The sequence below is a fragment of the Dendrobates tinctorius genome, unplaced genomic scaffold (assembly GCF_039654945.1).
Source record: "Dendrobates tinctorius isolate UK_male_01 unplaced genomic scaffold, ASM3965494v1 ptg000224l, whole genome shotgun sequence".
In the NCBI taxonomy this organism is placed as follows: Eukaryota; Metazoa; Chordata; class Amphibia; order Anura; family Dendrobatidae; genus Dendrobates; species Dendrobates tinctorius.
In genome coordinates, this window is record NW_027361891.1 from 1657888 (window position 1) to 1729976 (window position 72089).

The 72089-nt window shown below is 45.7% G+C and overlaps 2 long non-coding RNA genes across 2 annotated transcripts; one reads left to right on the top strand and one right to left on the bottom strand.

The window, feature by feature from the left end:
• Window positions 1-231: 231 nt before the first annotated feature.
• On the top strand, window positions 232-29749 carry LOC141059160 (uncharacterized). Its single transcript, XR_012222392.1, has 4 exons — window positions 232-373; window positions 29210-29359; window positions 29461-29529; window positions 29615-29749. It is a non-coding gene; the product is annotated as an uncharacterized lncRNA (long non-coding RNA).
• LOC141059159 (uncharacterized) lies at window positions 2579-3895 on the bottom strand. Its single transcript, XR_012222391.1, has 2 exons — window positions 3807-3895; window positions 2579-3252 (listed from the first exon to the last, which is right to left on the bottom strand). It is a non-coding gene; the product is annotated as an uncharacterized lncRNA (long non-coding RNA).
• Window positions 29750-72089: the final 42340 nt, after the last annotated feature.

The window sequence follows — 72089 nt, forward strand, 5'->3', positions numbered from 1 at the left end:
GAACGTCCTGGGCCGTTTTTTGATCGTTGGCGTCCCGCTGGTGAGCCTGAATCGCTGAGTTTGACACCCTTTATAAACGAAGCGACCTCATTGGCGACTCATTTCTCTGTAGCGCAGGCGGGACTAGGTTTTCTTTTGTAACGCCCCTCAGCTCCGATTGGTGGCCAATACTCCATCTCGGCATAAAAGACAACGTAAAACTGCGCTCCCATCCATTGTTCCTGAGCGCTCTGTGGATACATTATTCCTCCAGCGCGCAGGTGCTAGTCCTTTGTGCATTGTATGAGGATACTTTATGGTTTCTGCGATCCTGTCTGATTCACTACTGTGCTTCTTCTTTGATTTTATACCTTCTGGATTTTTCCCTTGCAAGGTAGGCATTGTTTGTGATGTTTCATTATGACCCTTTTTTGTGTTTCTTAACTCCTTTTTGTTTTTTTTTTAGTTTGTTTTTTTTTTGGTATGGTTTTAAGGCTGCTTGGCTTCAATATATATACAGGCGTGTTGCCAAGAACAGCCTTTTTTTTTGCCACGCCCACCCCCTCAATTTTTAGATCTTTGTTGCGTTAACGTTTAGAGGTAATCTATTTGTTATATTTTATCCTCCATTTATTTAACAAATCTTTTAAGCATTTTTGAGGCCTGTAACATAGGATTAGAAAGCAGTCTTTTGCCTGCCGTGCCCAGCCCCCGCCATTTTAGGATCTTTGCTGCGTTACCTTTTGTAAGCCAGCTGTTATTTGAAATAATAACTCTATTCTACATTTGTTTATGCTATTACCCTTGAAAGCTAATGGAGGGCTGCTTGGCTTCTGTGTGTGTGCATACGGTTTGTCATGGGCAGCTATTTTAGTTTTTTAGCCGCGCCCACCTACGCCATTTAACACTGTCTTTAGTATTTCCTGTACTAATTACGTCAGCTATCAATTGTATGCAATCTTAACATAAAACATGTCCAGTTATAACAATTGCATTTTTTTTTTATTAACTTATCTCTTTACCGGTTATTTTGCAGTTTGCACATAATGAACATGAACAACGCGGAGCACGTGGTTGTGGTAGCTGCATTACTGATGGAGGGAGAGCGACAAGAGGCATGGATGGAAGAGACGCATTCCAAACGAAAGCGTCGCATGTGGACCAGAGAATGGCTGGAGCAGAGGTCCAAATTCACCCACATGCAACTAGTGAGAGAGTTGCAGGAGAAGAATCCTCATGATTGCCAGAATTATCTGCGGATGTTAGAGGAATCATTCAAGCTCTTACTGGAATGTGTGAGGCCACTAATTGAATGAAAGGATACAAATAAGCGTGCAGCTGTTTTGGCAGACGAACGATTGGCAGTCACGCTGCGATTCCTGGCAACCGGACACTCGCTGCAAGACTTGCAATTTTCTGCAGCTGTTTCTAGATCACTGCTCAGCGTGTTAATTCCAGAGACATGCAACGCCATTGTCCGCAGTCTATGGAGCTACATGCCTTTTTGCAAATTGGAGGTGGAATTGCAAAAAATTGCATCTGATTTTGAACATACTTGGCAGTTCCCTAACTGTGGTGGGGCTTTGGCTGGCAAACATGTGCGGATCACGCAACCACCTAACAGCAGATCGTATTACTACAACTACAAGGGCTATTTCAGAGTAATCCTCATGGCCCTTGTTAACTCCAATTATGAGTTTATTAACGTTGATGTTGGCATGAACAGCAGGGTTTCGGACGGAGGCGTTATGGAGCACGCTTGAATAACTGTGAACTGCATTTGCCAACCAACATGGACACAACTGGCAACCTTAATTTTGTTTTTGCGGGTGATGAAGCCTTCCCCCTTCATGCAAATCTTTTGAAACCGTACCCACAAAAATTTCTGACGGAGGAAAGGCGTATTTTTAATTACAGGCTGTCAAGGGCAAGACAGGTTGTTGAAAATGCCTTTGGCATCATGGCCAACCCCTTTAGAGTTTTCCACACTCCAATAAACCTGAAGCTGGAATCTATAGACTCTGTGATGTTGGCCTGTTGTGTGCTGCACAATTTTCTTTGGCAATGCGATGCTGTAGCTTACAGTCTGCCTGGCTTCATGGACTCGGACAGCAATGGTAACGTGGTGCTCTGAGAATGGCGTGAAAATGATCCCGCAATCGCAGGACTTCAACCAGTCAATCAAGGCAGAAGCAAGGACGATGCGAAGGCCTGCCGAGACAAGTACTGCCAATACTTTAACGGGTCTGGTGCAGTGACTTGGCAGCATCAGATATAGTGGGCAATTATACATTGTTTTTTAATTATTTGTTATACTTTCTGCTAACAAAAATAACTTTTAAGTTTACAAATGCTTTCTTGTTATTTCACTAATAAGGGCAATAAGGGAGAAGGGCAATAAGGGAGTGATGAGGGAAAGAGGAGTAATGGGGAGAAGGCTAATGATGTTAGCGATGGGGAGAGAGGAGTAATGGGGAGAAAGGTAATGATGGGGAAAGAGAAGTAATGGGGAGAAGGCTAATGATGGGTTTGATGGGGAAAGAGAAGTAATGGGGAGAGACAAGTAATGGGGAGAAGGCTTATAATGTTAGCGATGGGGAGAGAGGAGTAATGGGGAGAAAGCTAATGAGAGTGATGGGGAAAGAGCTAATGATGGTTGTGATGGGGAAAGAGAAGTAATGGGGAGAAGGCTAATGATGGGTGTGATAGGGAGAGAGGAGTAATGGGGAGAAAGGTAATGATGGGGAGAGAGGAGTGATGGGGAGAAGGCTTATGATGTTAGTGATGGGGCGAGAGGAGTAATGGGGAGAAAAGTAATGAGTGTGATGGGGAGAGAGGAGTAATGCGTATGATATAGCATTATATAGCTGTTGTAATGCCTAGACATATTTGCAAACTCTGTTGCATCTCCAAAGAGACTGCGGTTAATTATATAACGCATCTGCGTTCCCAAAGTTGCACGTGCATCATGACGTTATGACGCTCTGGTGGGCGGCGTTAATGCGGCCTGGTGACAGATGAGCCACAAAATGGTGTCCAGGCGTTCTGTTCCATGGGGGGAACCTGAGGTGCGCTTCCTTATCCAGGAGTTGGATGCACGGGACTATGACTGTGCTAGACACGACCGCCCCATACTCCACAAGAAACGGGTACTCCGCAAAATACGGAGAGGCCTTATGCGCACCTTTGGCATAGAGCGGACCACCACACAGATCCGCAAAAAACTTGCGGATCTGCGATACCGATCCAGTGAGCGCATTGCCAGCATCCGCACTGAAAAAGAAAGAAAGGGGACAGGGTGAGTGTTTTTGTCATAAAAAGAGATGACTTTATTGATAACAAATGATTGAAAACATTAAAAAAAAAAAAAAACAGTGAAAACCGCATAGGTCCTGTGCACACCATAAGTATTATAAAGATAGTACAAATAACAGCTCCATAAGAAAAAGCCAAGTACGAATCAAATACAATCATATAAATGGCAATTCATTTAACTATGCAGGAGATTTCAAACAGACATAAATGATCACTAGATAAAGAGCTGCATAATAAACCCCCCATGGAAAAGTGGACCACTATACCACATCAAACAGCTACAGGCATAAATCGGCTTGGAGAAAGGAATGCACACCATAGCATGCTGAAATGAGTATGCCAATGAAGCCAATGCAACGGCCAAATATATCAATCTGTAAGAGTGCAAAAGCACATACAAATGGCCAAAAAAAAATAAATGCTAAGATGAAATCATCCACACAAAAAGAAGGCACAAGGCCTAACATAAGGGTGGCGGTCCCTTGAACATTCAGAAAAAGTCCATTATATACATGCTATAAACGGAGCCATGGGAGACCAGTTGATGAGCACAGGGAGCAGAGGCGGGAACCCAACGCGTGTCGCCGTTACAAGGACAGCTTCATCAGGGGAAGTGGGTGTTGTTATCCACACAGCCATTAAATACCTCAAATATAAGTGGTAACCATCAACATGTGTGCAGGAATCCGTCGGACTGGAATCGGAAGTGATGGCTGATATATAGTGCTGGCAGACGTCTCTGCCAGCACAAGCCCAGTGCGCACGCGCCGGTACAACCAGCGCGATGCACGGGACGAGATGCAGGAAAAAACCTATAGCGCATGCGCAGCTCCCGGGAGCAACAGAAATAAGAGCCCAATGTAGATGCACTCAACAAATGCGAATAGATTGAATAAAGCCTCAATAACAGAAATGTAAACAATCCAAATGATAAACAGGAGATAATGCCCCATAAAATGAAAAAAAACGAAGTTTTTTCAAAGAAAAATATATGTAAAAATGAAAAGGCACAAAAAAAATTTTTTGATTATAAAAATAGAGGAATTAACGCACAGTACCAATGAATGACCACAAAATATGTGTAGGCAGAAATGCATGTGCACATATACACACATGCACAATAAGCGCGTGTGTATACAGGTACACGTGCATATACAAAAATGAGCCCACCTGCGTGGAGGCCATGATATAAAACATGTGTCCAAAACTGTGCGTGTGTATATGCAAATACACCCGCACATGTATGGTAAATGCACACATCAACCCACACGCATAAAAGCATCAACCCAAGAAAAATTTTTTATTATGGTGTAAAAAGCAAAAAAACAAAAATGTGAAGCACTGAAACACTCCGTTAAGGCCTGTTTCACACATCAGTTTTTTTGGTCAGTCAAAATCCGCTAAAATGGTGGATAACGAATCCGTTCGTGTTCTGACCACAACGTTTGGCACCGGACCGTTATTTTAACGAATCCGTCAATGGAAGAATTTTAAAGGAACCGCTGCCTGGGGGGGAGGAGAGATCGATAGAGATAGAGAGAGAGACTTTTTCAGCCGCCAGAGTTTAGGGTTAAATTTGCGGCTGAGTGAAGTCTTTCGGGCATGCGCAGTGAGAAATGCGGATCCTGCCATCCGAAAAAACGTTGCATGGTCCGTTCGGGCATGTCGGCGAACGTCAAAATTTTGGCGGATGCGCAAATAAACGGATCCAAAGGATGGCCATCCATCAAGATCCGCCGGTAATGCAACTCAATGGGAAAAAAAACGGATCCGCCAAGAAAAATGACGGATCCGTTTTTTTGCAAAACGTCGGATTTTGACTGATGGGCTCAAACGGATGTGTGAAACAGGCCTTAGAGATCAAATGTCGGATGACCAAGGAGAGATTGTATGGTGTATGGTTTTCATGCATTTAAAAAAAAAAAAAGGGCCCAAAACCAAAATGTCCAAACGTCCAAAAGAAACTGTGGATCCAATCTTCTATATGTTGGATAAAAATGAGGAGTCCAAAGAGGGACCTAAGCCAAAGGCACTGCCGAGAACCAGCTGACGGTGCTGGAACTCGGATGGGTAGCAGAAGGTACCCATGAAAAACAAAGTTGCAAGGCCGCGAGCCGGCCGCAGTTACCGAAACCCACAGTCCTACAGGGGGCGCTTGTCCTATTGGCACTACGAGACCAGCCTTTGTTGCCAGATCCCGCAGCCCACATAGGAAGCCCATAAACTGCAGGCACCATAGACTTGCCTAACCCGACCGCAACATGACAGGACAACGTATTGGTGGCAAAGTGACCTTGACACTGCCCGGAAACAGCAGGCGTGCTGGAACAAGGCTGGGCAGGAGGGAGTACCCGTGCCAAAGACAATGCCGGGAAACAGCTGGCGGTGCTGGAACCCAGGGAAAATACTACAAACAGAGTGGAGACAGGCCTAATTGGAGCAATTTTAAAATCTGTAGTTGTGTGAGTGTGGACAGAGCAGGAGAAATTGCCGGACACACAGCTGGGGATCAGATGACATTTCTGAACCCCAATAACACTGGAGCATATGTTGACTGTGCAGACGGCACTTCTGAGCAGCAACTGGCGATGTTGGAGCCCAGGGTCAATCAGGGTGTAGGCTGAGGCCTAATTTCATCAAGTTTAATATCTGTTGTAGACTACTACTGATTTCAACCCCTTAACGACCAGGGGTATTTTTGGATTTGCATTTTCATTTTTCCCTCCCCTTCTTTCAGAGCCATAACTTTTTTATTTTTCCGTCTATATGGCCATGTGAGGGCTTATTTTTTGCGGGACGAGTTGTACTTTTAAATGACACCATTGGTTTTACCATGTCGAGTACTCAAAAACGGGAAAAAAATTCCAAGTGCGGTGAAATTGCAAAAAAAGTGCAATCCCACACTTGTTTTTTGCTTGACTTTTTGCTAGGTTCACTAGATGCTAAATCTGACCTGCCATTATGATTCTCCAGGTAATTACGAGTTCATAGACACCAAACATGTCTATGTCCTCTTTTATCTAAGTCCCACTAGTAGTGGGAATGTGGACAGAGCAGGAGACATTGCCGGACACACATCAGGGGATCAGCTGACGTTACTGAACCCCAGTAACACAGGAACAAGTGTTGATTGTGCAGACGGCACTTCTGAGCAGCAACTGGCGGTGTTGGAGGCTAGGGTAAATACTAGAGACAGAGTGGAGCCAGAGGCCTAATTGGAACAAGTTTGAAATCAGTAGTAGTGTGAATGTGGAGGCAGCAGTAGACAATGCCAGACACAAGGCAGGGGAGCAGCTGGCGTTACTGAACCCCACTAACACAGGAGCTAGTGTTTTTCTCTGTGCAGATGGCACTTCTGAGCAGCAACTGGCAGTGTTGGAGACCAGGGTCAATCATGGAGTTGGCTGAGGCCTACTTGGAGCAAGTGTAAAATCTGATGTAGTTTGAATGTGGAGGCAGCAGGAGATATTGCTGGACACACAGCAGGCGAGCAGCTGGCGTTACTGAACCCCACTAACACAGGAGCTAGTGTTTTTCTCTGTGCAGACGGCACTTCTGAGCAGCAACTGGCAGTGTTGGAGACCAGGGTCAATCATGGAGTTGGCTGAGGCCTACTTGGAGCAAGTGTAAAATCAGATGTAGTTTGAATGTGGAGGGAGCACGAGATATTGACGGACACACAGCAGGGGAGCAGCTGGCGTTACTGAACCCCACTAACACAAGAGCTAGTGTTTTTCTCTGTGCAGACGGCACTTCTGAGCAACAACTGGCGGTGTTGGAGCCCAGGGTCAATCATGGAGTAGGCTGAGGCCTACTTGGAGCAAGTGTAAAATCAGATGTAGTTTGAATGTGGAGGGAGCAGGAGATATTGCCGGACACACAGCAGGGGAGCAGCTGGCGTTACTGAACCCCACTAACACTGGAGCATGTGTTTTTCTCTGTGCAGACGGCACTTCTGAGCAGCAACTGGCAGTGTTGGAGCCCAGGGATTACAGTTCAGGTGGTAGAAACATGAACACAGCAGGAGACCTGGATACTTTTGCCAACCAATTATTTATTCTGGAAGAGGCCTGGCAAATTCCGGCGAGATCCAGGCCTTGTTCATTTTCAGAAAAGTAAGCCGGTCAACGTTATCGGAGGATAGTCGCGTGCGACGGTCTGTTAGTACACCACCTGCGGCACTAAAGACGCGTTCCAATAATACACTAGCAGCAGGGCTAGCCAGCCCCTCCAATGCATACTGGCTAAGCTCTGGCCATGTATCCAGCTTAGAGACCCAAAACTTGAAGGGGGAAGAGCCGTCTGGGAGTACACTGACAGGGCAAGACATGTAGTCTGTCACCATCTGACCGTCTGTGATGGTGTAGACATTTGTGGCGGGCACACAAAACTTTGCCACATTTGGGCCATACTGGTCTTGCCTTGTGCTGAGGCGCTGCCTCTGCTCCCTCTTTGTACAGAGCTTTCTCCACTGCCTCGACTCACAGAGCTGCTTTGTAAAGCACTAGCAGCACTGCTCTCAGGTGAAATGGAGAACATGATGAAATGCACCAGTGTGTCTTGGTACTCCCGCATTTTATGCTCCCGGTTTAACGGTGTTATCAGGCTTTGTAAGTTGTCCTGGTAGCGAGGATCTAGGAGGGTGTACACCCAATAATCAGCCGTGTTGAGAATGTGGGCGATGCGGCAGTCGTTTCTCAGGCACTGCAGCATGAAATCAACCATGTGCTGCAGACTTCCAGCTGCCCAAGAAAAGCTGTCCCCTGCTTGAGGCATCATCTCTGCCTGCTCTGCATCACCCCACCCTCTCTGTACATACTGACTACTAGAGCATTGTGTACCTCCCTCCTCTGGAGACATGTCTTCCTCCTCTATATCCTTCTCACAAAGTGTCCCCTGCCTAGGCCTTTGTGAGGAACCACGTTGCGCAGACTGTTCAGAAGCAGATGGCATTTGTGACTCCTCATCCTCCACCTCTTCCAAAACCTCCTCCCTTAGTGCTTGCAGTGTTTTTTGAAGTAGGCAGATAAGGGGGACAGTCATGCTGACTAGTGCATAATCTGCACTCGCCATCCGAGTGGAATCATCGAAGGCACGCAAAACGTGGCAGATGTCCTTCATAGAGGCCCACTCAGTGGTGCTGAAGTGTGACCGGCGCACAGTGCAACTTGTTTGCGCCTGATGCAGCTGGTACTCCATTACTGCTGCCTGCTGCTCACACAACCGCTCCAACATATGTAACATTGAATTCCACCTGGTGGGTAGGTCACATATGATGCGATGTTCCGGAAGGCGGAATCGGCGCTGCAGAGCTGCAATGCGAGATTTTGCCATGCTGGAGCGCAGAAAGTGAGCGCACTCTATGCGGACCTTGTGCAGCAGTGCATCAAGATCCGGATAGTCCCTCAGAATGCTCTGCACGACCAAGTTGAGCACATGTGCCAGACATGGGATGTGAGTGAGGTTGCCTAGGCCCAGAGCTGCCACCAGATTTCGGCCATTGTCACACACTACCAAGCCAGGCTGGAGGTTCGCTGGCACAAACCACAGGTCACTCTCCTGCTTGATGGCATTCCAGAGCTCCTGCGCTGTGTGGCTTCGATTCCCCAAAGAAATTAATCTCAGTAAGGCCATGGCTGTGCTCATATCGGTCGTAACAGGCTCCTGCAGCTCTGATTCTGAGGAACTGGAGTATGATGAGGAGTCAATGTGTACAGACTGGATTCCTGCAATCCTTGGAGTTGGCAGAACACGTACAGCGCCACTCTCAAGATCTGTCCCCGGCTCCACAACATTGACCCAATGGGCAGTGAGGGAAAGGTATCGTTCCTGTCCATGGTTACTGGTCCACGCATCAGTGGTCAGGTGGACCTTGCTACTGACGGCGTTTAGTAGCGCATTTTTAATTTTTCCCTCCACATGCTTTTGCAGGGCAGGGACGACTTGCCTGCTGAAATAAAAGCGGTTGGGCACAGTGTATTGTGGGACTGCCAATGCCATGAAGTTACGGAAGGTGTCAGTCTCCACCAGCCTGAATGAGAGCATTTCAAGGGCCAGTAGTTTGGCAGTGCCAGCATTCAGAGCCTGTGCTCGGGGATGGTTTGCCGAGTATGGCCGCCTTTTCTCCCATGCCTGTGCTACCGATGGCTGTAGAGTAGCCTGGGAATGTGAGGATGACAGGGAACGTGGTGCTGTGGGTGGAATGTCACTGGGTCTCTGGACAACAGTGCCAGAGGTTCTTCCATGGCGATCCTGTGAGGAAGCCAAACCAGCTGTGTGTGAGCTGGAGGAAGAGGCTACAACACGAGCTGAAGAGGTGGTAGGTGGTGCTATAGGTTGGCCTACGTCTTCAGTGTGTCTTTGTAACTCCACCACGTGCTTGGTCCGCACATGTTTCCACATATTTGTGGTATTTAGGTTGCTGACACTTTTCCCTCTTTTGACTTTCTGATTACACAGCTTGCATTTGACAAAGCAAATGTCATCTGCGACTGTGTCAAAAAAGGACCACACACTGCAAGTCCTGGGAGCGCCCGTTTTGGAAGAGGAATGCTCCTAACGGGTGCCGAAGTGGAGGCTACAGGCAACCAAGTCTGCCCCCTCCCTCTCCCTCCTGTTTTGGCCGTTCGGGGAATCTCTTCCTCAGAGCTGCTCCCACCACCTTACTGTTCCTCATGCCATGATGGGTCAAGGACCTCCTCATCTACACTCCCCTCTTCAAACACCTGCTTCTCCTGGGTAGTCTCGCCAGCACAGTACGCACCAGAAAGTGGCATCTGAGTCTCATCATCTGATGCGTACTGAGGTGTGCTGACCATAGGCACTGGTCCACCCGCCTCTTCAGATTCAGAGGGACAAAGCAGTTGCGCATCATTGCATACTCCCTCTTCTTCACATTCTAGAATGCTGCTTGGCTGGCCCCGTTTCCAAGCCAAGAGATTCAGAGAACAGAAGTAGAGGTGGCTCCTGTCCAGGGCTCTCTGACTGCCTGGGCAATTTGGCAGGTGGTGAAGAGACAGATGGTTGCTCTTCAGCACTCTGACTCTGAGAGGATGTGGAAGTCATTGAAGTCGATGCGTTAGCTGCCATCCATCCGACAACGGCTTCAATTTGTTCATCCTGCAGCAGTGGGGTACGGCGAGATTCTACAAAGCTGCGCATAAAGGACTGTTGCCTGGTAAAACTGGGGATGCTGAGTCACTGGTTCCCGCAGCAGGCACAGAATCCCCACGTCCTCTCAATGCTGAAACTCCACGCCCACGACCACGTGCCTTGCTCCCTGCCTTCTTCATCTTGGTAGACTGATAAAGATAGGCAGAAAAGTACAAAGGGGGGCTTAGTGTGCTTATTCCTGAACAGCTGCTAACAGGTATAAGAAACACTAATTTTATAAAGTGTGTGGACTACACTTTAATATGAGCTAATGTGGCCTACACAACTGTCAAGAGGAGTGTTTGGTGAACTTTATTTGTGTTTTTTTTCAAAAAAACAAAAAGGATGGGACCAAAGATGTGAAAGCGATAGTATCACAAACTTTTTGGAGCTATTACAATGCAGGAAGGTAACCTACAATGCAATAGATGAAGCTCCAAAAAATAGGCTAATACTAATCTGGCTGCGGCTGCAGGGCACAAGCCAGAAAAAAGGCTCCTCTATCTACTCCTATATAGTGTTTGCAACCAACCAATGTAGATGGATACGGATGGAAGCACACTAATAGGAGAAAAAAAAATCAGGAAAAATGAGCTGCAATAAAACAAAAAAAAGGACTATGTATGAGGCAGTGACGCACGCTGAGTGGACTACAACCAGAGGTGGCTGCAGAACACACTACAACGTGAGCTGCACTCACACACAGAGACCTCACAGACAGCCGTGAACAGTGCAGAGAACTGGGCACTAGCACTGAAAGGCTGCAGAAAGGCTCCGCTGTCTACTCCTATCGTGTTTGCAACCAATGTATATGGATACGGATGGATGCACGCTAATAGGAGAATTATTGAAAAATGAGCAGCAATAAAACAAAAATATGTATGAGGCAGTGACGCACGCTGAGCGGCCTACAACCAGAGGTGGCTGCAGGACAGACTACAGCGTGAGCTGCACTCACACAGACTTTGCAGACAGCTGTGAACAGCGCTGCAAGGCAAAAGAAAGCTACAGTGATTGATAATGTAGCCTGGGTAAAGCACAATATTATTTAGCAAATCGCTATCTCTAACTGTCTCTCAGAGTCTTGAACAGCAGCCTGTCCCTAACTGAATTCACAGCATAGTGAACCCTAAATGGCGGAGGCGGCGGCTTTTATAGTGCATCATGACATCATTTCAGCAGCCAATCACAGCCATGCCATTAGTTAACATGCCTACATGCCTAACAGGATGTGCCCACACTTCTGAGGAATCCTCATTGGCTGAATCAAATCAAACTGGCTCATAGCATTATGGGAACTTCCGATTCCGGTATTCGATATGCAAAAAGTATCGGAACTCAGTATCGGAATTCCAATACCGCGAATATCGGACGTTACCCGATATTTGCGGTATCGGAATGCTCAACACTAATGGCGAGTTCAGACCCAGAAAAATGGTGTAGTTCAACCTAAAAAGCCTGTGAACAAAAGATCTTCATTAATCCCAGTTGGTGCTATGGAATGTAGTGAGAAAATCCACCGTGATTCTGCCTGTAATAATTTATTCTCAAGGGGTCCACCCCTGCCGGATCCATACACTTGTTGAAGACCCACAACTGAAGAATTAGAACATCTACCTGCATGATACTTAAGAAAGTGTGAGGCCACCGAAGTTAGGGTCTTACCTTTCCGGGCATCAACGGGCGCTGTGTTGATGGTAGAGAAGTGTTTTTGAATCCTCCGGCGTAACTCCTGGGAAGTTTGACCAACATAAATCTGTTTACACGGGCAGACAATTGCATAAACAACATTAGTTGTTTTACAGTTAATGTATGACTTGAGTTTGTGTGTCATCTGATCAATGGGAATGCAAAAGACATCACGTGTTGGATGCATGAATGGACAAATATTGCATTCCCCACATGGGAAAGAACCCCTCAAAACTATGCCCCGGTCTAATCTGGTAGTAGGCCTGGTATAATGACTCCTTGTGAGAATGTCTCTCAAATTATGAGCTCTTTTTGCAGTTATCAGTGGACGTTTACTGACCACCGAAGTTGTTTGCAAGTCAGTGGTTAAAATGGCCCAGTGTTTCTCCAAGATGTTCCTTACCTGTGACCAATGAGTATTGAAGCTGGTAATAAACCGCACATGATTATCCGTGGATCTCTTGGTAGACGTCAGGAGTGAAGTTTGAGAATGCATATTAGCCCTCTGATAAGCCCGGGAAATGCACTTGTTGGGATAACTTCTCATTTTAAATCTCTCAGTGAGGTCACGTGCCTCGCTGCGAAAATCTTGATCACTGGTGCAGTTCCTTCTGACCCTTAAGAATTGCCCGATCGGGACCCCCTTCCTAATGTGCGATGGATGAAAACTGCGATATTCAAGCAAACTGTTGGTGGCTGTGGGTTTGCGACAAATACAAGTAGACAGCACACCATCCTGGCACATAATGTTGAGGTCCAAGAAATTGACTGAAACAGATGAATAAGTGTGGGTTAGAAAGATGTTCAAAAAGTTCTCATTGAGGGACTTCAAGAAGGACAGGCACTCGTCTGGAGAGCCAGACCAGATAAAGAATATATCGTCTATGAATCTAGACCAATGACGTACCTTGTCCTTAAACCACTTGGAGGTGTAAACTACAGTAGCCTCCCACCATCCCAAAAAGAGGTTCGCGAAAGATGGGGCACAGCACGCCCCCACTGCCACACCAGAGATTTGAAGGTAATATGTCCTGTCAAATAAGAAAAAATTATGCTTAAGAGCAAACTCAAGAAGATCACAAATGAAGGAATCATGCATTCTGTCAGAATCTGACTGTCCAAAAGGAAAAGCACTGCCTGCATACCGATGCCGTGATTGATATTCGAATAAAGGGACTCAACGTCACAAGTAACCATGATCTCATTCAGAGACAGAGTGACGCCCTGATGTGACATTATAAAATTTGATGAGTCCCTAATATATAAGGGCAACTGGAGCAACCAGAGGCTGCAAGAAGAAATCAATATACGTACATGCTTTCTCACACAGGCTACCTATACTAGAGATGATAGGTCTGCCCAGTGGTTTGACAAGATCTTTATGAACTTTGAGCAGCATGTAGAAGGTGGATGTAGTAGGTTGTTCTACCCAAATAAAGTCACACTCACCTGAATTGATGATGCCCAATTGAAGGGCCTTGTCGATTAGAGATCTCAATTTGGTGGAATATAACCCAGTCGGGTTTGAAAGAAGCTTGTGATAAAGGTTCCGATTGTCCAATTGTCTATGGGCTTCTTCTTGGTACAAATTGTGGGGCCATAAAACTATGTTGCCCCCTTTATCGGCCTCCCTGATGATAAACTCCTTAGCAGATCTCAAGTTGGCCAGGGCACGTTTCTCTGCAGATGTTAAATTAGAAGTAACGAATAGTCATGGGTAAAGCTTCAATATCCCGTTTAGTCATTTAAAAAAAAATCCTAACAGCAGGCACAATAGAAAAAGGAGGTGAGATGCGAGATCAATTCCTCCGTGGGAACCTGGGCCTACCTGTGGTTGTTTCTCCCTATTGCAATAAATCCATCAAGTCCTGGAAGACTCTTTGATCCGTTTGGTCAAGAAAAGAAGACATGTTGGGTTTGTTGTGAAGAACTTGAAGGATAATTTTCCTGCAAAATAAAAAAAGATCCTTGACCAGTGTGAACTTGTCCATATATCGGACAGGCGAAAACGTTAAGCCCTTACTCAACACAGACATCTCAGTGGACGTAAGAACGTGATCGGATAAATTGATAATCTGGAAAGTTTCTGTTTTGTTCGCCACATCACACTCACGGTCACAAGAGGGCAATGATTGCGAGACTGCTTGCGTTGATTGTAACGTGGGGTTCTGTAGCCCCTGTTCCTGGTTATCCGGGTGAATAATCCGGTGCCTCCTGCGTCCTCGCCTTGTCCTGGGTCTGACTCGCTTTCTGCTGAGGATAAAAAATCACTTGAAGTCTGGCCTTCATTGGCCGGTGTGTCTTTGGTGTCTTTATATCCTCGTTTATTTGGTCTCCTTCGTGAGTTCCCATGATGTGACCAGTTATAGACAGTTTTTTGGTCAAAATCCGTTTTGTCCCTAAGAAACTTGGACTTTTTCTTTTTCATAATTTCTTTGTCATATTTGTCTAATAAATCCTTTAGTTTGGCCTTACAGGGTTGAACCTGTGATGCTTCATCAAAGTTATTCAGCTTATTCTCCAAACTTTTAATGTTAGCCTTGACACCAGTCAAAAGTTCTCTATCATGTGTAATCAACATATTAATTAACATTTGGGAACAGCGAAGTAAACCATGTTCCCAGGTGGTGCGGAATGCAGGAGTTGGCTCCCACGCAGGAAAAATGGAAACTCTTAACCCCCTGGGAACCAAATTGAGTTTAAGGTAATCTTCCAAACAACGGATATTCCATAGAAGCCTGATCCCATGCTTCTGTGCTGTAATTAAATCCGTAGTCAAACATGAAAAATCTGAGTCAACAGGGCCTGTATCGGAGGCCTCAAAAAATGCCTGAGAGGCAGAGGCTCTCCAAGCTGCTTCCCGAGTATCCCAGTCCATGGCCCCTACACACAACTAAACTGTGCACAATATAATGTACAACAGCACAATTCACGGTACACCTACAATGGGTGGCGTGCTACGAGACAGAAAAGCACCCAAAAAAAGATGCTGAAGAAGACAGCAGAATGAATAATGTGAACTGGTGCACTGCTAATACCTCAATGAATATAGGGCGGAGGTGCAAACCAGTGGTCAATACATGAATTCAAAACAAAAAAGAAAAAAAGCAGACCACTGATAGGAATGCACACTGCCAGTATATCATAAAAAGAGATGACTTTATTGATAACAAATGATTAAAAACATAAAAAAAAAAAACACAGTGAAAACCGCATAGGTCCTGTGCACACCATAAGTATTATAAAGATAGTACAAATAACAGCTCCATAAGAAAAAGCCAAGTACGAATCAAATATAATCATATAAATGGCAATTCATTTAACTATGCAGGAGATTTCAAACAGACATAAATGGTCGCTAGATAAAGAGCTGCATAATAAACCCCCCATGGAAAAGCGGACCACTGTACCACATCAAACAGCTACAGGCATAAATCGGCCTGGAGAAAGGAATGCACACCATAGCATGCTGAAATGAGTATGCCAATGAAGCCAATGCAACGGCCAAATACAGTGGGGAAAAAAAGTATTTAGTCAGTCAGCAATAGTGCAAGTTCCACCACTTAAAAAGATGAGAGGCGTCTGTAATTTACATCATAGGTAGACCTCAACTATGGGAGACAAACTGAGAAAAAAAAATCCAGAAAATCACATTGTCTGTTTTTTTTTCATTTTATTTGCATATTATGGTGGAAAATAAGTATTTGGTCAGAAACAAAATTTCATCTCAATACTTTGTGATATATCCTTTGTTGGCAATGACAGAGGTCAAACGTTTTCTGTAAGTCTTCACAAGGTTGCCACACACTGTTGTTGGTATGTTGGCCCATTCCTCCATGCAGATCTCCTCTAGAGCAGTGATGTTTTTGGCTTTTCACTTGGCAACACGGACTTTCAACTCCCTCCAAAGGTTTTCTATAGGGTTGAGATCTGGAGACTGGCTAGGCCACTCCAGGACCTTGAAATGCTTCTTACGAAGCCACTCCTTCGTTGCCCTGGCGGTGTGCTTTGGATCATTGTCATGTTGAAAGACCCAGCCACGTTTCATCTTCAATGCCCTTGCTGATGGAAGGAGGTTTGCACTCAAAATCTCACGATACATGGCCCCATTCATTCTTTCATGTACCCGGATCAGTCGTCCTGGCCCCTTTGCAGAGAAACAGCCCCAAAGCATGATGTTTCCACCACCATGCTTTACAGTAGGTATGGTGTTTGATGGATGCAACTCAGTATTCTTTTTCCTCCAAACATGACAAGTTGTGTTTCTACCAAACAGTTCCAGTTTGGTTTCATCAGACCATAGGACATTCTCCCAAAACTCCTCTGGATCATCCAAATGCTCTCTAGCAAACTTCAGACGGGCCCGGACATGTACAGGCTTAAGCAGTGGGACACGTCTGGCACTGCAGGATCTGAGTCCATGGTGGCGTAGTGTGTTACTTATGGTAGGCCTTGTTACATTGGTCCCAGCTCTCTGCAGTTCATTCACTAGGTCCCCCCGCGTGGTTCTGGGATTTTTGCTCACCGTTCTTGTGATCATTCTGACCCCACGGGGTGGGATTTTGCGTGGAGCACCAGATCGAGGGAGATTATCAGTGGTCTTGTATGTCTTCCATTTTCTAATTATTGCTCCCACAGTTGATTTCTTCACTCCAAGCTGGTTGGCTATTGCAGATTCAGTCTTCCCAGCCTGGTGCAGGGCTACAATTTTGTTTCTGGTGTCCTTTGACAGCTCTTTGGTCTTCACCATAGTGGAGTTTGGAGTCAGACTGTTTGAGGGTGTGCACAGGTGTCTTTTTATACTGATAACAAGTTTAAACAGGTGCCATTACTACAGGTAATGAGTGGAGGAAAGAGGAGACTCTTAAAGAAGAGGTTACAGGTCTGTGAGAGCCAGAAATCTTGATTGCTTGTTTCTGACCAAATACTTATTTTCCACCATAATATGCAAATAAAATGAAAAAAAAACAGACAATGTGATTTTCTGGATTTTTTTTTCTCAGTTTGTCTCCCATAGTTGAGGTCTACCTATGATGTAAATTACAGACGCCTCTCATCTTTTTAAGTGGTGGAACTTGCACTATTGCTGACTGACTAAATACTTTTTTTCCCCACTGTATATCAATCTGTAAGGCTGAGTTCACACGTGGCGTTTTTTTCGCGTTTCCGCGGCGGTTTTAACAGCGCGATTTTGCCGCGAAAATGCGAAAAATAAGCATCCCATGCATTCCTATGGGATTCCGCAATGCTGTGCTAATGCTGCAGTTTTTACCGCGGCGGAATCGCTTTGCGATAAAAACCACAGCATGCTCATTAATTTTGCGGAATCGCGGCGATCCCGCACCCATAGGAATGCATTGTTCCGCTTACTTCCCGCATGTGGCTGTGCACACCATGCAGAAAGTAAGCAGAACATTTGCGGATGGTACCCACGGTCCGGAGGAGAGGAGACTGTCCTCCGGGCTTTGGGTACCATATCCCTGTAAAAAATAGAATTTAAAATAAAAAATATTGTTATTCTCACCTTCCGGCGTCCCGCGCAGCCTTACCGCTTCTCTCCACGCTCTCGTTCCCAGTAATCCTTTGCGAAAATGCCCGCGATGACGTCCGTTCTCGCGAAGTCTCGCGGTCATTCGTGCGACGTCATCGCGAATTACCGCGAGACATCGCGATCCTGCGAGAACGGATGTCATCGCGGCCATTTTCATAGAATCATAGAATCATAGAATCATAGAATCGTAGAGTTGGAAGGGACCTCCTGGGCCATCTGGTCCAACCCCCTGCTCAAAGCAGGATTCGCTAAATCATCCCAGTCAGATGTCTGTCCAGCCTCTGTTTGAAGACTTCCATTGAAGGAGAACTCACCACTTCTCGTGGCAGCCTGTTCCACTCATTGATCACTCTAACTGTCAAAAAGTTTTTTCTAATATCTAATCTGTGTCTCTTCCCATTCAGTTTCATCCCATTGCTTCTAGTCTTTCCTTGTGCAAATGAGAATAAAGTTGATCCTTCTACAATGTGACAGCCCTTTAGATATTTGTAGACAGCTATTAAGTCTCCTCTCAGTCTTCTCTTTTGCAAACTAAACATTCCCAAATCCTGCAACCTTTCCTCATAAGACAGGGTTTGCAGACCGGTCACCATTCTGGTCGCTCTTTTCTGAACTTGCTCCAGTTTGTTGATGTCTTTTTTAAAATGTGGTGCCCAAAACTGGACACAATATTCCAGATGAGGTCTGACCAAAGAGGAGTAGAGGGAAATAATGACTTCACGTGATCTAGACTGTATGCTTCTGTTAATACATCCTAGAATTGCATTTGCCTTTTTTGCTGCTGCATCACACTGTTGACTCATATTCAGTCTGTGATCTATTAGTATACCCAAGTCTTTTTCACATGTGCTGTCACTTAGCCCTATTCCTCCCATTCTATATATGCTTTTTTCATTTTTATTGCCCAGATGTAGTACTTTGCATTTCTCCCTGTTAAAAACCATTCTGTTAGTTGCTGCCCACTTCTCCAGTTTATTTAAATCTTTTTGAATCCTCTCTCTCTCTTCTCTAGTATTAGCTATCCCTCCTAGCTTTGTGTCATCAGCAAATTTAATCAGTTTACCCTCAATTCCTTCATCTAAATCGTTGATAAAGATGTTGAACAATACAGGGCCCAGGACAGAGCCCTGTGGTACCCCACTTGAGACATTCTTCCAACTGGATGTGCAGCCATTTACGACCACTCTTTGGGTCCGATCACTAAGCCAGTTATGAATCCACCTAACAGTTGCCTTGTCCATTCCATACTTAGTCATTTTTTCAATAAGGATTGTATGAGAGACTTTGTCAAATGCTTTGCTGAAGTCAAGATATACTATATCTACAGCATTTCCTTGATCCACCCAATCAGTGATACCGTCATAGAAGGAAATTAAGTTAGTCTGACATGACTTATTAGTTAGAAACCCATGCTGACTCTGTTTAATCACTTCATTCTTATCCAGGTATTGACATACATGTTGTTTAATAATTTGTTCAAAGATCTTTCCTGGTATAGAAGTCAGACTCACCGGCCTATAGTTGCCTGGGTCCACCTTCTTCCCCTTTTTGAAGATAGGAACAACATTTGCTCTTCTCCAGTCTTCTGGCACTTCTCCTGTTCTCCAAGAATTTTCAAAGATTATGGAGAGGGGTTCAAAAATTTCTTCTGCTATCTCCTTCAGTACTCTGGGGTGTAATTCATCTGGATCTGGAGACTTGAATTCATTTAGGTTAGCTAAGTGTTTCCTCACTATCTTTCTGTTTATAGATATCCTGGATTCTTCTATTCCCTTAATAGGACAGTGAATAACAGTTGATGTTGCATTTCCTTTCTGAGAGAAAACAGATGCAAAATAGGAATTTAAAAGTTCAGCCTTCTCAACATCCTGTCTTACCATTTCATCATTTTCATCCTGTAAAAATCCTATAGCATCTTTGACTTTTCTTTTACTTTTGACATATCCCCAAAATCCTTTATTATTGCTTTTGACATCTCTTGCAAGCCTCAGTTCATTTTCAGCTTTAGATAATCTGATTTGTGCCCTGCAGGTTCTGCAGACAGCATTATATTCTTCTTTAGATATGCCTCCCTCTTTCCATTTTATAAACATTTTTTTCTTCCTTTTTAGCATGTGCTTAAGTTCTGTGTTCATCCATCCTGGTTTCCTTAAATGCTTCCTATTCTTCCCTCTTTTCGGAATTGTTAACAACTGTGCTTTGAGAATTTCATTTTTCAAGATTTCCCATCCTTCCTGGACATTTTTGTCTTTAAGGATATCCAGCCATTGGATCCCTCCAATTCTCTTTCTGAATCCCTTAAAATCTGCCTTTCTGAAATCTAACCTTGATGTCTGAGTCTTCACAGGTCTTCCACCTCTAGTAATCCAAAATTCTAAAATAGCATGGTCGCTACCTCCTAGGGTCCCAGCCACTTTTACCTCCTCAACCATTTCCTCCCTGTTTATAAGGATTAGATCCAAGGTAGCAGTTCCCCTTGTTTTCTCCCTTACCTTTTGGAAGATAAAGTTGTCAGCAAGAGAGGATAAGAATTTCCTTGACCTGTTAGTTTTGCCTGAGAGAGATTCCCAACAAATGTCTGGATAGTTGAAATCTCCCATGACAACTATGTCATATTTTTTGGAGAACTTGGCCATCTGATGCATAAAGAGTTCATCTATATCTTCGGCTTGCACAGGCGGCCTGTAGTAAATGCCTACAATGGTGTCCTTTCCATTGTTCTGTCCTTGTATTCTTACCCAAACAGTTTCCACAGAACTCCCAGTCTCTGAAGCTTCAATCTCTGTGCAGATATACGCGTTTCGAACATACAATGCGACACCCCCTCCTCGTTTATCAAGTCTGTTTCTTGCAAATAAGTTGTATCCTTCTAGTCTTGTATTCCAATCATGTGTATTGTCCCACCAAGTTTCAGTGATTCCAATTACATCATATTTCTGTTCCTGTGTTAGTAGTTCCAATTCTCCTTGTTTGTTGCCCATGCTTTGTGCATTAGTATAGAAACATTTTAGTTTGTGATTGGTTTCTCTTTCTCCAATATTTTTATTAATTAGATTCTTTCGTCTTTGTTCTTCCTTTCCACTTCTAATAGCAGAGTTCTCAATAGCATTTGTCAGGTGTATGGCTTTTTCTGGTCTTTTGCTTCCCTTCCCATGTTGTTCTAGTTTAAAGCTCTCCTTACAAGTGTAGCAAGGCGACTTCCAAATACATGCTTTCCAGTCTTCGTAAGGTGCACCCCATCTCTAGCAAGTAGTCCATCGTATAAGTAGTTCACTCCGTGATCCAGAAATCCAAATCGTTGCTGACGGCACCACCGACGTAGCCAGTTGTTCACCTGCAGAATCTTATTCCACCTCCTTGTTCCATGGCCATCCACTGGGAGGATGGAAGAGAAGACCACCTGCGCTCCCAGTTCTTTCACTTTCTTGCCTAAGTCTTCAAAGTCTCTGCAGATGATTTCCAGGTCGTTTCTTGCGGTGTCATTTGTCCCCACATGTAGTAGCAGGAATGGGTAGTCATCTGTAGGTCTGAAGAGTCCTGATATCCTGTCAGACACATCTTTAATTTTTGCACCTGGAAGACAGCACATTTCTCTTGTAGTTATATCCGGTCTGCAGATAGCGGCCTCTGTTCCTCTCAGCAGGGAATCCCCCATGACCACCACTCTCCGTTTCTTCTTCACAACATTTTTCTTTCTCCATCCAGGAGGACTCTGAGGGCGTACAAGGTTGCTGTTTGTTGGCAAAGTCTTATCCTGATGTATTTCTTCATCGTTTTCCTGCGTGAGAGCCTGGTACTGGTTCCTGAGCAGTATGGGTGCTGACTGCCTCCTGATCCTCCTGCTTCTCCGGGTCACATGTCTCCATTCCTCTGTTTCTTCAGGTGCACTTCGAATTTCTTCTCTTTCTGTAACATGAAGAGATAATTCTGCTCTGTCCAAGAACTCTTCACCTTCCTTAATGATCTTCAACGTAGCTAACCTCTCTTCGAGATTTTGCAACTTTTCCTCCAACAGGGACACAAGCTTGCATTTGTGGCATGTGAAGTTTGGCTTTTCCACTGGTAAATCTGTGAACATGTAGCACGAAATGCAGCTCACCAAATGGCTCCTGGCCTCTTCCATCTTGAGATTTCTTAAAAACGATGAAAGATGAGCCAAATTTCTTTTTCCAATTTCCTCTTTTCAGCTGCAACGGCCAAAACCCAGTGATCGTTGAGCTCGCGGAGACTCTTCACTTATCCCAGAAGGCACTGGGAATATGCAAATGATCTCCTCAAGACTCTTCCCCTGGATTACTGGGATTACTGGGATTACTGGGAACGGCTGCGCGGGACATCGGAAGGTAAGAATAACACTATTTTTTTTTTTTACATTTTATCTTTTACTACTGATGCTGCATAGGCGGCCTCAGTAGTAAAAAGTTGGTCACACTTGTCAAACACTATGTTTGATGAGTGTGACCAACCTGTCACTCAGTTCTCCAAGCGATACTACAGATCGCTTGGAAAACGCTAGCATTTTGCAAGCTAAATACACTGGTAAAATGTTATTTTTTCCGCGGGAAAATCGCGGGAATTTAAAATGCGATTTTCCCGCGGAATGGAATTTCGAAATTCTCGCGGTAATTTCCGCGAGAGTTCCGGTACGTGTGAACATAGCCTTAGAGTGCAAAAGCACATACAAATGACCAAAAAAAAAATGCTAAGATGAAAGCATCCACACAAAAAGAAGGCACAAGGCCTAACATAAGGGTGGCGGTCCCTTGAACATTCAGAAAAAGTCCATTATATACATGCCATAAACGGAGCCATGGGAGACCAGTTGGTGAGCACAGGGCACAGAGGCGGGAACCCAACGCGTGTCACCATTACAAGGACGGCTTCATCAGGGGTAGTGGGTGTTGTTATCCACACAGCCATTAACCCCTTCACCCCCAAGGGTGGTTTGCACGTTCATGACCGGGCCAATTTTTACAATTCTGACCACTGTACCTTTATGAGGTCATAACTCTGGAACGCTTCCATGGATCCCGGGGATTCTGACATTGTTTTCTCGTGACATATTGTACTTCATGTTAGTGGTAAAATTTCATTCAAATAACTTGCGTTTATTTGTGAGAAAAACGGAAATTTGGCAAAAATTTTGAAAATTTTGCAATTTTCCAACTTTGAATTTTTATGCCCTTAAATCACAGAGATACTGCACACAAAAAACTTGATAACTAACATTTCCCACATGTTTACTTTACATCAGCACAATTTTGGAACCAAAATTTTTTTTTCGTTAGGAAGTTATAAGGGTTAAAAGTTGACCAGCGATTTCTCATTTTTACAACACCATTTTATTTTTAGGACCACATCACATTTGAAGCCACTTTGAGGGGTCTATATGATAGAAAATACCCAAAAGTGACACCATTCTAAAAACTGCACCCCTTAAGGTGCTCAAAACCACATTCAAGAAGTTTATTAACCCTTTAGGTGCATCACAGGAATTTTTTTGAATATTTAAAAAAAATGAATATCTAACTTTTTTTCACAAAAAAAATACTTCAGGTTCAATTTTTTTTATTTTACCAAGGGTAACAGGAGAAATTGGACTGCAAAAGTTATTGTGCAATTTGTCCTGAGTACGCTGATACCTGATATGTGGGGGGGAACGACTGTTTCGGCGCATGGCAGAGCTCAGAATGGAAGGAGCGCTGTTTGACTTTTTCAATGCAAAATTGGCTGGAATTCAGATCGGACGCCATGTCATGTTTGGAGAGTCCCTGATGTACCTAAACAGTGGAAACCCCCTACAAGTGACCCATTTTGGAAACTAGACCCCCTAAGGAACTTATCTAGATATGTGGTGAGAACTTTGAACCCACAAGGGTTTTACAGAAGTTTATAACGTACAGCGGTACAATTAAAAAATCATATTTTTTCCACAAAAATGATCTTTTCACCCCAATTTTTATTTTCCCAAGGGTAACAGGACCCTAAAAGTTATTGGGCAATTTGTCCTGAGTACGCTGATACCCCACATGTGGGGGTAAACCACTATTTGGGCGCATGGCAGAGCTCGGAAGGGAAGCAGCGCCATTTGACATTTTTGGCTGGAATTGAGATCGGGATCCATGTCACGATTGGAAAACCCCTGATGTACCAAAACAGTGGAAACCCCCCACGAATGACACCATTTTGGAAACTAGACCCCCTAAGGAACTTATCTAGATGTGTGGTGAGAACTTTGAACCCCCAAGGGCTTCACAGAAGTTTATAACATAAAGCCGTACAATTAAAAAATCATATTTTTTCCACAAAAATGATCTTTTCATCCTCAATTCTTATTTTTCCAAGGGTAACAGGACCCTAAAAGTTATTGTGCAATTTGTCCTGAGTACGCGATACCTCACATGTGGGGATAAACCACTATTTGGGCGCATGGCAGAGCTCGGAAGGGAAGCAGCGCCATTTGACGTTTTTGGCTGGAATTGAGATCGGACACCATGTCGCGATTGGAAAACCCCTGATGTACCTAAACAGTGGAAACCCCCCACAAATGACACCATTTTGTAAACTAGACCCCCCAAGGAACTTATCTAGATGTGTGGTGAGCACTTTGAACCCCCCAGTGCTTCACAGAAGTTTATAACGCCCGGGCGTGAAAATAAAAAATTCGTATTTTTTCCACAAACATGATCTTTTAGTCACCATTTTTTTTATTTTTCCAAGGGTACCAGGAGAAATTGGACCCCAAATGTTGTTGTCCAATTTGTCCTGAGTATGCTGATACCCCATATGTGGGAGAAAACTACTGTATGGGCACACGTCAGGGCTCGAAAGGGAAGTAGTGACGTTTTGGAATGCAGACTTTGATGGAATTGTCTGCGGGTGTCATGTTTACTTTGGAGAGCTCCTAATGTACCTAAACAGTGGAAACCCCCACAAATGACCCCATTTTGGAAACGAGACCCCCTAAGGAACTTATCTAGATGTGTGGTGAGCACTTTGAACCCCCAAGGGCTTCACAGAAGTTTATAATGCCCGCGCATGAAAATAAAAAAATAGTATTTTTTCCACAAACATGATCAATTAGTCCCCAATTTTTTCATTTTCCCAAGGGTAACAGGAGAAATTGGACCCCAAAAGTTGTTGTCCAATTTGTCATGAGTACGCTGACACCCCACATGTGGGAGAAAACTACTGTATGGACACACGTCGGGGCTCGGAAGGGAAACAGTGACGTTTTGGAATGCAGACTTTGATGGAATGGTCTGCGGGTGTCATGTGCGTTTGGAGAGCCCCTGATGTACCTAAACTATTGAAACTCCCCACAAGTGACCCCATTTTGGACACTAGACCCCCCCACGGAACTTATCTAGATGTGTGGTGAGCACTTTGAACCCCGAAGTGCTTCACAGAAGTTTATAACGCTCGGACGTGAAAATAAAAAAATCATTTTTTTCCACAAAAATGATATTTTTGCCCCCAATTTTTTGTTTTCCTAAGGGTAACAGGAGAAATTGGACCCCAAAAATTGTTTTGCAATTTGACCTGAGTAGGCTGATACCCTACATGTGGGGGTAAAACACTGTTTGGGCGCATGGCAGAGCTTGGAAGGGAAGGAGCACCATTTGACTTTTTCAACTCAGAATTGGCTGGAATTGAGATCAGACGCCATGTTGCATTTGGAGAGCCCCTGATGTGCCCAAACAGTGGAAACCCCCAATTCTAACTCCAAGCCGAACCCCAACACACCCCTAACCCTAATCTCAGCCCTAACCCTAGCCCTAACCCTTGCCCTAACCCTAGCCCTAACCCTAGCCCTAACCCTACCCTAACCCTAGCCCTAACCCTAACCCTAATGGAAAAATGGAAATAAATACATTTTTTTATTTTATTATTTTTCCTTAACTAAGGGGGTGATAACGGGGGGTTTGATTTACTATTTATGGCGGTTTTTATGTTTGGCAGCTGTCGCACGCTAAAAGACGCTTTTTATTGTAAAAATAGTTTTTGCATCACCACATATTGAGAGCTATAATTTTTCTGTATTTTGACCCACCGAGTCATGTGAGGTCTTATTTTTTGCGGGACGAGTTGACATTTTTATTGGTACCATTTTCGGGCACGTGACATTTTTTGATCGCTTTTTATTCCGATTTTTGGGACGCAGAATGAACAAAAACCAGCGTTTCATGAATTTCTTTTGGGGGGGTGCGTTTACACCGTTCTGCGTGCGGTAAAATTGATAAAGTGGTTTTATTCTTCGGGTCAGTACGGTTACAGCGATACCTCATTTAGGTCGTTTTTTTATGTTTTGTCGGTTTTATGCAATGAAAACTATTTTATATAAAAAATAATTAATTAATTAATAATTATTTTTGCATCGCTTTATTCTGTATAACTTTTTTATTTTTTCACTGATGATGCTGTATGGTGGCTCGTTTTTTGCGGGACAAGATGACGTTTTCAGCGGTACCATGGATTTTTATATGTGTCTTTTTGATCGCGCGTTATTACACTTTTTGTTTGGCGGTATGATAATAAATCATTATTTTTTGCTTTGTTTTTTATTTTTATTTTTTAAGGGGTTCGCTAAAGGGGTTAACTAATGGGACAGTTTTATAGGGCGGGTCGTTACGGACGTGGCGATACCTAATATGTGTACTTTTATTGTTTTTTTTTTTTTATTTCCAAAAAATGGATTTATTTGGGGGAATATTTTTTTTTTTTTCTAATTTATTTGGCGATTTTTTTAAATTTATTTTTACACTTTTTTTAATCTTTTTTTAACTTTATTAAATAGTCCCAGGTGGGACATCACTGTCCTGTGACAGATCGCTGATCTGTAACATCACAGATCACTGTGACAGATCAGCTTCCTGCAGGCCCCCGAAGGCCCCCATCGCCATCTTGGATTCGGGGGCCTGCAGGAAAGGAGCCCCCCGCAGCAGCGCTGCACATTGCGCTGCCGTGGGGGGCTGAGGGAAGCACGGAGGGAGCCCCCTCCCTGCCGATGCTTCCCTTTAACCCCCGGTACACCGCGATCATGTTTGATCGCGGTGTGCAAGGGGTTAACGTGTCAGGGGCGGTCCGTGACCGCCCCTGACACATTGTGCCGGGTGTCAGCTGTGATAATCAGCTGACACCCGGCCGCGATCAGCGGCGCTCACCACGTGGGCGCCGCTGATCGCTGTAGACGTACTATCCCGTCCATGGGCATAGGGGCCCGGGTCCCATGGACGGGATAGTACGTCTGATGTCAGGAAGGGGTTAAATACCTCAAATATAAGTGGTAGCCATCAACATGAGTGCAGGAATCCTTCGGACCGGAAGCGGAAGTAACGGCTGATATATAGTGCTGGCAGACGTCTCTGCCAGCACAAGCCCAGTGCGCAAGCGCTGGTACACCGGCGCGATGCACGGGACCAGATGCAGGAACAAAAACCTATAGCGCATGTGCAGCTCCTGGGAGCAACAGAAATAAGAGCCCAATGTAGATGCACTCAACAAGTGCGAATAGATTGAATAAAGCCTCAACAACAGAAATGTACTATCTTTATAATAGTTATGGTGTGCACAGGACCTATGCGGTTTTCACTGTGTTTTTTTTTAATGTTTGTAATCATTTATCAATAAAGTCATCTCTATAGTCTATATTCATTGAGGTATTAGCAGTGCACCAGTTCACATTTTTCATTCTTAGGCTAAGTGCACACGTACCGGAACTCTCGCGGAAATTACCGCGAGAATTCCGGAATTCCAGTCCGTGGGAAAATCGCATTTTAAATTCCCGCGATTTTCCCACGGAAAAACTAGCATTTTGCAAGCGTATTTAGCTTGCAAAATGCTAGCGTTTTCCAAGCGATCTGTAGCATCACTTGGAGAACTGATTGACAGGTTGGTCACACTCGTCAAACATAGTGTTTGACGAGTGTGACCAACTTTTTACTACTGAGGCCGCCTATGCAGCATCAGTAGTAAAAGGAAAAATGCAAAAAAAAATAAAAAATGGTGTTATTCTGACCCTCCGATGTCCCGCGCATCCGTTCCCAGTAATCCTTTGCGAAAATGCCCGCGATGACGTCCGTTCTCGCAGGATCGCGATGTCTCGCGGTAATTCGCGATGATGTCGCGCGAATGACCGCGAGACTTCGCGATCCCGCGAGAACGGACGCCATCGCGGGTATTTTCGCAAAGGATTACTGGGAACGGGAGCGTGGAGAGAAGCGGGAAGGCTGCGCGGGACTTCGGAGGGTGAGAATAACAATATTTTTTAATTTTAAATTCTTTTTTTTACAGGGATATGGTACCCAAAGCCCGGAGGACAGTCTCCTCTCCTCCGGACCGTGGGTACCATCCGCAATTGTTCTGCTTACTTTCCGCATGGTGTGCACAGCCACATGCGGGAAGTAAGCGGAACAATGCATTCCTATGGGTGCGGGATCGCCGCGATTCCGCAAATTAATGAGCATGCTGCGGTTTTTACCGCAAAGCGATTCCGCCGTGGTAAAAACCGCAGCATTAGCACAGCATTGCGGAATCCCATAGGAATGCATGGGATGCTTATTTTTCGCATTTTCGCGGCAAAATCGCGCGATTAAAACCGCCGCGGAAACGCGAAAAAAACGCCACGTGTGAACTCAGCCTTAGGGTGAGTGTTTTTGAACGGATCTGAAGAGGTTCTGTTTTGTTTTGCCATACAAGAGATGTAAATCTGTATTTTCATAAAGAAATGCAGGCCTTTTTTTGGTTATTGGCTTGACATTCCTTTTCTATGATAACATTTTTTTTTCCTTTTTTTTTTCTTTATTCATGTTGTTTATGTATGATGTCTATGGACGTGCACAGTCTGTCAGGGCTGGAGGTTACTTACCGCACCATAACAGACTGGTTATACCGAAAGTGAAAGTAAAATAAAGTGTCAAGGCAAAAAAATTTTTTTTTTTTTGCAAAGCAATTTAAAAAACTTTAAAAATATGTTAAAAGCACAATTAATATTAAAAGAAAAATTACATTTTAAATCTTAGGCAACTAGTAAAAAAAAAAAGGCTGTTATCGCAGCATCCGTGAAAAACACACCTGTAAAAGAGTCCCCCAAAAAATTATAAATAGGGATGAGCAAGTATACTCGTTACTGGCCGAGTTATGCGGTATTAGCGGTACTAGAATACTGGTGAGGATTTGACTACTCGCCTCATAATATTCGGCTCAGCGATGTTTTAAAAATGAGAAATCACAGGTCAACTTTGAACTCTTATAACTTATTGCCCCCCAAAAAAATGAACGGGCAAACCACCCTTGGTTAAAAGTGCTCAAAACACGTCTAGAATCTAATCCCGCAGGGTCGAGTTTACAAAATGGGGAAATTCTTTAGTTGGAATTTGTAATTTAACGGCTCTATGTTATAACGTTATGTGAAGCCATTGAGGACTCAGAGCTCTCAACTCAAATGTTAAGTTCCAGAAAAAATTAGTAAATTCAAAACATTTAACATACAGATATCCAATAGAATGTTTTTCCTATCCCTAGGACCACCATCACCATCAGCCCCACCATCTCCAGGTGATCCCGCTGCTCCACCTTACTCTGCAGCAACCCCTTCGCCAGCTGCCAACCCGCCTCCACAGGCTGTATTATCAGCAGCATCACTCCGTGATATTGGTGCAGGCTCTCCATATGGTAATTTAAGCACATATTATAAGATGAAAAAAGTGGTACTGGATCCTTGGGTTTCGAAAGGATAGAGGGCTGTTGTGTAATATTTGTTTTTTGTCCCCTAGCCGATGGTGCCACAGGATCTGGGTGGGCTATTAACCCCTCATCAGAGGGAACAGAGCCGCCACAATACCGTAAGTATTCAAACAACAACCATGTACCTTTTATTTTGATGTTTCAAAAGAATTGACTGCTTTACTTTTACCATTTCATCAACAGAAATCCCCACTGCACAGGCCCTGCTGGCATTTCAGCGGTGGATGAGGGCAGCGATGGCTGTGACTCTGGCAGCTATGGATGTTCACGGCGTGATTCTGGAGAGGTTTGTGGCGGGCCTACAACAGGATGGCAGGCCCAATTATTCTTTTTTCCTTTTTCAGTTAATAGCTTTTTTTTTTTGTTTAAAAAAAATAACAAATGTTATACAAATATTATATAAAAAATATATATATTTAAAGTTTATAAACGCAGCAGTGTTGTGTTATTTCAAAACAATGGGTTAGTTGGGCACACGTCTGGTGCATGTGTAATCTGTTTTATTTGCTCACACATAGACTTGCATTGGCGTACTACGGGCGACATTCCGTTTTTATCGCTAGTGTGACCCCAGCCTAAAAAAGAAATGGTGTCCAAATTTTATTGTTTGGTTGACTTTCATTTTTTATGATAACATTAATTTTTTTAACCCCATCACTGCTGGTACGCCCATGACTGCTGGTACTCCCATGACTACTGGTACTCCCATCACTGTTCATACTCCCATTACACCCATAATATCTGGGCATCTTGAACTTGAGTACTGCCAACATGGCGGCACTGACCTGCCCTTAACCCTTCCCATAACCCCGTGTGTGCTGAGTAGATTAAAGTAGACCACAAGGTTAAAATAAAACTAATATTTTTATTTTTGTAAAAAAATATTTATGAAATAACAAAAAAAACCAGTACAGGTCAAAACTAAATTATGAAGTTAAGAAAAAATAAGAACAATCACAACTGCTGGTAGTATGGCTCTGAATCATTACGCTGCCTTTGTGGTGTAAAATAAAAATGCTGTGGTGGCCCAAGGTGATGGTTTACCGGAGTGTCTATCCCCCTTCGCGCTGTGCTCTCAAGCGGCTCCTGTGTCTGTGTCCACAAATACGGTGGGTATGGATTCCTGTCTACCACTGTTGAAGTGTCACAAAGTTTTCCAGTAGCCCTTTACCTAATACCTCAAGCATAACGTTTTCCGCATGCACCCTTTGATTTTCATCCAAGGTCCTTAGTTTATCATCCACATAATATGCAAAACCGCTAACGCCACCTTTGTTCTGCATTGTTAGCACTTTCTTTGCCAGTTTGATGAACTCAGGGGTCGCAGAGGGGGGGCCTTTCTTTTGCGACCACAATTGGTTATTTGCCGAGGTGTAGCTGAAGGTACTGGTTTTTCATTTTCCTCCTCATTGTTTTGTGTGGCACTGTCGATGTATACTGGCGATGTGACAACAGTTGGTGGTGACATCCCTTCACCTGGGTCCTGCGTCAACAGAAAAGCATGTTAAAGCAAAAAACATAGGTAATTGTACATCATACAGCTACACCAAAAGTGAGGGCGGGACTAGTGTAACAGAGTATGCAATGTCATTCAACGGAAAGAAAAATGAGTAGGCCTTAGCAGGTAAAGGAGTATACTTATCTGTACAGGAAGGGATAACTTTTGTAATCTGCAAAATTAATCATGTAAAACCGGAGTCACTATTTTCTATTCAACTAGGCCATCTACATACAACATTTCAAGGCTATTTAGAGGGAAGCAAATAAGGTACTGACATCTCCAACAGGGGACTCTGGGCGGATCTTTGGCTCCCTAGTGAACATCCCTGTCATAGTTCTTGGTATTTCCTGGTCTCTTGTAAATGCCATCAAATCATAATACCAAAGTTTTGGTACGTAGACATCCTCGCTTCTGGCACCAGACTTTATAGATTGATTCACCTTATTGAGCTCTTCTTTAAACACAGTCCGGAGGCCCTGTATTTTCTTCTTGACCACTGTCTCATCGACGGTCTCGTTCGGATTATAGTCTTTGAACAGTGCAACAAGTTTTTCATACGCCTCCTTTTTTTATGTTTGTTGTGGTACTCTGCAGACTTAATTTTCCATAAGCAGGGCAGGGAGCGATAAAGTTCTATGAGTTCACGAATAAAGTCTTGCTTATCAGAGGACATCTGGAAAAAAATTAAAACAATCAGTGACAACGGCACAATACATGTTACATTTTTGAAAATTAAAAATAAACGTTAGAAATGCACTAGTGTTTGTTGTGCAAGGGTAAAAGCATAAACAAAATGTATAATAGAGTTATGATTGCATATAATTGAAAGCTGACCTATAAAATTAAACACGAAAAATATCCTACAATGTCGGGGGCGATCGCGGAAGGAAAACTAAAATGGCCACCCATCCAATAGTGTTTGTACAGCGGAGCAGGAAAACTAAAATGGCAAAATGGCCGCCCATTCAGTAGTGTTTGTACAGCGGAGCAGGAAAACTAAAATGGCTGCCCATGATCCCACAATAGTGGTGGTGGGCGCGGCTGGCAAACTAATATGGCTGCCTATGTCTATGTAAAAGCCTAAAAAAAAATTTGAATCGAGCGATGATTGCTGACCTAAAAAACGTTACGCTACAAGATTGTACAATATCGGGCGGGGCAGACAAACTAAAATGGCCGCCCATCCAGTATTGTTTGTTGAGCGTAGCAGGAAAAGTAAAATGGCTGCCCATGTTCCTACAATAGCAGGGGCGGGCGCGGCAGGCAAACAAAAATGGCTAACTATGTCTATGTAAAAGCCTAAAAAAAATTTTGAATCGAGTGATGATTGCTGACATATAAAACGTAACACTACAAAGATCGTACAATATCGGGCGCAGCAGAAAAACTAAAATGGCTGCCCATGATACTACAATAGCGGGGGCGGGTGCGGCAGGAAAAATAAAATCGCTGCCTATGTCTATGTAAAAGCATAACAAAAAAACTTTATAAATAATAAAGTTAGAAAAAAAGGAACCAAACTAAAATCCCATTACGAAACCCCAAACATACCTTGCAAGACAGAGCTAAATCCAGAAGTTGTTGGAAATTCCAAGAAAATCCAAGATGCTGTAGCGTCTCTAACAGGGTCACTGAGGCAAGGAAGGTGGTATAATCCAGGGAGAATGCACCAGTGATTTGCACGGGACCGCAGCAGGAATACGTATAGGTCACTGAGGCTATCAAGCAGGTTGAATCCAGGGAGAACGTACCAATGATTTGCACGGGAGCGCAGCAGGAATACGTATAGTACTAACTACAGCACTCGGGAGCAATTGTATGGAAGCCCAAATACTATCATTTATGAAGAGGTCGCAGTAGTGGCCACCAATCGGGGTTGCGGAGCATTCTAAAATGCGTCGCCCAATCCGAGAATGAGAGTGCAGCATTGACCACCAATCGGTGAAGAGGGGCGTTGCAAAGGTAACGCTGAAGCACGCCTACTCGAGGTCTGCATTGTCGCAATAGATGCTGTGTGACAAGGTTCCAACGACTGCCGAGATCGTTATACAGATCGCTGATCTTTTCTGCTTCGTTGAGGAGATCGTTATGTTTGTCAGCTCACCAGCGATCATGTAACGATGCACCAGTGATCCTGATGAGGTCGCATCATTGTCGGTATCGCTGGTGCGTCGCTATGTGTGACGGTACCCTTAGATCATGGAGCAGGCCACACCCCCTGGTCTACAGTAGAACTAAATACAGACAGATATTATCAGGAAACTGGCAACTGTTAGCAGCCAGGGGCAGCTGTAAGAATGGAAAACAGCACTATTAATTGTAATAATTTATGAAGAATAATTTTTATCTCCCTGGAGCACCCCTTTAAAGTTTAATAAAAAAAAAAAAACATGTAGACAAGCCTGTGAAATACTGGGAGAATATAGTCTGGTAAGATTATACCAAAATTGAACTTTTTGGATACCTTAATACACATCATATTTGGAGGCCAAAAGGCTCTGCATATCACTCTAAAAACACCTTACCAACAGTGAAGTTTGGAGGTGGGAACATCATGGTGTGGGTCTGTTTCTCAGCATACGGCACTGGCAAACATTGTGTAATTAAATGAAGGATAAATGGACAAATGTACCAAGACATACTTTTCAGAAAAACGTTTTTATTACATTTCGGGTGATAAGTGTAAGTGTACAATACAATCATGTAATCAAAAGAAATTTTCAACTTACATAAAGTACAATGTCATAAACATATGGAAACCTCTTACAAAATAAACTCTTGCTTTCCATCCAATGTGGACTGACCTTTTGTGTAAATTGAGATTTCAGAATGAGTTTAAAGCGAACCAGTCACCAGGTTTGGCGATGCGAGTTACGGCCAACGCCTTTCAGGGCTTATCTATAGCATTCTATAATGCTGTAGATTAGCCCCTGATCCGACCTGCAAGAGAAAAAAAATAACCTTATTATACTCACCTGCGGGGTGGTCCGGTCAGGTGGGTCTCGCAGGTCTTGGTCCGGCTTTCCATCTTCTTGCGATGCTGCCCCACTGCTTGCTTCATGGCTCCCCGGCATCACGCTCCTGTGCAGGTGCTCTTTTCTGCCCTGTTGAGAGCAGAGAAAATTCCTGCAGTGTGCAGGCACTGGGCCTCTCTGACCTTTCCCGGCGCCTGCGCACTGCAGTACTTTGCTCTTCCCTCAACAGGGCAGATAAGTACGCCTGTGAAGGAGCGTGATGCCAGGGAGCCATGAAGCAAGCAGTAGGGCAGCATCGCAAGAAGATGGTAAGCCGAACCAAGACCTGCAAGACCCACCAGACCGGACCGCCCCGCAGGTGAGTATAATAAAGTTATTTTGGATGGGATGGATTATGTGTGGATGAAGCAGGGATTCACATGAAGCAAACAGGAGGGCGGCATTGCAAGAGGATGGGAGGCGCTGGACCAAGACCTGTGACACCCCTAGGACCGGACCTCCCCGCAGGTCAGTGTAATAAGTTATTTTTCTTCTCTTCAAGGTCGGATCGGGGGCTTAACTACAGCATTATAGAATGCTGTAGATAAGCCCTGAAAGGCGGTGGCCGTAACTCATATCGGCCAAACCTGGTAACAGGTTAGCTTTAAACTTAAATGTGAATTGATATGATACTTGAAATATGCAATAATGAGTTAAGTATAATGGGTTAAATTTAAGATGAGAGGAAAAGTGAGAGTAAAACAGAAAAAGGGGAGAAGAATAAAAAAGGACAGATATAAGGGATGATAGGTAGGGTAGGGTGAGGGAAGGATGAGTGAGAGCAGATCAGGCCAAGTAGGTCTAGTAATACGTATAATCTAGAGAAAACAGACAGGAGAGCCATGACTTAAATTAAGAACAATCTTTAAAAGATGACCATACAAACCAGATTCTGGCATGCAAGTCCCAGTTGTCATAATTATGTGCCATAAGAGATTTCATTAGCTCTATGTGATTTAGCTCATCTATCCATTCTCTGGTAGTAGGGATTATGGAAGATCTCCAGTGCCTAGGGATGATACAGTGAGCAGCAGTGAGGAAGAATCGCAACATATCTTTCTTGGACAGCTCAGGCAAAAATTAAGAGACCACTGCCCAGTTTCATAAAAATCAGCTTCTCTACATGTCTAACAGCCATTCCATTCTAGTGTCAGTTGAATTCCAACCAGAGTACGCCTCATTCTACTTAATGTGCTTCTGATTAGGTGATCACCTGAACCAAATCTTATTTAACGAAGGAAAGTATAAAAAACCCTGCTGTGTTGTTGTGTTCACAATCCTCTTGCAATAGGACAAGCTGGATGGCAAAACAAGTGCTAGTAATATCCCAAAAGTAATAGGAATTAAAAAATAACTTTTAACCATGCCAAAGGAGTTGAAAAGAAAAGTCTTGAGTGAGGAAAAGAAAGGCTCAATTCTGGCTTTACTAGCAGAGGAATACAGTGAGTGCCTTGTTGCCTCCATCCTTAAAATTTCTAAGATGGCAGTCAATTACAACAAGGTCAAGCAGCAGACATTAGGGGCAACAAAGCTATAGACCGGCTGAGGGCAAAAAACCTCTCCACTGACCAGGATGACCATCATCTTATTCGAATGTCACTCAGCAACCGCAGGATGACATCAAGTGACCTACAAAAGGAATGGCAAATGGCAGCTGGGGTGAAGTGCAGGACAAAAACAGTTCGTAACAGGCTCCTAGAGACAAGGCTTAAGTCATATAAAGCTAGAAAAAAGCCTTTCATCAATGAGAAGCAAAGGAGAGCCTGGCTGAAGTTTGCCAAAGACCATAAGGATTGGACAATAGAGGACTGGAGCAGGGTAAACTTCTCTGATGAGTCTAATTTTCAGCTTTGCCCAACACCTGGTTGTCTAATGGTTAGATGGAGACCTGGAGAGGCATAGAAGCCAGAGTGTCTTGCACCCACTGTGAAATTTGGTGAAGAATCAGTGATGATCTGGGTATGTTTCAGCAAGGCTGGAATTGTTCTGGTTAATCTTTGCGAAGGACGTATGAATCAAGCCGCATACAAGGTTACCCTGGAAAAACAGTTGATTCCTTCTGCTCAGGCAATGTTCCCCAACTCTGAGCACTGTTTTTTTTTTTCCAGCAGGACAATGCACCATGCAACACAGCTAGGTCAATCAATGTGTGGATGAAAAACTACCACATCAAATCTCTGTCATAGCCAGCCCAATCTCCAGACCTGAACCCCATCAAAAACCTCTGGAATGTAATCAAGAGGAAGATGGATAGTTGCAAGCCATCAAACAAAGAAGAACTGCTTACATTTTTGTACCAGGAGTAGCATAAGCTCACCCAAAAGCAGTGTGAAAGACTTTTGGAAAGCATGCCAAGACGCATGAAAGCTTTGATTAAAAATCATGGTTACTCCACAAAATACTGATTTCTGAACTCTTCCTGAGTTAAAACATTAGTATTGTTGTTTCTAAATGATTATGAACTTTTATAATTTTGACTATTTCTCATTTTCTGAAAATAAATACAAAATTTAATGATTGGAAATTCGAAGACATATTGTCAGTAGTTTATAGAATAAAAGAGCAATTTATATTTTACTCAAAAATATACCTATGAAGAGAAAAATCAGACAAACTGAAATTTTATGTGCTATGTTTGATCAAATACAGTATTACTAAGAACTCTGTATGATTTAAATGCACTTTTGCTTTTTACTTATTATTAATTACAGCAGGGTTTTTTTTTTCATTTTGTCTTTTGTAGGTTTTGTATGCTTTTTGACCATGTGAACATGCATTTATATGCTGCATGTGTACCAACTCAAACCAAGCTCAATTTTTGTGTTTTTCCTTTGTATGTTTGCATTCTGTGCAAGCTGGGGTGTGGCCTCCCTCTCCTGAGCTGGAAATTGTATTTAAAGGCTACCCCTGACTGGTGTCCGGTGGTTGGGACCCGGTTCTTGTCTGCCCTTATTCACACAGAGTATAGTGCTACAGAGTGCAATTTTATTTGTTGTTTAGGCTATGGGCACACGTTACAGATTCTGCTGTGGAATTTTCCACGCAGATTTTGCTAAATCCGCAGGTAAAATGACCTGTGTTTTACCTGCGGATTTAGTGCAGATTTACTGCAGTTTTTGTGCCGATTTCCCCTGCAGTTTTTACACCTGCGGATTTCTATAATGGAGTAGGTGCAGAACTGCACAAAAGAAGTGACATGCTGCAGTTTTAAATCTGCACCAAATCTGCGCAGAAAAATCCGCAGCATGTGCACTGCATTTTTTGTTTTACATAGCCTTAAATGGTACTGTACATCACTTGCAGTTCTGCTGCAGTTCCACAGGGCCAAATCTGCTGCAGAACTGCAGCAGAATCCGCTCCGTGTGCACATGCCCTTATAGAACATAAGTAGTGGGGACAGGGTGCAGAACTGCCTTGTCCCATTGGCTATTTGAAATGGTGAGAATTCCATTGGTATGTATGCGAGCTGTGGGGTTATGATAGTGATACGCCCCAGGGGCCAGGGGATACTCGGTGCCGGGCTGGTCATCTTAAAGGGATGTGTCACAGTGGCAGTGACCCGGTCCGTGGCCCAAGGCGTTCATATAAAATGGGTGAAATTAAGGAAGAATAGAGTTTGTATGAAATCGTGATGACACCTGTGGTATTCTGGTCAGTGGCGACCAGCGCTGCAGTGTTGCTTTTCTGGGACAGATGTTATGATGCAGCAGAGTTGGTGAAGCTCTCCACAGGCAGAGCTGTAGTTCCAGGGCAATAGAGATGAGTTTGTAGATGGTGAGGTAGTGTGGAGTGGAGGATGTAGCAGTGGAGGATGTAGCAGTGCTAAGTGAGAGGCGCAGAAAGAAGGTAGATGACACAGATGCATGTAGTTCCAAGGGCTTTTGTTCTGTCTCCGACATAATTAATGACTCTTGACTATCTATTTTGATAATTTATATGCAGTAATTTGCTCAGAATATCGATGATACTCAGTTTGCCATAGATTTAATGTTCATTGTTTTGGCTCCATGTAGTGGCCAAAGTATAACTGCAGTGTTATTCTGTTTTTGGTTTCGTTTTTGCTTCCCTCCAAATTCCCAATGTATCATGGGAAGCTTGCAAGGGATTATGGTTAGCTCAGCCCATTTCCCTCCAGTCCACCCTTTTCCTTCTGCTTGCATACTAGAAGCACCTCATCCCTCTTCTCCCCCCTGCGTCAGCATCATCGGTAAATAATCACGCTCCCCACATCTAATCCCTGTCCTAGATCACTCCGCTTAGTTAGGTCTCCCCTGGTTAGCTATTAGCACAGATAATCTATGTAATGTATATTATGTATTCCTATGTACCCATACTGACTGATTGTATTATATGTTTACTTGTAGTTTCACCGTGCCAATATGCCATCACGTTCAATAAAGCACAGATTCAACCTACAGTCTTCTTATTGGACCCCCGGTATAGCGGTTTAGCTGCCTGTATACGCTACATGAATCCCGGTTCATTAGTAAGGACAGAACAGTGAAACGACGGCTCTTCAGCTAGTGAGAAAACAGAGAGTAGAGCCTTCCATCCTGCAGGACTGCAGTTAAAAACCAACTAGCCAGCTAGTGAGAACTCAGAGATAGAAGAGTCTTCCATCCTGCAGAGGCCAGTTACACAGCGCCATTCAGCTAATGCAATTCAGGGAAAAGACATCCCTTCATCCAGCTTGCAGGAACTAGTGGACTGCAGAAATCCATCTAGTGAGATTCAAGTCACCGGCTACACAGAGACTAAAACAGCTACAGCAATCTCTGCCCAGCCAAGCATCCCTACAAGACACCATGTCCCACAAATCACACAGAGACATTAGCATAGACCACCCTCAAATCAGCCTCAAAGAGATCTGGAAGAGGCTGGATGAGTGTTACGGCTCAGCAAAGGTCATAGAGCTCCTTGTTCAAAAGAATCGATGACTTTCCTAAAATATCTAACAAAGGTCTCCCAAAACTAAGAGAGCTAGGTGACCTGCTACAGGAGGTCCCAGTTTCCAAATGTGAAGGTGACCTACAAGGACTGCATATTTTGACACAGCCAAAGGTGTTAACCCTATAGTCCAAAAGTTGCCCTACAATCTACAGGAGAGGTGGCTCACACATAGTTCCACGTACAAATACAAACATAGTGTTTCATTCCCTCCCTTCTCCGTTTTTGTAGACTTTATAGACGAACAAGCGACAATCAGAAATGATCCCAGCTTTGACTTTGCAATGTCGTATGCCGCACCGCCACCAGCTGCAAACCAACGCAGAACATCTGTGGCAGTGCACAAGACTTATGTTTCTTCTCCAAGTTTCAATTACAGGTCTGCTGGCTGCTCTCAATCAGAGACAAAAGTATAAGAACCTGACAAGCAGTGCTCGCTTCATCAGAAGCCTCATCCTCTCCTGAAATGCAGAGCCTTCAGAGGAAAATCTATGCTGGATCGCAGAAGCTTCCTGAAAGAGAACGGTATCTGCTACAAGTGCTGCTCATCCACCACTCATCTCGTCAAGGATTGTAAGGTCAGTGTAAAATGCACAGAATGTGGCACCACAGATCATAACACTGCCCTACACCGTGGCCCAGCTCCATGGAGTGCACAAAATACGCCAGCTGACAGTGAGCATGGCGGGGAGGAAAAGAGCACTGATGCAGCTACGCCAGAGTTCACTTCACAATGTACTGAAGTCTGTAAAGGGACAATAGACAGTAGGTCTTGAACTAAAATATAAAAAACTGGAGTCTGAACTGAGAAAGTAAAATAATGTGTATGCACAATGTAGGTGCATATTAACACATGACCATTAACCAGAGAAAGCAAAAAGCACAAATATCCTGAAATAAAAAGTAAAAAATAAACTGCAAATAATGCATAAAGGAAATAATAATAATAATAGTATTTAGTAAACATAATTTTGATCAAAATAATGTACAAGCCATCCCGCCACGTCACGGCAACCCTCGTGGGACAGTCCTACTCTAGTATTTAAAACCTTTTTACTTGCCAAGTGAAGTGAATGTGAACAAGAATCGAGGGACTGACCCATTAGTAAAAGCATAGGCCAGACTGGATGGCTTTCCAGGCTCAGAAAGAGGGCAGTCACACCCTTATATGCACTGAATGCACAATGAAATGAATAAAAAACTGGTTAATGGTCATGTGTTAAGCTGCTTTCACACATCTGTCTTTTTGAATCCGGCACGATGCGGCGAAAAGTGTGGCACATAGAATTTAATGATCGCCGCATCGTGCCGGATGGACATGCGGTGCCTCCGTTTTTAGCTGGAAATGGCAAACCTGCGCCGTCCGGCATCAGCAAAAAATGTTGCCTGCAACTTTTTTTGTAGCGCTGGAACGGCTTTTTCTACAGCGCATGCACGGACACTGTGAGGATTAACCCACAAGTGCCTGGCGAGCGAGCGTGTATCTCTCACTCCCTCCCCCCCGCATACCGCTGCCTCTCTCGTCCCCGGTGTGGCTCCTTTAAATGCTTTCCAAGCCGGATCAGGCGCCGCATCTGCATCCGGTGTCACCGCTGCAGGCCTGATCCGGCGCACGCCGCCGGAACAAACACACCGGATGTGTGAAAGCACCTTAAATATGCACCTACATTGTGCATACACATTAATGTTTTCTCAGTTCAGACTCCAGTTTTTTACTCATTTCATTGTGCATTCAGTGCATATAAGGGTGTGACCGCCCTCTTTCTGAGCTGGGAAAGCCATCCAGTCTGGCCTATGCTTTTACTAGTGGGTCAGTCCCTCGATCCTTGTTCACATTCATGTCACTTGGCAAGAGAAAAGGTTTTAAATACTAGAGTAGGACTGTCCCACGAGGGTTGTCGTGACGTGGCGGGATGTCTTGTACATTATTTTGATCAAAATTATGTTTACTAAATAACATTATTATTATTATTATTACCTTTATGCATTATTTGCAGTTTATTTTTTACTTTTTATTTCAGGATATTTGTGCTTTTTGTTTTCTCTTGTACTAAAATATGCCTCGTCAGAGTGTACCCAAAGGGTCATAGAGGCAAAGCTGTGAGACTGTATGCTATCTTGGATAATCAAAGTAATCGATCCCTGGCTAGATCAACATTCTTTGACCTATTCAACATTAAAGGACCAAGCACTCCTTACTCATTAAAGACGTGCAGGTACTGTGACAAAAGCAGGTAGGCAAGCTACTGACTACCAAATTGAGTCCTTAGACAATTTTGCCCACCACTACCTACAATTATTGAGTGTAATCAGATCCCAGGCAACAGATCTGAAATCCCTACGCCAGATGTGGCAATCCATCATGCTCACTAGAAAAACATAGCACACCTTATACCGGAACTTGACCATCAGGCACAGATAATATTGCTGTTGGGAAGAGATATCCTACAGGTTCATAAAGTAAGAAGTCTTATCAATGGACTCAACAATGCTCCCCATGTCCAAAAGCTAGACCTAGGATGGGTCATAATAGGAAATGTATGCTTGGAACACATGCACGCCCCATCTTCTGTGACATGTATGCTAACAAATACATTGGAGAAAGGACACCCATCTCTGTTTCAACCTTGCAACAACGAGTTCCATGTCAAGGAACTACCACACAGCATCCAACTACCCAATCATTTAATAGACTTTACTCATGACAGCAGTATGATGTCAGGAAGTTATGAGGATCAGTTGGGGTGCACAGTCTTCCAGAGAACTAAGCAAGACAACCAAGTAGCAATGTAGGTAGAGGACAAGTTGTTCTTAGAGGTAATGGACAAGGGACTCGTAAAAGATGAGACCAACAGTTGGGTCGCACCTCTCCCCTTCATAACCCACAGACCACATCTACCAAACAACAGAGATCAGGCATTGAAACGTTTCTCCTCTCTTAAACATAATCTGCAGAAGAAACCAGAGATGAAAGATCACTTCTCCTTCATGTCAAATATATTTGACAACTGCCATGCAGAACTAGCTCCCACTCTCAAAGACTCTGAAGAATGCTGGTCCCTACCCTTGTTTGGAGTATACCACCCTAAGCAACCGGGCCAGATTAGAGTGGTGTTTGACTCCAGTGGTAAGTTTGATGATGTCTCCCTGAATGATGTTCTACTGACAGGACCAGACCTCAATAACAAACTGTTGGGAGTACCTATGCGCTTCCATAAGGATTCCATTGCTTTCATCACTGACATCCAGCAAATGTTCCATTGTTTCCTTGTGAGAGAGAGAAACAGGAACTTCCTAAGATTCTTCTGGTACAGAGACAATGATCCTACCAAAGAGATCAGAGTACCGCATGAGAGTGCACATCTTTGCAATTGCCCTTGTCCTGCAGTCGCCAACTATGGACTCAAAAGGTCAGCTCTAGAAGGAGAAACAGAATACGGATCAGATGTCAGACAATTCATAGAAAAAGACTTTTATGTTGATGACTGTCTGAAAGCCATGCCTTCAAATGAGACTGCCATCAGTCTTCTCAGGAGAGCCCAATAGATGCTTGCTTGCTCTAACCTCAGGCTTCACAAAATAGTCTCGAACAGCCAAGAACTCATGAAAGCATTCCCTTCACAAGACTTGTGTAACGGTCTCAGAGACCTGGACCTGGGGTCAGACCCCACACTAATGCAACGCAGCCTCGGGCTTCTCTGGAATCTACAGTCAGGCACTTTCACCTTTCAGATCAGCCAGGAAGAAAAGCCTTTCACACGCATTGGTGTCCTGTCTACCATCAGCAGCCTATATGATCCCTTGGGTTTTGCAGCTCCTGTTACTATACCAGGCAAAGCCATACTAAGAGACTTAAATAAGGAGACATCCGACTGGGATACACCTCTGCCAACTGAGAAGAGAATCCAGTGGGAAGTATGGAAAAACTCTTTAGCAGCCCTCTCCAGCCTAAATGTGCCCAGGCCATACACCCCTGTGCCGTCTACAGAGATCCAGAGCCAAAGACTGTATGTATTTGCAGATGCTTCTGTCAAAGCAATTGCTGCTGTTGCCTATCTCAAAACTGTGGACTCCAAATGTCAGAGCCACATTGCATTCATTATGGGGAAGGCCAAACTTGCTCCACAACTAGAGCACACCATACCAAGGTTAGAACTTTGAGCTGCAGTCTTAGCCGTTGAGTTAGCAGAGTTCATCGCATCTGAGATGGATATCAACCTGACACAAGCCAAGTTCTACTCAGACAGCAAAGTAGTCCTGTGATACATCCACAATGAGACTAGACGATTCTACATTTATGTCAACAGAGTGCTACGAATTAGGAGATCAGTTCATCCAAAACAGTGACATTACATCCCCACAGACCAAAACCCTACAGATCATGCAACTAGAGCAGTTGACGCAAGTCGACTAGAGAGCACAACATGGCTCTCAGGACCAAAACTATTGTACACTGAGGAACATTGTCCAGAAACCTTTGAACTTGTGAGAGAGGACTCAGGTGCTGAAATCAGCCATCAGGTGTCTACACTTCATACAAAGACTCCAGCTACTCTCCTCACCCAGAAAACAGGACTGTCCCGTGCCCCTCCAGGAGGATTCGACGCTATGGACCTCTACAAGCGCCAATGGAGGCAGGTACTGTTAGGCGTCGGATTCCTGGCACTGCACAGCAGGAATCCAGAGTCAGACATCCTGCGGTCTCCCATTCTCCTCCGACCGCTCAGACTCCTGCTCAGCATTCTCGGCAAACCAGGCATTTCCCTCAGACTTGTTCTGTGAGCCTGGATGTTGCTGCCACCTCTGGTGCAGCAATGGTGGCGCAACCTGCTTTGCAGGGAACTGCTCCGGAGGCTAAGTCCTCGTGCCGTGCTACTGGGCATGCCCGCAACTTGACTTCTCAGTGGAGAGCAGGGGTCACATGTGCAGGTCCTATGTCGGATCTGATTGGTCCTTCCTATAGTACTGGAAGGTCCTGGAAGCGCATGGCTATAAAAAGCCCGCATGGCGGCTCGGCCATGCGCTAGTGTAGCATATTATGCTGTGTGTGTATGGTGATGGATGCATGGACTGTGTGGCTGACTTATTTGAAACCCCTTCCCTTGGTTATTACGAATGGTGACAGATTGTTGGGCAGTCAGCTCCAGATTGTGGCAAGCTACACGCCACTGTGCCTCCTGCAATGCACTCTAGCGTCCGACGGTGCTCGGTCATTCCGGCGCCGTCGTTCAGCGGCCATAGTAATTGCCGCGCTGCAGTAGCAGCGTCCTTGGCGTCTGCGTTTGCAACGTCACTCGCTGGTTAGCCTGTGAAGTGAACAGGGCCAGCGTCCTCATAAGTCTTTTGTGTTAGCGACTCTGTGTGTGAACAGAGCCGCTCTTAGCGTTCGGGTGACGTTAACCCGAGCGCAGTACTTCACCTTTTGGTGCATTCGCCATTACTCAGCAGCGGTCTTGTCACCTACCGCACGGTGGACCCTGGGCGGCGAACGCACCCCCTATTATTTATATCTGGTGCGTTCCTCCGACCCGAATATTACACTGGCGCCAGGGTCTGGCTAGTAATGGCAGATGAACAGCGACTGCTGCAGTACATCCGGCAGCTGCAGGGCAGGTTGGCGGCTCTCGAGCGTTCAGCCTCAGCTGCGGATGTTACTGCAGTCGCTGTTCAGGCAGCCACAGAGGCTGCCTCCCGTGTGACCACAGCCATCCCTGTCCCGACTTTGTCCCACCTCCCGCTGCCCGAAAAGTTCTCGGGTGATAGTGCTGCTTGTAGGGGTTTCGTAAGCCAGTGCTCTATACAGTTGGAGCTGCTAGCCGCCCGATTCCCCTCTGAGCGGGCTAAAGTGGGATTTATCATTTCCCTTCTGTCGGGCAGGGCTTTGGAGTGGGCCACACCGCTGTGGGAGCGTGGTGATCATGTGGTGCAGTGTGTCTCGCGGTTCTTAGACACGCTGAAACAGGTCTTCCTGCGACCACGAGTCACCCATGACACCGCGCTCCGGCTGCTGGCATTATCACAGGGCTCGTCCATGGTCAGTCACTTCGCCATCCAGTTCCGGATGCTGGCCTCAGAATTAGAGTGGCCAGATAAGGTCCTCATTCCGGCATTCTGGAGAGGTTTGGCTGGCCATGTGAAGGACGCTCTGGCCACCAGGGAGATTCCCGCTACACTGGAGGAGCTTATCACTGTCTCCACCCGAATAGATCTTCGCTTTACCGAGCGAGGGTTGGAGCGGGACCAGTGTAGGCAGAGGTTTAGGTTGGCACCTTGTTTTTCTAAACCTCTGGAATCTTCCGGTTGGACGTACGAGCGTCAGGGGGCTTCCCGTGAGGGATCTAGGCTCCGGTCCGCTCGAGCTCCTGTGAGCAGTCATATTTGTCGGCAGTCCGGTCACCGTGCCAACCGGTGCCCACAGCAGCAGGGAGAACGCTCGCGCCTAGTGGCCATAGGAGGCGGCGCACTAGAGTCAGCGACGTTTTCCTCCAAGCTGTCCTTTAAGGGGACTCTTGGGTTTGATTCTTCCACTCTGGCGGTGGAGGTTTGCGTGGATTCCGGGGCAGAGGGCAATTTTATGTCGTCAGCCTTCGCCCAACGGCACGCTTTACCCCTGGTTATGATGTCTACACCAGTCACCGTCAGAGTGGTAAACGCCACTACCCTACCCTCACAGATAACTCACCAGACCGTTCCCTTAGTACTCTCAGTGGCCCCGTCTCATCAGGAGACGATATCCCTCCTCGTCATGCCCGAGGGTATTGACCAAGTACTTCTAGGGGTTCCCTGGCTGCGGTATCACTCCCCCCATATAGAGTGGTCCTCAGGGAGGATTATTGGGTGGAGTAAATCATGTGAGGGTAGATGTCTGAGGGAGTGCGTTCAGGTTGCCTCCACCGAGGTTCCCGCTGATCTCTCCTCGCTCCCCAAACACTATCGACAGTATGCAGACATGTGCTCCAAAAAGGCGGCGGAGACCCTTCCACCGCATCGCCCCTATGACTGTCCTATTGACCTCTTGCCTGGTGCTGAGCCACCCCGGGGTCGAGTCTATCCCCTATCTCTCCCAGAGACTGAGGTCATGTCTCAATATATCAGGGAGAATCTGGCAAGAGGATTCATTAGGAAATCAGTGTCACCAGCGGGGGCGGGATTCTTCTTCGTCCAGAAGAAGAGTGGGGAACTACGTCCTTGCATTGATTACAGGGGTCTTAACGCCATCACCGTTAAGAATAAGTATCCACTGCCCCTGATATCAGAACTGTTTGATAGGCTACGAGGAGCGAGGGTATTTACCAAACTTGATCTGCGGGGGGCTTACAACCTGATTCGCATCCGTGATGGGGATGAATGGAAGACGGCATTTAACACCAGAGACGGGCACTATGAATACCTGGTGATGCCCTTCGGCCTCTGCAATGCCCCGGCCGTCTTCCAAGACTTTGTAAACGATATCTTCCGGGATATGCTTACCACCTCGGTTGTAGTCTATCTGGATGATATTCTCATCTACTCTCCAGATATTGACTCCCACCGGAGAGAGGTTTGCAAAGTCTTCGATCGCCTGCGGGCGAACTCCCTCTATGCCAAGTTGGAGAAGTGTGTGTTTGAGCAGGAGTCCTTGCCTTTCCTGGGCTATATCATCTCCGCCCAGGGATTGGCCATGGATCCTGCCAAGCTACAGGCGGTGATGGATTGGCAGGAACCTCATTCTCTCAAAGCGGTGCAGCGCTTTATGGGGTTCATAAACTATTATCGCCAATTCATTCCCCACTTCTCGACTTTGGTAGCACCCTTGGTAGCCCTCACCAAGAAGGGTGCAAATCCCAAGTTGTGGTCGGAACCGGTCTCCAAGGCCTTCTCCACCATTAAGTCCCATTTCGCTAGTGCTCCCATTCTACATCGCCCCGATGTAGACAAGCCCTTCATTCTGGAAGTGGATGCCTCTTCCGTCGGTGCTGGAGCGGTCCTGTTCCAGAAGGACACGCAAGGTCGGAAGCATCCATGCTTCTTTTTCTCCAAGACCTTCACACCGGCGGAGAGGAATTATGCCATTGGGGACAGGGAGTTGCTAGCGATGAAGTTGGCCTTCTCGGAGTGGAGACACCTCCTGGAGGGGGCTCGCCACCCTTTCCAGGTGTTCACCGACCACAAAAACTTGGTATATTTACAAACAGCCCAGCGGCTAAACTCTCGCCAGGCCAGGTGGTCTTTGTTCTTTTCCCGGTTCCATTTCACCCTCCACTTTCTCTCCGGGGAGAAGAACGTCCGGGCCAATGCTCTCTCCCGCTCCGTGGTTTCATCGGAGGAAGAGGAGGAGGAGCCTCGGCTGATCGTCCCATCTGAGAGCCTGAGGACTGTGGCTCCGGTTGCCCTTGAGTCAGTACCTCCGGGCAAGACATTTGTCCCTGCCCGTCTGCGACCGGAGGTCCTCTCTTGGGCCCATTCGACCAGAGTGGGTGGACATTTTGGGACAAAACGGACCTCTGAGCTTTTGGCGAGGACGTACTGGTGGCCACATATGGCCCGTGACGTCAAGGACTATATTGAGGCGTGCGTCTCTTGCTCCCGGAATAGGTCCTCTCGGCAGCGGCCCGCTGGGCTTCTTTTTCCTCTGCCGATAGCAGACAGGCCCTGGGAGATGGTCGGTATGGACTTTGTGGTGGGGCTACCCAAGTCCAGCGGCAGCACGGTCATTTGGGTTGTCACCGACCATTTCTCTAAGATGGTGCACTTGGTACCTCTCTCCCGGTTACCTTCAGCGTGGGGCCTGGCAGTCTTGTCATCAAGCATGTTTTCCGCCTGCACGGCATGCCGGACAAGATTGTCAGTGACCGTGGCCCTCAGTTTGCGTCCCGTTTTTGGAGAGAGCTCTGTTCTCTACTCAGCATTGAGCTGAATCTCTCCTCGGCCTATCATCCCGAGACGAATGGGTTGGTAGAGAGAGCCAATCAGACCCTGATAACTTATCTTCGACATTTTGTCTCAGCCAGACAGGACGACTGGGCATCCTTGCTGCCGTGGGCAGAGTTCGCGTTGAACAATGCTGTGGCCGACTCCACCGGTCAAACCCCATTCCTCCTAAATTACGGTCAGCATCCGCGCGTCCCTGTGCCCATGCCCGTGTCTTCCACCGACTCCAGGGTGGCAGACTGGGCGGTGGAGGCACGTGACATTTGGGATCGCACCCAGGATGCTATCCGAGCTTCCAAGGAGAGAATGAGGATCTCCGCTGACGCACACTGGCGTCTGGCTCCAAGCTTCTCCCCTGGCGACATGGTATGGCTCTCCACCCGAAACATTAAACTGCGGGTTGAGTCGCCCAGGTTCGCGCCACGATACATTGGACCATTCAAGGTCCTTGAGCGACTTAGCTCGGTGGTCTACCGCCTGGCTCTTCCTCCACATTTGGCCATCTCGGACGTGTTCCATGTGTCCCTCCTCAAACCAGTTCACATGGCCCGGTTTTCCGAGCCATCTGCCGGATCATCAGACTTATCGTCTGACGAGTTTGAGGTTAACGCCATCGTGGGGCGCAGGTTTGTCCGTGGCAAAAAATTTTATTTGGTGGACTGGAAGGGTCATGGTCCCGAGGCTCGGACCTGGGAGCCGGTGGAAAACATTCACGCACCGCTCCTGATCGCGGCGGTGCTCAGAGGGGAGGGGGGCCTGGGGGGGTAATGTTAGGCGTTGGATTCTTGGCACTGCACAGCGGGAATCCAGAGCCAGACATCCTGCGGTCTCCCATTTTCCTCCGACCGCTCAGACTCCTGCTCAGCATTCTCGGCAAACCAGGCATTTCCCTCAGACTTGTTCTGTGAGCCTGGATGTTGTTTCCACCTCTGGTGCAGCAATGGTGGCGCAACCTGCTTTGCAGGGAACTGCTCCGGAGGCTAAATCCTCGTGCTGTGCTACTGGGCATGCCCGCAACTTGTCTTCTCAGTGGAGAGCAGGGGTCACATGTGCAGGTCCTATGTCGGATCTGATTGGTCCTTCCTATAGTACTGGAAGGTCCCGGAAGCGCATGGCTATAAAAAGCCCGCATGGCGGCTCGGCCATGCGCTAGTGTAGCATATTATGCTGTGTGTGTATGGTGATGGATGCATGGACTGGTGGCTGACTTATTTGAAACCCCTTCCCTTGGTTATTACGAATGGTGACAGATTGTTGGGCAGTCAGCTCCAGATTGTGGCAAACTACACGCCACTGTGCCTCCTGCACTGCACTCTAGCGTCCGACGGTGCTCGGTCATTCCGGCGCCGTCGTTCAGCGGCCATAGTAATTGCCGCGCTGCAGTAGCAGCGTCCTTGGCGTCTGCGTTTGCAATGTCACTCGCTGGTTAGCCTGTGAAGTGAACAGGGCCAGCGTCCTCATAAGTCTTTTGTGTTAGCGACTCTGTGTGTGAACAGAGCCGCTCTTAGCGTTCGGGTGACGTTAACCCGAGCGCAGTACTTCACCTTTTGGTGCATTCGCCATTACTCAGCAGCGGTCTTGTCACCTACCGCACGGTGGACCCCGGGCGGCGAATGCACCCCCTATTATTTATATCTGGTGCGTTCCGCCGACCCTAACAGGTACAAAGTCTCGCCAATACATTTTGGGAGAGGTGGCACAAACAGTATTTGTCTACCCCGCAGCCACGGATGAAGTGGCAATCTACCAGGCCTAATCTGAGGATTGGTGACCTCGTCCTTGTGAAAGACTGTCAGGCCCATCTAAACCAGTGGCCATTTGGTCTAGTGACTGCTACATTCCCGAGTAAAGATGGCAGTGTTCCCAAAGTCGAACTCAGGATGGCTAAAGGAGATGGACCTAAGACATTCTAAGCTGGTCCTATTGTTGTCTTCGGAGAACAAGAACAGTGACATCTGTTCTCTGCCAGACTGGGAGTGTTCTGTCTCTGACATAATTAATGACTCTTGACTATCTATTTTGATAATTTATATGCAGTAATTTGCTCAGAATATCGATGATGCTCAGTTTGCCATAGATTTAATGTTCATTGTTTTGGCTCCATCTAGTGGCCAAAATAATAACTGCAGTGTTATTCTGTTTTTGGTTTCGTTTTTGCTTCCCTCCAAATTCCCAATGTATCATGGGAGATTTGCAAGGGATTATGGTTAGCTCAGCCCATTTCCCTCCAGTCCACCCTTTTCCTTCTGCTTGCATACTAGAAGCACCTCATCCCTCTTCTCCCCCCTGCATCAGCATCATCGGTAAGTAATCACGCTCCCCACATCTAATCCCTGTCCTAGATCACGCCGCTTAGTTAGCTCTCCCCTGGTTAGCTAATAGCGCAGATAATCTATGTAATGTATATTATGTATTCCTATGTACCCATACTGACTGATTGTATTATATGTTTATTTGGGCAGCACGGTGGCTCAGTGGGTTCGAATCCCACCAAGGACAACATCTGCAAGAAGTTTGTGTGTTTGCGTGGGTTTCCTCCGGGCACTCCGGTTTCCTCCCACACTCCAAAGACATACTGATAGGGAATTTAGATTGTGAGCCCCATCAGGGACAGTGATGAATATATGTGCAAACTGTAAAGCGCTGTGGAATATGTTAGCGCTATATAAAAATAAAGATTATTATTACTTGTAGTTTCACCGCGCCAATATACCATCACGTTCAATAAAGCACAGATTCAACCTACAGTCTTCTTATTGGACCCCCGGTATAGCGGTTTAGCTGCCTGTATATGCTACATGAATCCCGGTTCATTAGTAAGGATAGAACAGCTTTACTTACAGTCTGGTGCACACAGATGCCCACTTCAGTGCTGCGTTCTCCAGGAGAGGGTTCTAGACATCTTCCAGCTAAGATGAAGTACACCCTTCCAGCACTCCTTGTCAGTATGTACCTTTCTTGGCCGTCTCCAACCTATATGCTGCTTTAGACGTTCCTCCTTTTCAGCACTTCAGAATTATTGTTCCAGGCCAGCAGATGCAAATCCTGTCAGACAACGCCCTGCCATTTCTTTGATCCTATGTAGCTGCCTTTCCAGTCGGAATAACTGTGGTAGGGGCTATGGTCCATAAAGTAACCACAGCTATCGATTTGCTAGTAACGCCCCGAGTACGCTCACTAGGCTAAGGGCCGTGACCCTTTGGGACCAGTTTCTTCCTCCACCTGACGTCAGTCAGCTTGGATAAGAGACCCACAGGGAGTATTCTCTAGCCGTGTCTCAGAAGAACCACCTTTCCTTTAAGAGAGCTTTCTTATAATCCAATCCATCCAGCAGCCTCTAATCACAAGAGCTGCTTCAGACACGTCCTTCTCCTTCCCTCCCTGAGGGAATCCTCCCTTACTTCCTATCCTTCTCCTGCTCTCAATCTATGCTCCGCCCACCTCCCAGCACTCTTCGTGTTCCAAGCAGGGGCCATAAAGGGTGCTCTGCTACACTACTTGTGTGTGTGGGATGTAGGATGGAATGCTGTCGGGTGTCTCCACCTTACCTGGTTGTGGGATACCACACCTCTGAGTGAGGTGCAGCATCTGTGGCGACTGGACCATCAGGGGCGCCACAATAGAGTAAAAATATTCTTGCCATCATGCAATCCCCAATACACAATTGTTTCAAGGTTGCCTGAAAGAAAATCCAATTTACCCAGTTAAATGATTTTTCAGTGTCAATCGAGAGGAGACAGGCCAGTGTTTTGCGTTTACACATATAGCAAGTGAGAAAAAGGGTTTTATTAGTATTGTCTCAAGCCTCTCTATGTTGGCCAAAGCCTATTTGGTCAGTGTAAAAAGATTTGCTTAATCGATTGGCAATAATTTTGGCAAACATTTTTACATCTACGCTAATTAAAGAGGCCGATAGTTGTAGCATAGGGTTGAATTTTTCTCAGGTTTTGGAATGACTGAGATAGTGCCAGATAGTGTTTGGGGAGAGAATGGGCAGTTCTTGTCAGAAATTTAATTTAAGGTCTTGGTCAGAAATGGTACTAGATCTGAACTGAATCATGTATAAACATTCATAGGGAAGCCATTTGGGCTGAGACTTTTTCCACTAGGTGAAGCTTTTATAGTTGCCAAGACCTCTCGTTCTGAAAAGGAGTTTTTGCTATATACAAGTCCACTTTTGCTTGGAAGTCAAAACCGGACATTTCTGCTCAGGGCCCTTTCAGATTGTATTGAGATCCATAATAATCACAGAAAGACTTAACAATTTCCGGTGGTTTATGCAGGGGGATCTCCTGAAGATAGTCTAAATGTAGGAATAAAAGTGGTGGAGATACGAGGGTGAAGAAATTTAGCTAGGCCTTCACAGGTTTGTTGGAAAATTCATATAGGAATCTACGTGTACAGTCACAGTAGCAAAGCAGAAGCAAAATCTAGCAAAGATTTCAGATCAGTTTTAGCGTTTATTAATATTACAAGAGTCTGAGGATCTTGGTCACGTTGGTTGTTGAATAAGCGATGTAAATCGTTTTAAGTTAAAGGCTCTATCTTTCTTGATCCTGGAACTATGTTGTCCAGAAGTTTGGATTTTAAAGACAAAATGTGTGACAAAGAGACAGGGGACAGATGGAGTCCACCACTCAATCCATTGTGAGATTAAAATCTCCAACAATAGTTGAGCTTTCAGCAAACTTGAGAAGGGTGGAAAGGTATGGTTTGCAGACATGAGCCTGGTCCTGGTTGGAGAGCGAAAATTTTACAATTGTGAAAACTTTGTCAAATATACAAATTTTGAAAAATAGATGATGACCATCAGGGCTGGGCACAAATTCAATCACTCTTGCTGGTAGAGATTTGTGTAAAGCAATACTAACCCCTTTGGACTTAAAATCGGGGTTGTCACTATGAAACCACTATGTATAATATCTGTGTCTGAGCATAGGCATGTGATCAGACCTAACATGCGTTTCCTGAAGGAGAAGGTGTACACGTTTTTTGTGCATATGGTAAAGTACTTGCAACTCTTCTCTGGAATAAGAAGAAAGGAAAGAAAAGTAATGAGGGAAAGGAAAAGAGAGAGAGGAGGAAGATTAAAGGAGAAGTGTCCTCTAATGTATACCTTGGCAACTAAGCACAGGGATAAAAACAAGAAGAAAAATAGTACTGTAATGTTGTGCTCCAAGAACACACCCAAATGTGGGATTTAGCTGGAACTAAGATCCAATATAATGTGAAGATAGCAATAAAACCTGAGTGTCTCTATTATTATAGTCTATAAGGCATAAGAAAGTTCAACAGATTGTCAAAGTGAATATTACAAAAATTAACTAGCAAATAACTATAGAACTTGTGTATTTTAAATATGCCTACAGATGTGATACCTTTATATTATATTTTCTGTATTTTTTTTTTCTTTAAGCTCCAGGACTACTAAGAAATAATAGTAAACATGAGGACATAATAACATGGTAAAATGGAAACAAAGTAACATGAATGGATCAACCATTATATATGGAGCTTAAAGGAGTTTTTGACTGATGACAAAAAGTATATACAAATATTATAGGTAGCTATGGAGCTTAAGGCCAGGGTCATACATGCGAGTGCATTGCGAGAAACTCGCGTCAGTCTCTCGTCTCAATACCCGGCACTGCCGCCAGGACTCGGGACTAGAGATGAGCGACTTTGCCTTTTTTAGGGTCGAGTCGGGTTTCATGAAACCCGACTTTAGCAAAAGTCGGGTCGAACGAAATCGGCCAACTATAGGGAAAAGTCGGAGGCCGACTGAAACACGAAACACAATGCAAGTCAATGGGGAAGCAAAGTCGGCAGGGAGTGGAGGACAGTAAACACACCTACAGTGCCCATTGCAATGCCAAAAACATCAATTCTTATTACTGAAGCTTGTCAACCTTAATTTACTTCATAATAATAGTTACGCATTGAAAATTGGGGGTTATTTGGCTAAAGTGGAGGGGGGATAGGGCTGGCTCCAGGTTTTCGTGTGCCCTGGGCCAAAGAGTGTCAGTGGGCCCCTTTAACACATACCACAACTCATGATGCTCCGATACGGCACAGAAATATAGGTACAGTACAATGACAAATACTTCACTGCTTACATGACATGACTGATCTATTTTAAATTGTACAATAGCTCAAAAAAAGGACAGTATATTACTCCATACAGTATTATGGCCACTACATTGTGCGCCATACAGAATAATGAGCCACATATATTTCTCCATGCAGAATAATTGGTCACATATAATGTTCCACACAGTATATGATGAGCGCCACATAATGCTACAGTATATGATGGTCCCTATGGACGATGCTCCAGTGTGTTATGGGCCCAAATAATGCTCCATATATAATGGGCTCCATTTCTAATGCTCCAGTGTATAATGTGCCCCATAGATTCTGCTCCAGTGTCTGATGTCCCCAATCTGGAATGCTCCAGTATATGATGGGCCTCATGTATGATGGGCCCTAATAATGCTCCATATATAATGGGCTCTATTTCTAATGCTCCAGTGTATAATGGGCCCCGTAAATGCTGCTCCAGTGTCTGATGTCCCCAATCTGGAATGCTCCAGTATATGATGGGCCTCATGGATGATGCTCCAGTGTATGATGGGCCCTAATAATGCTCCATATATAATGGGCTCTATTTCTAATGCTCCAGTGTATAATGGGCCCCGTAAATGCTGCTCCAGTGTCTGATGTCCCTCATTTGGAATGCTCCAGTTTATGATGGGCCCCATTTTTAATTAACCCAGGCATGGTATGTGAAAAGAGCTCCATGGAGTAATCTGAAGTGTGTGCTGCCGCATCCTTCACTTTTGGTGTGGGTGAAGGACACAAGGAAAGGGGTTGCTCCTGACCAGAAGCCTGCATTGACGACTCAGTGCTTCCATTTTTTTAAACTTCAGAAGAGGAGGCGATAGAGCTGGAGGCTGTTTCAGCAATGTAAGCCAAAAACAGTTCCTGATGCTCCGTCTTTAAAAGCAGTCTACCTACTCCCAGAAAACGGAGCCTTACAAGCCTTACAGAGCTACAGTACACCATGACGCAGGCTCAACACCTCCTGCCTTAGCTGCTATTGTGTTTTTGGCACTACCAGCAGATGCACCACCACCACCATCAGTACCAGGTGGCCCCCCATGCCCACATCCGCGTCCTCTTCCACCATACTTCCTCATGTTTTGGAAAATGAACCCAAAATACCAGCCGACATATGGTACTGTATCAGAAGCATACAGCTCTATACAGTCTAGGGATGACAGTAAATCTCCATATATATTTCATGAGTCATTCACAGACGCTCACAGGCTCAGTATGGATTACACAATAAAATAAAAAGTTGAAAAAGGGTACAGTATCACCAGATACAAGGTATATATAGTATAGTGTAAACATTATGAATCTCCATATATATTTCAGGAGGCAGACACAAACACTCTCAGGCCCAGTATGGATTACACAAGAATATGAAAAGCTGTAAATGGGTAATGTATCACAAGCGTACAGCTGTATACAGTGTTGGGGTAATCTTAAAGCTCCAAATATATTTACGGAGTAACAGACAGATGTTCACAGGCTCATTATAGATTACACCAGAAACTAAATAGCAAAAAAGGTTACTGTATCAGAAGCGCACAGCTGTATACAGTGTTGGCCAAATTTGAAATCTCGGTATATATTTCCGGAGTCACCCTCAGACGCTCACTCAGTCTGGGTTTGACCATAATAAAAAATGTTGTAAAAAAGGTACTGGATAACAAGATAGCAAGTATATATATTATAGGGTACAATTGAAATCTCCATATACATAGTCCCGTAGTCACTCTCAGATGCTTACTCAGTATGAATTTGACCGTAATACTAAATGTCGAACAAAGGTACTGTATAACAAGATACAAGCTGTGTCGAGTATAGGGTAATAATTGGTATCTCCGATTCACCATATATATAGAAGGCGTAAACTACACATGCTCACTCACTATGGATGATACCATAATAAAAAATTTTGAACAAAGGTACTGTATCAGCACATACCAGGTGTATCCAGTCTAGAGGTAATTGTAAATTTCCATCTATACTTCCGGAGTCAGACACAGACATTCACAGGCTCACTATGTATTACACCAGAATTTAAAAAGTAGAAAAAGGGAAAGGTATTTGAAGCGTACAACAGTATACAGTGCTGTGGTACTTTTAAATCTTTGTGTATATTTCAATCTCAGTAAGCCAGTCCAGACTCTCCGCTACTGGAAACTACATGTATACAAGTACAGACGGAAAGTTGAGTGTTAGCAGAAATTTGGGAATTACTCATCGTGGGAAAACCTCCCGGTAGATGTTGCAGAGGTGATGCAGACCCTCAATTACTGTGCCTGTGGAGACAGCGAAAACGGTTCTTTGTGCAGAATGGATTGCTTTATCGCAGTAGCGTGGATCATATCACCGTTACTCGTCTCCATCAAATTGTGATCACAGGGAGAGATGTAGACATGGTCCTCACTGCCTATCAAGATGTGTCTGGTCATTTTGGAGTGCAAAAGACAGAAGCCACAGGCCGTAGGCGATTCTATTGGATTGGCATGAGAGGAGACATTGAAAAATGGTGGCAGGAATGTCACACGTCTGTGACTATCACAACTGTGAAAGGTGATCATAAAGCACCACTGCATCTGCTTGTAAGTTGACGTCCGTTACAAATGGTAGCCATTGATCATCTGAAGATAGAGGCCAGCAGGACAGGCCATAGCTACATCTTAACCATCATCGATCAATACACCAAATTTCTAGTGGCCGTCCCTGTGAAGGATTTAACTGGCCAGACTACACAGCGGTAGAGCAGGTAGCGGTAAGTATTGCAACTTGCAAGTGCTGTGGCCATGACCAAGCAGGGGGGGCACACTCGTGGGCGACGGTACTGGCACAGGGCCCGTCATAGTACGCTGGCGTGTCTGACGACGAGTGGGCCCCCCCACCGTCAGAGACACTGTATTGTACTCCTCCTGCCTGTACTCCTCCTACTTGTATCGCCTCCTCCTGCTGCCTCAAACTCAAAAATATTCCCCGGATCCACTCATTCCTCAACCACAAAAACACTAGTGCATGCTCTTATCATCTCCCACCTCGACTACTGCAACCTCCTACTCTCTGGCCTCCCCTCTAGCACTCTGGCTCCGCTCCAGTCCATCCTACACTCTGCTGCCCGACTAATCCACCTGTCTCCCCGCTATTCCCCAGCCTCCCCCCTATGCCAGGCCCTTCACTGGCTTCCTATTGCCCAGAGGCTCCAATTCAAAACCCTAACCATGACATACAAAGCCATCTACAACCTGTCTCCTCCATACATCTGTGACATGGTGTCTAGGTACCTACCCGCACGCAACCTTCGATCATCTCAAGATCTCCTTCTCCACTCCCCCCTTATCTCTTCTTCCCACAACCGCATACAAGACTTATCCCATGCTTCCCCCATACTCTGGAACTCTCTGCCGCAACACATCAGACTTTCACCATCAATGGAAACCTTCAAGAAGAACTTGAAGACCCACCAGTTCCGACAAGCCTACAGCCTGCAATGATCCTCGGTCTACTGAACCACCGCACGACCTGCTCTACCCTACCCTACTATATCCTCACCCATCCCTGTAGACTGTGAGCCCTCGCGGGCAGGGTCCCCTCTCCTTATGTACTTGTGTGTCCCTTGTCTTACACATGTTTATTATACTTGATTATATTTCCCCTTTTCACATTTAAAGCACCATGGAATAAATGGCGCTATATAAATGCATAATAATAATAATAATTGTACTATGAGGGGTCCTGTGCCACTGTCGTTGTCCATCAATGGGCCCATCCACCTGTTCAGAGCAACGGCACTTGTCCGGGTGCGCCAGATGTTGACCCTGACCCTTGGGGGGGTGGGCAGCCCAGTTAGGGAGGTTTAAAAAATGGCATATGTTGATGTGTAGGCTGGACATTCAGCTGCTGCAAATGGCAGAATTGGGCAAGTCCGAGGAAGAGGAGGACAAAAGAGAGGCAGTTTTCTGGCAACCTATGTGTCATCAGGGGAAGGTGGGACAAAATCCGTTGAAACCCAGGCATGGTTCATTTTAATGAAGGTTAGATCATCAACATTTTGGGTCGACAGACGGGTCCTTTTTTCTGTCAGGATTGATCCAGCAGCACTGAAGACTCTTTCAGATAACACACTAGCAGCAGGGCAAGCGAGCTCCTGTAAGGCATAGTGTGCCAATTCAGGCCAGGTGTCCAGTTTAGATGCCCAATAGTCAAAGGGGAATGACCTGTGAGGGAGAACATCAATATGGGAGGAGAAGTAGTTTGTAATCATAGTTGACAACTGCTGTCTCCTGTCACTTGTAATCGATGCAGTATTAGCAGTCGTGTGAGCGGTACTTGAGAAATCATTCCACAACATGGTCATTAAACCCCTGCCTCCAACACCACTTCGGCTTTGTGCACCACGAACACCTCTTCCATTGTGCCCACTACGGCTCATGGGAGAACCAGCACCGCTGCTGTGTGCTGGGAAAGCCTCAAACAACCTGTTTACCAGAGTTGCTTGTTTGTTAGCCAATATTATCTCTAGGTTCTCCTATGGCATGATGTTGTGCAATTTGCCTTTGTAGTATGGATCGAGAATGCTGGCCAGCCAGTAGTCATCATCCTTCATCATTTTGGCAATGCGGGGGTCCCTTTTTAGGATCCGCAAGGCATAATCACACATGTGGGCCAATGTTCCAGGTGTCAATAATGCACTGTCACTGCTGGGTGAAGGAGCACTTTCTGGCAAATCCACATCCCTACTGTCACGTACAAACACTGTACATGACCTTGGAACGCCAACATTTTCTCTTGCCCCCTGAGAAGCATCCACCTGCCCAAAATAATCATCCCCCTCATCCTCCTCCTCTTCCTCTTCTTCCTCCACCTCGTCCAGGACAGTTCCCTGACCAGACAATGGCTGACTGTCAGCAAGGCTTCCCTCCTCCTCCTCCTCCTGTGCCTCCTCCGCTGCAGATGCCAGATCCTTAATGTGCGTCAAACTTTGCATGAGCAGATGCATAAGTGGGATGCTCATACTTATGATGGCTGTTATGAATGAGTCACCGCAGGAGGCAAAAACAGAAATGCTAGCTAAGTCCAGAAAACCAGAGAAGTTGGCAGCTATCGGATTGCAGACCCCTAAACCTATCAACAACAACTAGCAGTAGCCGTGGGGGGTTCCTACGGTGCCCTAGACCCCTCAATCACAGCCGGAGAACTGCCTAGCCTAAAGACAGAAAGGGAAATCTAAACTGCCCCAGAGCAGACCCCAAAGCAATAGGCAGCCCCCAACATATAATGACGGTGAAGCAAGAAGAAAAAACACAAATACAGATAGAAAGATAGACTGAGCAAATGATGGCACCCAAGCTAACTAGATAGGACAGGATAGGAAGGCTGCTGTCTGCAATCCGCGAAAAACCCTATTTTCTGAAGACAGAGCAAACCGACAAAAAGGAATTCAGCTCACCCCAGCAGGGAATGGCAGAATCCAGAAAAGCAAGGCAAACTAAAACCAAAACACAAATTCAAAAAGGCAAAGCAGAAAACTTAGCTTTTGAGGAGCAGGAATCAGACTGGTCTCCTAGAATTCCACAGATAAATCACCAGCGAGGCAGAAGGGCGTCGGCCGCCTTATATCCAGTCAGAGATCCCCGTCGCCCAGTCATCCTCTCCCAGCTCAGGTGCTTGGTAGTCAGCCTCACTACCTTCCTTCACCAGAAGAGGGAGTTCATCAGACCTCAATGGTGAAGGGGAAAATGAACTCATAACAGTACCTCCGCCTTTAGGAGGGGTCACCGAACCCTCATCCACGCCACCAGGGCGATCAGGGTGAGCCCGATGAAAGGCACGCACCAATCTTTTGGCATGAATATCAGAGGCAGAGACCCAGGAATTATCCTCCTGACCATAACCCTTCCACTTAACCAAATACTGGAGTCTCCGTCTAGCCAGACGGGAATCCAGTATCTTCTCTACCTCATATTCCATGTTACCTTCAACCAATACAGGGTCCGGAGGTGCCACCCCAGGAACTACTGGTTCAACAAACCTCTTCAACAAGGACTTATGAAACACATTATGGATTTTAAATGTGACAGGAAGAGCCAACCGAAAAGAGACCGGATTAATGATCTCCAAAATCTTGTAAGGCCCAATAAATCTAGGCTTCAACTTAGGAGAAGCTTCCTTCATAGCGATATTTTTTGATGATAACCAAACCATATCACCAACCTTAAACTGGGGACCAACGGTCCTATGTCGGTTGGAAAACCGCTGGGCCTTTTCCTGGGAGAGAGATAACTTATCCACCACTTGGTCCCAGATCTGGTGCATTCTCTCCACCACAGTGTCAACACCTGGGCAGGCAGAAGGCTCCACCTGCCCTGAAGAAAATCGAGGATGAAACCCAAAGTTACAAAAAAAGGTGACATCAAAGTGGCAGAACTAGCTCTATTATTTAAAGGAAATTTGGCCAAGGGCAAAAATGAAACCCAATCATCCTGATCAGCGGAAATAAAACATCTCAAATACGACTACAAGGTCTCGTTTGTTCTTTCCGTCTGCCCATTGGTCTGAGGGTGAAACGCAGAGTAGAAGGACAACTGAATTCCCAGCTTGGAACAGAACGTCCTCCAAAATCTAGACACAAACTGAACTCCTCTGTCAGATACAATGTTCTCAGGAATCCCGTGCAAGCGAACCACCTGTTGCAAAAACAGGGGCACCAACTCAGAAGAAGATGGCAACTTAGGGAGTGGTACAAGATGAACCATCTTAGAGAACCTATCACAAATCACCCAAATAACACTCATTCTCTGAGAGACAGGCATATCAGAGATGAAATCCATTGAAATATGGGTCCATGGCCTCCTGGGGACCGGCAAAGGCATCAACAACCTACTAGAGCGAGAACAAGGTTTAGACCAGGAGCATGTCCCACAGGACTGCACAAAATTCCTGACATCACGAGACAAGGCTGGCCACCAAAAATACCGACTCACCAGATCTCTAGTACCAAAAATACCTGGATGACCAGCCAATGCAGAGCAATGAACTTCAGACATCACTCTCTTCTTCCACTGGTCAGGAACATACAACTTTCCACTGGGACAACGTTTAGGTTTGTCCTCCTGGAACTCTTCCAGAGCACGTCTCAAATCGGGTGAGATGGCAGAAAGAACTACCCCTTCGCCTAAGATGGTAGCAGGCTTGGTCACCACAGGAGAATCAGCAAAGAAGCTCCTAGAAAGAGCGTCAGCCTTGACATTCTTAGTGCCAGGAAGAAAAAAGACGACAAAATCAAAACGTGTAAAAAACAAGGCCCATCTAGCCTGTCTAGGGTTCAAGCGTTTGGCCGACTCCAGGTAAATCAAATTCTTGTGGTCAGTGAGGACCACGACTTGATGTTTAGCTCCCTCCAACCAATGTCTCCAATCCCCAAATGCCCATTTCATGGCCAACAGTTCCCGATTCCCCACATCATAGTTACGTTCAGATGGGGAGAACTTTCGGGAAAAGAAAGCACAGGGATTCATTTTAGATGTTACAGGATCCTTTTGGGACAAAACAGCTCCTGCACCAATCTCAGAAGCGTCCACCTCTACCTGGAACGGGAGTGAGACATCAGGTTGCCGCAAAACCGGGGCAGAAGTGAATCTTCGCTTCAGCTCCTGAAAGGAAGAAACAGCCTCCGGAGACCAATTCAACACATCAGCACCCTTCTTAGTCAGATCAGTCAATGGCTTGGCAATACTAGAAAATTTTGCTATAAATTTCCAATAAAAATTAGCAAAACACAAAAACTTCTGAAGGGCCTTCAAAGAAGTGGGCTGAACCCAATCATAAATGGCCTGTACCTTGGCCGGATCCATTTCAATAGTTGACGGAGACAAAATAAATCCCAAAAATGAAATCCTCTGTACCCCAAAAAGGCATTTCGATCCTTTGACATATAGGGAATTCTCCCTCAAGATCCGGAACACCGTCCAAACATGTTCCACATGACAATCCCAATCCTTGGAGAAGATCAAAATATCATCCAGATAGATAATCAAAAATTTATCCACAAAGTCTCGGAAAATGTCGTTCATGAAGCACTGGAAGACAGAAGGGGCATTAGTGAGCCCAAAAGGCATCACCAGGTACTCAAAATGTCCCTCTGGAGTATTAAACGCCGTCTTCCATTCATCCCCATGCTTAATGCGGATAAGATTATACGCCCCCCTGAGGTCAAGCTTGGTAAATCAGCAAGCACCTTTAACTCTGGAGAATAGATCCAAAATCAGGGGTAACGGATACTGATATTTAATAGCAATTTTGTTGAGGGCACGATAATCAATACAAGGCCTTAATGAACCATCCTTTTTGGCCACGAAAAAAACCCCAGCACCTAATGGTGAAGAGGATGGTCTAATATGACCCTTCTCCAACGCCTCCTTAATATAGGATCGCATAGCCTCGTGCTCGGGTACAGATAAATTGAAGAGCCGACCCTTGGGAAATTTACACCCCGGGCTCAGTTCAATTGCACAGTCATAACTCCTATGAGGAGGCAAAGACGCAGAATCATTCTCACTAAATACATCATAAAAGTCTGCCAAATTGTCACGAGGGGCTTAGTCCCACTAAGGCTGTAATACCCGGGGGCCCTGTGATGTCCCTATAACTAGGGGAAACCCTGTCTGACCCTCAACCCAGGGTTTTTGCTGATGGTGCAAATGCCTGAGCCTCCACCCTTTCCTTGTCTCCTGCTCAGCCCTGCACTTAACCCTCCACCCTCCACCCAGTGAGGAGACACACCACCAAAGCCCCCACATAAATAATGACAGACAGGGAGAACGTAAACTGCACCGCGCCGCATACACACAGGACTATACAGTAATGTGAACAGGGCACAACTAAACAGAAATATGGGAAGGAGAAAGGATAACAATGGATCATACGACACCAGATACGAATCTCTCTCTCTGCAACACCTCCACTCCAGACCGGAACCACTTGGTATGAAACACAAGCTATAATCGGCGACGTCCATAGGCCAGCATGACTATTTAAAGACCATGGGCGTGACTAACCATCCAACCTGGTCTCCAGCAGGATTAACCCCCGAGAGCCTGAAGATCAGGCCGGCGCCACTGAGGCTATAGTGGCTGGAGGTGGAACTACCTCTGCCTGCCGGACGCTGTGGTGTGAACAGCGTCCGACATGACACAAATAGTCAGGAACATCATGCGACTGAGGAGAGGTGGAAAAAACCGGAGCGTCACTAAGGGCACACCAACAACCCCAACTCACCACAGACACAGATTTCCATTCCAAAACTGGATTATGAATTTGCAACCAGGGAAACCCCAGAACAATGGTATCATGCAAATTATGCAACACCAAAAATCTTCAATTTTCTTAATGGTTTGGGGCGACCCGCATTACCACCTGGGTCCAAAACTGAGGTTTATTTTTCGCCCAAGGAGTAGCATTAATCCCCCTCAAAGGTATAGGCGTCCGCAGAGGTGTCATAGGAAATGCACAACGTTTAGCAAAATCCAAGTCCATTAGGTTCAGGGCTGCTCCCGAATCCACAAAAGCCTTGGCGGAAAATGTGGACAGGGAGCAGATCAGAGTAATTTCCAGAAGAAACTTAGGTTGAACACAACCCACAGAAAACGTGTGTGCAAAACGTTTCTCTCGTTTAGGACAGACAGAAATAATATGCGAGGCATCTCCACAAAAAAACACAGCTTATTACGCTTTCTGAACTCCTGACGTTGCTCCCTGGACAAAACTCTATCACATTGCATAGGTTCAGACACTTGTTCAACAGGTGGCCACACCTCTCGTGCAGCCCTGCGTTCACGTAAACGCCGATCAACCTGAATGGCTAATGACATAGAATCATCCAGACCAGAGGGAACAGGAAATCCCACCATAGTATCTTTTACGGCTTCTGACAAACTCTTCCGAAAGAGAGCTGCCAAGGCATTATCATTCCAGGCAGTAAGGACCGCCCACTTTCGGAATTTTTGACAGTACAATTCTGCAGAATCTCGACCCTGGCTCAATGCCAACAGGGTCTTTTCAGCCTGATCAATAGCATTAGGTTCGTCATACAACAACGCCAAGGCTTGAAAAAATGCGTTCACATTAGTCAGACTAGGATCATCAGGTTTCAAAGAAAACGCCCAATCCTGGGGATCGCCATGCAGCAAAGAAATGACAATTTTAACCTGCTGCATGGAGCTCCCTGACGAGTTAGGCTTCAAGGCAAAAAATAATTTACAATTATTTTTGAAATTCAAAAATTTAGACCGATCCCCAAAAAACACATCAGGAGTAGGGATCTTTGGTTCAGCAGCATGTGAATGAGCAAGGTAGGTGGAAATTCCCCGCACTTCCGCAGCGAGCTGCTCCACACAATCAGACAATTGCTTTATCTCCATTGAGAGACAAAAAAATTCCCCCTACGGAGATATAGAGGAAAAAATATACACACTTTTTTTTTTATTTTAAATTCTTTCCTGCTATTGAGTACCCTAGGATCTGCATAAGGCTGGTGATTCTGTTATGAATGAGTCACCGTAGGAGGCAAAAGCAGAAATGCTAGCTAAGTCCAGAAAACCAGAGAAGTTGGCAGCTATCGGATTGCAGACCCCTAAACCTATCAACAACAACTAGCAGTAGCTGTGGGGGGTTCCTACGGTGCCCTAGACCCCTCGATCACAGCCGGAGAACTGCCTAGCCTAAAGACAGAAAGGGAAATCTAAACTGCCCCAGAGCAGACCCCAAAGCAATAGGCAGCCCCCAACATGTAATAACGGTGAAGCAAGAAGAAAAAACACAAACACAGATAGAAAGATAGACTGAGCAAATGATGGGGCCCAAGCTAACTAGATAGGACAGGATAGGAAGTCTGCTGTCTGCAATCCGCGAAAAACCCTATCAAAATGAGAGCCAACAGACTGACAGGGAAAAAGGCCCTGAAGACGCTAGGCTTCAATAAGACTATGTCAGTACTCAGGTATTTTCTGAAGACAGAGCAAACCGACAAAAAGGAATTCAGCTCACCCCAGCAGGGAATGGCAGAATCCAGAAAAGCAAGGCAAACTAAAACCAAAACACAAATGCAAAAAGGCAAAGCAGAAAACTTTTGAGGAGCAGGAATCAGACTGGTCTCCTAGAATTCCACAGATAAATCACCAGCGAGGCAGAAGGGCGTCAGAGATCCCCGTCGCCCAGTCATCCTCTCCCAGCTCAGGTGCTTGGTAATCATCCTCACTACCTTCCTTCACCAGAAGAGGGAGTTCATCAGACCTCAATGGTGAAGGGGAAAATGAACTCATAACAGATGGCGCTGTCTGCTTCCTCAAAACACTGAAGGACTTTACAGAGGTCTTTCAGCTTTGACCACTGCACACCCGACAATTCCATGTATTCCCTCAAACTGCCTGCCCGTGTATCCTCCCACAAATGCATTACAGCCTGCCTCTGTTCACACAGCCTCTCAACCATGTGCAGGGTGGAGTTCCACCTTGTTGCAATGTCTATGATTAGACAGCGCTTGGGGAGGTGGAGCAATTGCTGCAGCTTCTGCATACGAGTGGAGTGTACGTTTGAGCGACGGATGTGCGAGCACAGTCTTCGCACCTTATGGAGCAGGGATGTTAACTCTGGTTAATTATAAAGGAAGCACTGCACCACCAGGTTCAAAATGTGAGCCAGGCAAGGTATGTGTGTGAGTTTTGCACGGGCTATGGCTGCCACAAAATTACGGCCGTTATCACTGACTACCTTGCCTGGCTCAAGATGTAGAGTGCCCAGCCATGACTCAGTTTGTCATTGCAAGTAGTCGACCAGTACCTCCGTCGTGTGTCTGTTGTCACCCAAAGACATCATCTTTAACACAGCCTGCTGACACTTACCACTAGCTGTTCGATAGTGGGACACCTCGTGTGCAACACTGCCAGCTGCTGATGGAGTGCTCGTGCGACTGCGCTCTGTGGACGAGCTTTCGCTTATGGAGGAAAAGGAGGACGGTCGAAACCTACAGCCAGCTGTTTCCTATACCATGGGCTAGGCAGCACTGTTCCACCGCCACTGTCCCCAGTGGAGCCTGCATCCACCACATTAACCCAGTGCGCAGTGATGGACACGTAACGCCCCTGGCTATGCCTACTGGACCATGCATCTGTTGTGAGGCGCACCTTTCCACTCACTGATTGCTTGAGTGCACGGACAATGCGATCTTTCACATGCAGGTGGAGGGCTGGGATGGCTTTTCGAGAAAAGAAGTGCTGACTGGGTAGGTCATAGCGTGGGACTGCATAGGCCATGAGCTCGCGGAAAGCTTCACTTTCAACCAAACGGTAGGGCATCATCTCTAATGAGATTAGTTTGGCAATGTAGGCGTTCAAACATAGTGTACGCGGATGAGAGGATGAGTACTTTCTTGTCCTACTCAGAGTGTCTGGTAGGGTGAGCTGGACTGGAGAGCTGCATATGGGGGAAGTAGTGGGGGACCGGATGGAGTGAGAGGGGGTTGGTGATGGTATTGGTGGTGATGGCCTAGATTCAGTGTTGTGTTGCAAAACCATTGTGATTCCCTGAGTGCTTTGGCCTTGCGACGACACCTCCACATTTAGTGCTGGTGGTGTGCTTAACGGTGGTGGTGGTCTTACAGTGGGGGAAGCGATGGAGCGTTGCTGGCTACCTTCAGCCGGAGCAGGTGCACATGTGCTACCTGAGGTTTTGTAGTCCGTACACGCTTGGAAGTGCATGTTGATTAAATGTCTAAACATGCAACTGGTATTAAAATTTCTGAGTTGTTTACCTCGGCTAAAGGTCCTTCCGCACTTCTTACAGGTAACCTTTGCCTCATCAGTAGGATTTTGGACAAAGAAGTGCCACACTGCACTCTTCCTGCTATGGTATACATTTTCTGGCCTTGCATGCTGTGCTAAGTTGACCGTCTGGCCAAGCTGTCCTGCAACTCTTTTAGTTTTTGGTCAACGCTTTAGGACAGCTACGGGCCTGCCAGATAACCACTGCTGCGATGTCAGTGCCTGCTGCGGATCCTTCTCCTTATCTGAACTATTGCAGTGCCACCCTCCTCCCCCAGTGGATGCCAATCCGTGTCAAGAACTGGGTCATCCATCACCTCCTCTTCAAAGTCATCTGCACCTTCCTCTTTACCTTCCTCTGTGTCACTGTGTAAGGTGGTATAGTATTCGGGAAGGGGCACCTGAGTTTCATCAGTGTCAGATTCTGGCTCATTAGACTGCGAGGGCAATGTAGTGCTCTGGGTCAATGTACCAGCAGAATCATCTAGCAGTGATCAGTGCACTCCATGTCAGATTCATCTTGGACTGGGGAATTCAAGATTTGACTGGATAACTCAGGCTTGGTATGTGAAAAGAGCTCCATAGAGTAATCTGAAGTGTGGGCTGCCGCATCCTTAACTTTTGGTGGGGGTGAGGGACACAAGGAAAGGTGTTTTTCCTGACCAGAACCCTGCACTGACGACTCCGTGCTTGCAGGTTTCGAACGTTCAGAAGAGGAGGCAATAGAGCTGGTGGCTTTTTCAGCAATTTATGCCAAAACCTGTTCCTGATGCTCCAGCTTTAAAAGCGGTTTTCCTACTCCAAGAAAAGGGAACCTTACAGGCCTTCTTGGGCCAAACAATGATGCAGGCTCAACACCTCCTGCCTTAGCTGCTACTGTGCTTTTGCCAGAACCAGCCGATGCACCACCACCATCATTACCAGCTGTGCCCCCCTGCCTACGTCAGAAGCCTCTTCCACCATACTTCCTCATGTTTGGGAAAATGTACCAAAAATACCCAGCAGAGATATGGTACTGTATGAGGAGCATCCAGCTGTGTAAGGTGTATTAAAAAAATTAAATCTACGTATATATTTTGTTAGTGAACGACGCTCTTCCAGTATGTATTTGACTGTCATCCAACAAGCAGATATATGGAACTATATCAGAAGTGTACAGTTGTATACGTTTTTTGTGTAACTAACAATCTCCGTATAAGTATTTACGAAGTGTCACACACACACGCTGACTCTGTATAGATGTGACTGTAATGCGAACGGCAGATATACACTACTGTTTGAGAATCGTACAGCTCTATACGGTGTCTGTATGGAAAATTGTCAATCTCCGTCTATTTGTATAAGGACTGACACACGCTGTCTCTGTCTAGTTTTGACCGTAATCAAACAGCAAATATACGAAACTGTTTGAAAAGCAGACAGCACTCTAAGGTGTAGGTCTGGAAAAACGGAAAACCTCCTCGGCTTTTTTTTCCAGAGTCACACACAGATAGCTTCTATTTGTCCGTGATACCAGTCGGTACACGGTAGTGTGTGAGGAGCGTACACCGCTATACGGTGTCTGTATGGAAAATTGTCAATCTCCGTCTATTTTTATACAGAGTGACACACGCTATCTCTGTATAGTTTTGACCGTAATCAAACAGCAGATATATGAAACTGTTTGAAAAGCGGACAGCTCTATAAGGTGTAGGTCTGGAAAAATGGAAAATCTCCTCGGTTTGTTTTTCCAGAGTCACACAAGTTGCAGGACAGCTTGGCCAGACGGTCAACTTAGCACAGCGTGCAAGGCCAGAAAATGTATACCATAGTAGGAAGAGTGCAGTGTGGCACTTCTTTGTCCAAAATCCTACTGACGAGGCAAAGGTTACCTGTAAGAAGTGGGGAAGGACCTTTAGCCGAGGTAAACAACTCAGAAATTTTAATACCAGTTGCATGCTTAGACATTTAATCAACATGCACTTCCAAGCGTGGACGGACTACAAAACCTCAGGTAGCACATGTGCACCTGCTCCGACTGAAGTTAGCCAGCAACGCTCCATCGCTTCCCCCACTGTAAGACCACCGCCACAGTTAAGCACACCACCAGCACTAAATGTGGAGGTGTCGTCGCAAGGCCAAAGCACTCAGGGAATCACAATGGTTTTGCAACACAACACTGAATCTAGGCCATCACCACCCCCCTCTCACTCCGTCCAGTCCACCGCTACTTCCCCCATATGCAACTCTCCAGTCCAGCTCACCCTACCAGACACTCTGAGTAGGACAAGAAAGTACTCATCCTCTTATCCGAGTACACTTTGAATGCCTACATTGCCAAACTAATCTCTTTAGATATGATGCCCTTCCATTTGGTTGAAAGCGAAGCTTTCCGCAACCTCATGACCTATGCTGTCCCACGCTATGACCTACCCAGTTGGCCCTTCTTTTCTCGAAAAGCCATCCCTGCCCTCCAACGGCATGTGAAAGACCGCATTGTCCATGCACTAAAACAGTCAGTGAGTGGAAAGGTGCACCTCACAACAGATGCATGGACCAGTAGGCATGGCCAGGGCCGTTACATGTCCATCACTGCGCACTGGGTTATTGTGGTGGATGCAGGCTCCACTGGGGACAGCGGCAGTGGAACAGTGCTGCCTAGCCCACGGTATAGGAAACTGTTGGCTGTAGGCTTTTGCTTCTCCTCCTCCTCTATCAGCAAAAGCTCGTCCACAGAGCGCAGTCGCACGAGCACTCCATCCACAGCTGGCAGTGTTGCACACGAGGTGTCCCACTATCGAACAGCTAGTGGTAAGTGTCAGCAGGCTGTGTTAAAGATGATGTCTTTGGGCGACAACTGACACACCGCGGATGTACTGATCGACTACTTGCAGTGACAAACTGAGTCATGGCTGGGCACTCTACATCTTGATGCAGGCAAGGTAGTCAGTGATAGCGGCCTTAATTTTGTGGCAGCCATAGCCCAGGCAAAACTCACACACATACCTTGCCTGGCTCACACTTTGAACCTGGTGGTGCAGTGCTTCCTTAATAATTATCCGGAGTTAAGATCAATGCTCCATAAGGTGCAAAGACTGTGCTCGCACATCCGTCGCTCAAACATACACTCCACTCGTATGCAGAAGTTGCAGCGATTGCTCCACTTCCCCAAGCACAGCCTAATCATAGACGTTGAAACAAGGTGGCACTCCACCCTGCACATGTTTGAGAGGCTGTGCGAACAGAGGCAGACTGTAATGCATTTGTGGGAGGACACACGGGCAGGCAGTTTGAGGGAAGACATGGAATTATCGGGTGTGCAGTGGTCAAAGCTGAAAGACCTCTGTAAAGTCCTTCAGTGTTTTGAGGAATGCATACGGCTGGTAAGCGCAGACGACGCCATCATAAGCATGAGCATCCCACTTATGCGTCTGCTCATGCAAAGTTTGACGCACATTAAGGATCAGGCATCTGCAGCGGAGGAGGAGGAGGGAAGCCTTGCTGACAGTCAGCCATTGTCTGGTCAGGGAACTGTCCTGGACGAGGTGGAGGAAGAAGAGGAAGAGGAGGAGGATTCGAGGGATGATTATTTTGGGCAGGAGGATGCTTCTCAGGGGGCAAAAGAAAATGTTGGCATTCCAAGGTCAGGTACAGTGTTTGTGCGTGACTGTAGGGATGTGGATTTGCCAGAAATTGCTCCTCCACCCACCACTGGCAGTGCATCATTGACACCTGGATCTTTTGCCCACATGTGCGATTATGCCTTGCGGATCCTTAAAAAGGACCCCCGCATTGCCAAAATGATGAGAGATGACGACTACTGGTTGGCCAGCATCCTCGATCCATCCTAAAAAGGCAAATTACACAACATCATGCCACAGGAGAACCTAGAGATAATATTGGCTAACAAACAAGCAACTCTGATAAACAGGTTGTTTGAGGCTTTCCCAGCACACAGCAGCGGTGCCGGTTCTCCCATGAGCCGTAGTGGGCACAATGGAAGAGGTGTTCGTGGTGCACACAGCCGAAGTGGCGTTGGAGACAGGGGTTTAATGACCATGTTGTGGAATGATTCCTCAAGTACGGCTCACACGACTGCTAATACTGCACCGACTAAAAGTGAGAGGAGACAGCAGTTGTCAACTATGGTTACAAACTACTTCTCCCATATCAATGTTCTCCCTCACAAGTCATTCCCCTTTGACTATTGGACCTCTAAACTGGACGCCTGGCCTGAATTGGCACAATATGCCTTACAGGAGCTCGCTTGCCCTGCTGCTAGTGTGTTATCTGAAAGAGTCTTCAGTGCTGCTGGATCAATCCTGACAGAAAAAAGGACCCGTCTGTCTACCCAAAATGTTGATGATCTAACCTTCATTAAAATGAACCATGCATGGGTTTCAAAGGATTTTGTCCCACCTCCCTCTGATGACACATAGGTTGCCAGAAAACTACCTCTCTTTTGTCCTCCTCTTCCTCGGACTTGCCCAATTCCGCCCTTTGCAGCAGCTGAATGTCCAGCCTACACATCAACATATGCCATTTTTTAAACCTCCCTAAGTGGGCTGCCCACCCCCCCAATAGCTGGGGTCAACACTTGGCGCACCCGGGCAAGTGCCGTTGGTCTGAACAGGTGGATGGGCCCACAGATGGCCGACGGCACTGGCCCTCATATACAATACAGTGTCTGATGGTGGGGGGGCCCACTCACCGTCAGGCACACCAGCGGACTATGAGGGGCCCTGTGCCAGTACCGTCGACCACAAGTGTGCCCCCCTGCTTGGTCATGGCCACAGCACTTGCAAGTTGCAATACTTACCTCTCCCTGCTCCCTGTGTAGTCTGGGCAGTTAAATCCTTCACAGGGACGGCCACTAGAAATTTGGTGTATTGATCGATGATGGTTAAGATGTAGCTATGGCCTGTCCTGCTGGCCTCTATCTTCAGATGATCAATGGCTACCATTTGTAATGGACGTCAACTTACAAGCGGATGCAGTGGTGCTTTATGATCACCTTTCACAGTTGTGATAGTCACAGACGTGTGACTTTCCAGCCACCATTTTTCAATGTCTCCTCTCATGCCAATCCAATAGAATCGCCTACGGCCTGTGGCTTCTGTCTTTTGCACTCCAAAATGACCAGACACATCTTGATAGGCAGTGAGGACCATGTCTACATCTCTCCCTGTGATCACAATTTGATGGAGACGAGTAACGGTGATGTGATCCACGCTACAAAGCAATCCTTTCTTCACAAAGAACCGTTTTCGCTGTCTCCACAGGCACAGTAATTGAGGGTCTGCATCACCTCTGCAATATCTACCGGGAGGTTTTCCCACGATGAGTAATTCCCAAATTTCTGCTAACACTCGACTTTCCGTCTGTACTTG